The sequence below is a fragment of the Triticum urartu genome, chromosome 6A (genome assembly GCF_056163025.1).
Source record: "Triticum urartu cultivar PI428250 chromosome 6A, HENAU_Tu73, whole genome shotgun sequence".
Classification (NCBI taxonomy): Eukaryota; Viridiplantae; Streptophyta; class Magnoliopsida; order Poales; family Poaceae; genus Triticum; species Triticum urartu.
The window spans coordinates 376,688,263-376,760,351 of record NC_141878.1 but is presented as its reverse complement, the minus strand read 5'-3'; the positions used below and the strand labels follow the sequence as shown (position 1 = coordinate 376,760,351).

The window sequence follows — 72,089 nt, the reverse complement described above, 5'->3', positions numbered from 1 at the left end:
GCCTTGAGCTTACCAGAGCCTCGGAGGCCTGATCAGGTGAGGATGACAGATAATCCTTTATTTTGCCCATATCACAGGTATGTGGGACATGTCATTGAAGATTGTGTCATGTTCAAAGAATGGCTCCAAAGAGCCATTAATGAGAGGAGGATCAACCTCGACCCAGAAGCTATCAACCCAGATTACCATGCAGTAAACATGGTGAGCATGAAGTTACCATCTCCGCCAAGTGAAGACACGAAGCTCGAAGAAACATGGGTGCCACTGGCCCAAGTTGAAGACCAGCTATCCAACCTCGTCCTCTCCAAGACGCCGGTATCTTCCTTTCGGCCACAGGTGACCCCAACCATTCCCGGGGAGGAGCCTTGGAGGATGGTGCACCGAAGACCGTATACAAGGAGGCTTCCACCCCGATATCCTCGCTCGGCTTTGCCAGAACGAGCTCCCCCAAGAATTCTAAGGCAGTTCGATCCAAGTCAATGCCGGCCTCCACCAAGATTTGTCCCTATGTCAGAGGGAGACGAGCCTTTTCCTCGACGGGGGCGTGTGCTACCAACCTTGGCGCAGTTCTTGCCACCCGGCTGGGGGCAAGCACCAGCAAAGGAGGGGGAGAAAGTTCAAGAAGGAGCCAGCTCATCCCAATCACCAAGCATAGAGAGTTGCAACGTCATCCATGACTACAGCGACACCCCTTCCGAAGACGTGTTTACTCCTGAAGAGCAAACTGTCCTCCACGCCGAAGAGGCGTCAAAGGAAGTGCCATTGGAAGAGATGAACATGAACCTGCGTGGGGGTAATGTCCTACCTGAACCACTAAAGATCAAGCCAACAAGGGTGCAGAAGCCAACCACCCCAAAGGAGGTGCTTGTGCAGGAGGAGGAATCTGAACACCAAGGCCAGGAGAAGATGAAGGCACGTGACGTTGACTACAACATCATCGCCCACCTCAAGCGGATCCCTGCACTTTTGAGTGTGCACGATGCGCTCATGATGGTGCCCGACCTTCGCGAAGCCCTTATCAAGGCGCTCCATGCTCCGGAACTCTATGAGGTATCCATGGCGAAACACCGTCTTTGCTCTAGCCCCTTGTTCGTGAACGAGATCACGTTCGACGAGGATGATAAGCTCATAGATGATGGTGACCACAACCGGCCATTGTATGTGGAAGGTAATATTGGTGTTGCACATATTCGCAGGATCCTCATAGACCCAGGGTCTGCCGTGAACATTCTCCCTCTTCGGAGTTTGACGCGGGCAGGTTTTACGATGGACGACTTGGAGGCTACTGACGTGATGATCTGCGGCTTCGACAACCAAGGGAAGCCTACGCTAGGTGCCATTACATTGAAGATCCAGATGTCAACTTTTAGCTTCAAGGTGCGGTTCTTCGTCATCGAGGCGAATACCTCCTACTCCGCCCTTCTAGGAAGACCGTGGATCCACAAGTACCGTGTCGTTCCATCCACCCTCCATCAATGCTTGAAGTTCCTCGACGCCAGTGGTACACAAAAGCGCATCATCGGCAACATATCTTCTTATACTATGCAGGAGTCTCACCATGCAGATGCGAAGTACTATTTCTCCATTGTAGACAGCGACCAGCAGTTGGGGCGCACAACACCTTCGGTGGATCTTTTGACCAAACCAGGTTTTGGGCCACTAGCCGAGATGAAGCACCCCATCATGCCGATCTCACCTGCCGATGCAAAGGACTCCTCCCCTCGGACCTACAGGGGCCAAATCCGTAGGAGGCCATCTTCATCTATGCGGTACGACTATAGCCCCTCTTCCCAATTGCAGGTAGGGAGCTCTACTTCGACATCATGTGGAACATGATCTTCTATGCCTGGTCCAGTGGTCCCATTACTGTTGAAGGCAAGGTTCCCGACGTCAACACCAATCACGCTGAGGTCGGCCACGACAATTTCTCAAGAGGCTACCACTTCTTCATCAACTTTGGCGCGCCGAGAGCCCATTTGTTTAACACTTGGAAGCTCTGCAGGTGCCCAGGAAGGCTCCAGGATGCTAACAGGCGGCAATGATGTGCCACCACCCATCACGCTACGGGCACGCAACCCCCGGAGGGAAGAGCCTGCGCCCGTACCAATTTCCGATAGAAGAAGAATAAAAGAAGTGGAGGAAGTTGCAAGGGGAGCTCAAGGCGTACAACCCCCGTCGCTCTATATCTCAGTGACTTCCCCATTGGAGGTTTGGGCAATCCCCAGTTTGTCCGGATCTAGAGTCCAGACCATTTTCTACAAAGTCTCGTAGGTAAAACAATGTGATTTTGTATTTGAATTTCCCCAAACTTGCAGTGACCCAGAGGAGGTACTACCGACAATGAAGGCGGAGCCCAAGATGGTTCGTTTGTTGGAGAAGGCTGGGATCACTCTTGGGCGGAACAACAGGATGCCTTCACCACCCGCCATATGCGAGGAATGGTGGAGACAAGCGGAAGACCTCATCAAGCAAAAAGGCAAAGCTCAACCAAAGTTTGGGCTTGGCTACAACAACCCCGACGCCCCCCGGCAATGAGGGGAAGCTCAGCTCCATGCAAGCACCACGAGAACCAGAAGATAGAAGGAGACCGATGCTAGAAGGAGACTTCTACAACAATGACATGCCTTTTGGGTTGAAGAATGCAGGTGCAATATATCAGCATGCCATGACATGCGTCCTTGGCGATCCGATACATGATGCGATGGAATGTTGTACCTACGACATCCCTGCTGATGAAGAGGAGGAGCTCAGTGTCGGAACATGAGTGAACTGCCATGCCATGTCCGTCTCATCAAGCGATGAGTCCGACACTTTGTTCGCCGTTCCTCATCAACAACACTCTGCCAACGGTGAGCCAAGTGACGCCGAGGAACTTAGCTCCATATCGGCACCACATGAGTTAGAAGATGGAGGACAACCCACCATCGATGATCTCGTCCAAGTCAACCTTGGAACGAAGGATGACCCATGCCCCACTTTCGTTAGCGCCACGCTGACGGAAGAGGAGCGGGAGGACTATCGAAGCTTCTTGATGGAGTACCGAGACTGCTTCGCCTGGAGTTATAAGGAGATGCCAGGTTTGGACCCTCGCGTCGCTATGCACAAGTTGGCGATTGACCCACGGTTCCGTCCCATCAAGCAGCAACCACGACGGTTACGTCCAGAACTTGAAGACTATGTCATCGCAGAGATCGACAAGCTAATCGCCGCAGGTTTCATCAAGGAGACAAAGTATCCACGGTGGCTCGCCAATATTGTCCTGGTGGAGAAGAAGAATGGGCAGATACAAATCTGCCAGGACTTCCGTGACCTAAATCGGGCTTGCCCAAAGGATGACTTTCCTCTACCAATCCCAGAGATCATCATCGACTCCACCACAGGCCATGGCGCACTTTCCTTCATGGACGGTTCGTCAGGCTACAACCAGATCAAGATGGATCCCGATGACGCCATTGACACCGCTTTCAGGACCCCAAAGGGAAATTTCTACTACACCGTCATGCCGTTTGGACTGAAGAATGCTGGCGCAACGTACCAGCGTGCCATGACGTGCGTTCTTGGTGATTTGATACATCATTCGGTGGAATGCTATGTTGATGACATGGTAGTCAAAATCAAGGATCGCAAGCATCATCAGGAGGATCTTCGAGTTGTCTTCGAGCGGTTATGTCAACATCAACTAAAGATGAACCCGATGAAGTGTGCCTTTGCTGTTCAGTCAGGCCTCTTCCTCGGCTTTGTTGTTCGTCACCGAGGCATAGAGATCGAGCCTAAGAAGATCAAGGCCATCCTCGACATGCCGCCACCTCAAGATCTCAAAGAGTTGAGGTCATTGCAAGGGAAGCTAGCATACATCAGGTGTTTCATCTCCAACCTCTCCGGACGCATCCAGCCCTTCTCGAGCCTCATGAAGAAAGGAGCTTCGTTCGTGTGGGATGAAGGATGCCAACGCGGATTTGATGAAATCAAAAGGTACCTCCTTAATCCACCTGTCTTGACAGCTCCCGTGAAGGGGCGCCCACTCATTCTATACATTGCAGCGCAACCTACTTTGATAGGCGCTTTGTTCGCCCAAAACAATGATGAAGGGAAGGAGGTGGCGTGTTATTACTTGAGCCGCACCATGGTGGGGGCTGAGCGAAACTACTCTTCTATAGAGAAGTTGTGCTTGGCCCTAATCTTTGCTTTGAAGAAGCTCAGGCACTACACGTTGAAGCATGAAGTCCAGCTCGTCGCGAGGGCGGACCCTGTGAGGTACGTTTTAAGTCAGCCCGCGCTCATGGGGCGACTTGGAAAATGGGCACTTATCATGATGGAGTTTGACATCACCTTTGTGCCTCAAAAAGCAATCAAGGGTCAAGCCTTGGCGGAGTTTCTCGCAGCGCACCCAATTCCATATGACTCACCTCTAGTCACGGACCTCCCTGACGAGGAGGTTTTCAATGTCAACATCGACGCGTCATGGGAGCTTTACTTTGACGGTGCCTCCCGCATGGACGCTGACCCCGATGGTACCCCAAGGCGAAGAGCCGGTGCAGGTTTGGTGTTCAAGACGCCACAAGGAGGGGTGATGTATCACTTGTTTTCCCTCCTCAAAGAAGAATGCTCCAACAACGAAGCAGAGTACGAGGCGCTCATCTTCGGCCTCCTCTTGGCGCTCTCCATGGAGGTTTGTTCCTTGCGGGCTTATGGAGACTCTCAACTCATCATTCGTCAAGTCAACGGCATCTATGAGGTTCGCAAGCCTGAACTGGTGCCGTACTATTCCGCGGCCCGGAATCTAATGGAAAATTTTCAACATGTTGAAGTGCTCCATGTCCCGCGAAGTAGGAATGCACCTGCTGATGCCTTGGCGAAACTAGCAGCGGCGTTGGTGCTCCCAGATAATAAAAGAATGCAGGTGAACATGGAAGAAAGGTGGCTACTCCCGGCTGTTTTGGAGCTCATCCCGGCGGAGTACGAAGTCAATACTGTCATGACAAATGCCGTAGAGGAGGGCGAGTGGCTGCAACCATTCCTCGACTACTTCAAGCATGGGAGCCTCCCCGACGATCCTGTCATGAGGCGCCAACTACAACGACGACTTCCTTTCTACCTTTTTGAAGCAGGTGTCCTATATAGGCGTTCGCATGGGCAGGAGGTCCTACTTCGATGCGTCAACCGAAGAGAAGCCGACAAGATCCTACAGGAGATGCATCATGGAGTCTGCGACGGGCACCAAGGAGGGGCCAATATGTATCATAGTATACGTCTAGCAGGATACTACTGGCCCGACATTATGTCAGACTGCCTTCGGGTGGCTAGATCGTGCCACAACTGTCAAGTTCATGGTGATTTCAAGCATAGGCCGCCAATCCCTCTTCACCCTACCATTCCCTCTTGGCCATTCGATGCCTGGGGAATCGATGTCATCGGCCCTATCGACCCTCTGTCTTCCAGGGGGCACCACTTCATCCTCGCCGCGACGGACTACTTCTCGAAGTGGGCGGAAGCTGTTCCATTACGGGAGGTGAAGAGTGACAACGTCATCAACTTCCTAGAGCGGAACATCATATATCACTTTGGGATACCTCACCGGATCACCTTCGACAACGGCAAGGCCTTCAAGTCCAACAAGATGTACAGGTTCACGGAGAAGTACAAGATCAAGTGGAACTACTCCACCGGCTACTACCCTCAAGCTAACGGTGCGATCGAGGCTTTCAACAAGACGCTCGGCAAGATACTCAAGAAGACAGTGACAAGGAATCAGAGAGACTGGCATGATCGTCTCTTCGAGTCCTTATGGGCGTACCATGTCGCAGTCCGTACCCCAACGCAGGCGACTCCGTTTTCTCTCGTTTACGGGAGTGTGGCGGTCCTACCACTGGAGGTCCAGCTACCCTCTTTGAGGGTGGCTATCCAAGATGAGATCGCCCAAGACGAACAGGTACAACTGCGGTTTCAGGAGCTCGACGCCCTTGAAGAGGGGCGACTTAATGCCCTAAAAAACCTGGAGCTTTACCGCCAGAATATGGTGAGAGCTTACGACAAGCTCGTCAAGCAACGCGTCTTCTGAAAAGGCGAGTTGGTTCTCGTGCTTAGGCGGCCCATCGTCGTGACGCACAAGACGAAGGGCAAGTTCGAGCCAAAGTGGGAAGGGCCATACGTCATTGAGCAAGTCTACGACGGGGGAGCATACCAGCTTGTCGATTCTCAGGGAGTCCGGCCAATGCCCCCAATCAATGGAAGGTTCCTCAAAAAATATTTTTCTTAATTTTTTGCCTCTTTTGTTGCCTTTTGGATTTTCCATTGGGGAAACTTTTTCTGTGGGCTTTCGGATCCATGATGCATTCTCCTTAGCATTTCGTGGATATATCTAGTTTTCCCCAATTTTTACGGACTAAGTCCAACAAAAAAAGTGGATTTTACCTATTGCACTAAGCTGTTGATTGAAGTTTCGGCTACCCTAGGACTTGTTGGAGGGCGGCACAATGTGTCGATTTGCAGATGGAGCGGCTCCTACACCCACAATGCACGACACGTACCAGGTGTATGCTTCCGGAGGCAGCGGAGATGATTACTTGGGCACTTCTGAGTATTAAGACCCCGTGCTTTTCATGTTTCCTGGCATGCCTCATGTTCACAGAGGCTTGCACTCCAGGGAAGACTATAGGAAAAGATCATGGAGGGCTGCCTGACCCAACACAAGTTGGTTTGGTGCGTAGTCACATGGCAACCCTGGGGTGCGCCACCAGAAGCCCCAGATAAAGTGCTAGAGGGTTTTTCCTAGTCCACAGAGGTGAATAGTTCCCTTCCAAGTTCCCAAGGTGGGTCCCGGAGAATCCTGGAAGAAGAGTCCCCAAGAAGTTCGAGCCGAATGTCAAAACAAGTCCGTGAAGTCTGTGGCCAATCAATCATCCGCGTGAGCAATAAGATGAAATTCCGAAAGTCCAAGAAGCAAATTCAAGAATGAAAATTCCAACAATCCAAGAAGCAATCAAGCGTTCCCAAGCAGTAAGGGACCCACTAGAAGGAAGGCGGGAGGTAGCTGTTCACCACCCCTCAATATGCATGAAGAAAAATCGCCAAGCTGTTGTCCCAAAACCATTTACCCTGAACTTATCACACCCAAGTCTCTAGGCTCATGGGGCGTGTGCAGGGGGCATGTTGAGCTGTGGGGGCCCTCAGTATGATGATGGACTAGAGTATGAATTTTTGTTGCCTCTCGGAAGCATCCCGAAACACGACGTCTTCATACACGTACACCAAAGCTATTTAACTTGTTGAGTTGCAATCGTCAAGGTCTTTCGACGGTTCCCAATGACAAGTCCTTCGGCAGCCTTCTCGGATATCACGCCTATAGCTAGTGTATAACGGGAAAGCCAACATTTTAAAACCCACAAACATTTTTTTCTTTTCCCTCTCTTTTTCGCCCGTTTTCGTTTGGTGTTCCTAGTTGTGCTCCTCCAACATCTTTGCAGCCATGAAGAGACACTCCCTGTCATCGTCGACGGCATTCAGACGACAACCACTACATTGAACTACGTCTTGGGTGTTTGGGTGCAGCAATTCCCATGCGTCCCTGACAAACACCGGCGACAACCTGACAACCAATGGTCTACACCGACACACACGATAGGTGCCATAAGGCAACACCTGCGCTCACGAAGGTGGAGCCGTTTCGTCTCCACAACCCCATCTCCAACAACAATGAAGCATGGGGGCAACGTCAACCCCTCAATTATTTGTAAGGCCGATGGCGTCCCGGCGCACCACCAGGATTGTCACACCATGGATGGTGTGATGGTTCGCTCAACGAAGGGGAGCTATCGACGGTCTACCGATGCCTCGCCTACATCAACACAAGGAGATTACAGGAGCAGTACAACGCGCCAGTGCGGCCAGCGTGAATCTGTGAAACCCTCCAATCAAGTCGGCTGGCACCGTAGCAGCTAGGCGGTCGCGACGAGATTGGTAAAAAAAACTTTTTTTGTTTTTCAGAAGAAAGCATGATGTTTCGCCATGGAACGAAAACGAGTTAGGGTTTGCCTAATTGATCGGCATCGTGCCTATTATACGATCCAATGAGCACCCTAGAGAACACAGGTGTAGATGGACATGCCTACACTAATTTACATTACTATCAATCAATCATCTTTGGAACGACACTCAATATCACGAACCTCAGGTCAATACCTCTCTAGGCTGCACACATGTTGATGCGCCAATTTGTTACAGAAAAAATAATGTTTTCACCAAACTAAGTTCGATCGCTTCACGCTCGAACTTTATTTGGTGAGGGGGCATTTGTTTGACGAGAATTTTTTGTTCATTACAAGTAGTAGGAGCATAGAGAGAGAATAAAAGACGAAGTTGTCCAATAATAACTTGTACAATTTTTTCTTGCCATCGTGCGTACATGCATGGAGCAAGGAGTGCCTATGAGTGTAAAAAGAAGAAAGAGAGAGAGAGAAATATGCATGTACGCACAGTGCACATCTCTTGGGTTGATGGACTAGTTGTGCACATGCATGTGCATACCGTGTCACATGTCAATCTCTGCATGCAATGTCAAATACATAACGATACAGTATTTGTATGTATCTGAGTATCTACGGCCGGCCGGCAGGCTCGAGTATGTACGTACCGAAATACCATGCGTGTGTATGAAAAATACATACGTATTTGAGTAACTACGGCGGGCCGGTGAGCACGCGTATATATGTTCTTTGAATACACACAATGTTTATTTAGCCCAGAACTGTATTGAATCCGTATGGGCTATATCGCATGGGTCGACCGTTGTTCGCGGTGATGAGCCCGCGGGCGTGCTCCATTGGATTAAATCCGTACACATATACATGGAATAAGGCAAAGCCAGCATGTTCTTGTGCAGCACGTTTGGAAACAAAAGAAAGGAATCGGAAAGGCATACATAAAATAACAAGATATGTGTTGGAGCTTTCCTTTTAGTTGTGCAGCTTGGGCGTCAAGACGAAGAACCATATAAGGAAAGAAAATTGACTGCTGCCTCCAGCGCCCTAGGCCTGCCATCCTATAAATACCCAGCCAGAGGAGGCACCGAGGGATCCAACCACCAGGTCGCCGGCATCTCGTACACACCAAAACCCAAGCACGCAGATAACAATCACGCACGTGGCCGGCGAGACGCAAGAGAACCAAAGATCAGGAGGCCACCTCGAGGCACACGAGGACGCCGGCGAAGCGCACGCAGCTAAAGGCAAACCTCACCAGTGACATGGACGCCGCCAAGCTGATGTTCCCGGACGGTAAAATTAACATCTAATCTCTCCTTCGTCCTTTACTTTTTTTTGCATGCATGTACAGCACGGTGATGGTGCGGTGGATCTCATAAACTTGCAACACTTCGATGGTGCTATCATCTTCATCAAGCTCACCAAAGACGAAGCTACTCACGGACTTCACCAAAGCATGGAAGACAATGGCATGTCGATGGGGCTGCCGGCGCGCAGCCCGTTGGACTCCTTTGTGGTGGCCGCCCTTGGTGATGAGGCCGACGACATCTACTTCGTCAAGCTGGAGCCCGAAGGCGCGAGGCTCGCGAGGATACCGCTGTGGATGGCGACATGGAGCTCGCTAGGACGACGCCCTCGTTTTCTTCATCAAGCTGGTGCAATGGAGGACGAAGGTGGGGAAGCTTGCGAGGATGCCGCCGACGTGCCGCGGTGGATCACGGTGCGAAGTTCGCCAATACGACGCCAATGTCAACTTCATCAAGCCGGCGCCATGGAGGACGAAGGCGTGGAGTCTTGGGAGGATGCCGCTGTCGTGCCCCGGCGGATGGCGCCACGGAGTTCGCCAACATGACGCCAATGTCAACATCATCAACCCGGTGTCGCAAGGATCATGACGGGGAGCTCGCAATCAGGACGCCCGCCATCCACTTGTCACGCTGGAGCTAGAGGACGGAGGCGTGGCGCCCATTGGGGATGCCGCCAACGTCTACTTCGTCAAACTGAAGCCCGGAGACGTGGAGGTCGCAGGGATTCCGCCGTGTGCCGCGGAGGAAGGCGAGACGAAGCTCTCTAGGACGACGCCCGACTTCTTCTTCATCAAGCCGGTGCCATGGAGGACGGAGACGGAGCTCGCTAGGACGACGCCCGTTGTCTTCTTCGTCAAGTCGGCGACATGGAGAACAAAGGCGTGGAGGCTCGCAACGATGCTACCACCATGCCGCGTTGGATAGCAGCGCGGAGCTCGCCAAGACGACGCCTATCGCCAACATCGTCAACCCGGCACCGCAGAGAATCATGGCGTGGAGCTCGCAAGGAGGACACCACCAACATCAACATCATCAAGATGGACCGGAGGCTCGTGGGACATCACCACCAATGTCTACCTCGTCAAGATGGAGCCCGCAACACGGAGCCAAGAAGATAACACACACCCTTGGTGCTGCCCGCAACACGGAGCAGGGAGGTGCTGCTGTCCGTGACCTGGAGGAGAAGATGGTGCCACATGATGCTCTCCACGACCCGGAGCCCAAGAAGAAGATGCGTGATGGTGAGGAGGCGACGTGACTTCACCAACACTAACTCCCGATGGCCCCGTGAGGCGCTACCCTTGTCTTGGAGGACTGCCGTAAACACGGCGTCCAACCGAGACGAGGCGCCAACCACATCAGCATTGCCCATACGAGCGAGTGTTGATTTTACACCGACACCGGTCTCCATAAGAATACTCCCGCGAGGCAACCCCTTGCATACCCGACGAAGCCGCTACATCGTCAAGAAGTCCGAGCTGAGCAGGACCCATGCAACTTCAAGACCGACTATATCAACGTTGTCAAGACCGACGAGGCGCGACGGCGAGGGCGAACGTGGCCATCACAAAGCCATGTTTTAAGCGGCACATGTACCGACGAGGACACGGGCTTTGCCGCCGCCCACACCACACACACACACCATCATCATCATGCATGGAGAACGTGAAGCGAAGACGACGAAGACGACCATACGGCTTAATCGGAGGTATCTCGTGGAGCAACCCGCGGGAGTAATTAACCGGAAGCTTTTCGAGGCCTTGGGAACCAGGAGACCGCACATTGCCATAGTCAGGCATGCCGCGTTAGTAGGCCACGGAGCGCAACCATTTTTTTATGGGATCTTGTAATTTTGTTTATCCGATGAGATTAATGAAATACTTGTTTCCCGTACCCTTTTTCTTTGTGTACTACGGTACACTGGCACGCCCGCATTTTTCTTTTCCCTGGCGCATGAGAGAAATCCATACTCCTTCTCTTCCCTTCTTCTGGAGTGTTCATAAGATTTTTCTCGTGTCAAACAGGTACAACTATTTTTTGGTATTTTTCGTTTCTTACCCATAACTAAGGATAGAAAACAACTTAGAATAGAAAATAAAAACTGGTTAGTGATAAAGCAAACAAGCACACACGAGAATATTCACCCCACACTATTGCTCCCCGGCAACGACACCTTTGCTCCCCGGCAACGGCACCAGTAAAATGTCTTGATAACCCACAAGTATAGGAGATTAGTTGTAGCCTCTTTCGATAAATAAGAGTGTTGAACCCAACGAGGAGCTAAAGGTAGAACAAATATTCCCTCAAGTTCTATCGACCACTGATACAACTCTACGCACGCTTAACGTTCGCTTTACCTAGAACAAGTATGAAACTAGAAGTACTTTGTAGGTGTTGTAGGATAGGTTTGCAAGGTAATAAAGAGCACGTAAATAAAAACTAGAGGCTCTTTAGATAAAGACACAACTAGCTTTTTCTCACGAGAAAGTTATTTGTCCCTAGGCAATCAATAACTAGACCGGTAATCATTATTGCAATTTTATATGAGGAAGAGGCATAAGCTAACATACTTTCTCTTCTTGGATCATATGCACTTATGATTGGAACTCTAGCAAGCATCCGCAGCTACTAAAGATCATTAAGGTAAAACCCAACCATAGCATTAAAGTATCAAGTCCTCTTTATTCCCATACGCCATAACCCACTTATCCGTGTTTGTGTTTCAGTCACTCACGCAACACAGACAATAAGCAAACCATGAACATATTGCAAACCCTATAGCGGGGATCCCTCACGCTGCGACACGGAGAGCACCATAGGATAACACCAATAATAAAACATGCAACTCAAACCAACCACGATCATCAATTAACCCATAGGACAAAACAGATCTACTCAAACATCATAGGATAGCCATACATCATTGGGAAATAATATATAGCTTTGAGCACCATGTTTAAGTAGAGATTACAGCGGGGAGAAGGGGTGTTACACCGCTGCATAGAGAGGGAGAGAGTTGGTGATGACGGTGGCGAAGTTGTTGGTGTAGATTGTCGATGTGATGATGGTCCCGACGGCGTTCCGGCGCCACCGGGAGAGATGGGGAGAGAGGCCCCCCCCTTCTTCTTCTTCTTCTTCTTCTTCTTCCTTACCTCCCCCCTAGATGGGAGAAGGGTTTCCCCTCTGGTCCTTGGCTTGCATGGCAGCGAAGGGTCGGGAGCCCCTCCGAGATTGGATCTCTCTCTCAGTTTCCTTCTGTTTCTGCGCACCCAGATTCTGGCCTTTCACCGCTTCTTAAATTCCTAGAGATCCGTAACTCCGATTGGGCTGAAATTTTAACACAATTTTTATCCGGATATTATCTTTTTTGCATCAGAAGAAGGGCACCAGCCGCCTTACGGTGTGGCCACAAGGACCAGGGGCGCGCCCTCCGTCCTTGTGGGCCCCTCGGGCATCGTCTCGCGTTGATTTTTTCCCCCAAAAATCACATATATTCCAAAAAATATCCGTAAGTTTTTATCCCGTTTGGACTCCATTTGATATGGATTTTCTGCAAAACAAAAAACATGCAACAAACAGGAACTGTCATTGGATCAATATGTTAGTTCCTAAAATAGTATAAAAAGTTGCCAAAAGTATGTAAAAATTGTAGAATATTGGCATGGAACAATAAAAAATTATAGATACGAAAGAGACGCATCAGTCCTCCTTTCTCAACTTGAGATAGTGTAAAGGAACTCCTAGGTATTTAATAGGGAAATCCCTCAACTTGCACCAAAAAATTTGTGACAAGAGGTCAGCACTATCTACATCTAGGTTAATAGTCACCAAGTCGCACTTATTATAATTAATTTTCATCCCCGTCAATTGGTTAAAGCAAGACAGGAGCCACTTGAGTTTTTTTTTTCATAATTAGGATCGGGGTCCAGGAATAGCATCGTATCGTCAGCATACTGCAAACTAACCAAACCATTGGGAATGGTGTTGAGGACAACCCCGGGCTATGATTTTTTTTGGCTGCCTTAGTTAACATGCAAGAAAAAACATCGGCAATCAGGTTAAAAAGCATGGGAGAAATGGGATCTCCTTGTTTTAAACTTTTTGCCCCTCCCCCCATCCCCAACAAAATATGGCCCAATAGTATCGTTAATTCTCACACAAAAGAGCCGTGTTGAATGATAGACATAAACCAACTTATCCATTTATTACTGAAGCCTCGAGAAGCAAGCATTTCCACAAGGAAATCCCAATTCACTCATATCCTCTTCGCAAAGCTTGCAGAAGGAAACCTTTGATTCATTTTCTGTGTTATCAAAGCTAGGAGGCATGTCGATAGGGGAGGGGGGATGCATCATAGAATGACTCCGGTTTGGTGGTGCTCTCTAAATATTGGCAAGCTTCGAAGTGAGAATCCTTAGGTCTTTTATGAAGATGATAATATCATTAGATTCTCCCTAACTTTGACCAAATTTATAGAAAAAATTATTAACATCAAGAATATGATAATATCATTAGATTCATCGTGAAATACATTCTCATATATGATGTATGGTTGATATTATAGATATTGATATTTTTTCAAATAATTTTGATCAAAGTTTGTGAAGTTTTGACTTTTGCGGAAACTAATGACGCCGTTGCCAGCTCAGAAAGCAAAGCAAGAAACATTTCAGTCCTCTTGCTCCACCGTGAAATCCGGCTCCGTGGGTTTCTTGAGCGCCTTGCCGTCGCAACTGTGTCGACGGCGCCTGACGCTCCCTCCCGGCCACGCGTCGCTGCCGCCCTCGCGCACCCTGAGCTCCATGGACGCGCGTCGGCGCTTGTGGCGGCGCCATGCGGCCTGGATGAAGCACGCCGCCCATGTGCGCCACTGGTGGGAGTAGAATCGGAACCTGTGGCGGATGCGCGCGCTGTGCAGTCGCCGGAACTGCGAGGCGACGAAGCGGAGGTCATCGGCGACGAGCGCGAAGGCCTCGACCTCGGAGACGGCGCGCACGGTGCGCGTGGACCTCGGCAGCGCCTCGGCGGGCCGCGGGTCGAGCGCCCAGGTGAGCAGTTCCTCCCCGCAGAACTCCCCCGCCCCGATGCGGCACGAGTTGAAGAAGCCGGACCTCCCGCCCTGCGTGGTGTTGGAGTCGAGGTGGCCCCGGATGATGAAGAGCATGGAGTCGACGGGGTCCAGCTCCCGCACCAGGCGCGTGCCGCGCGTGTAGAGCGCCGGGCGCAGGCGCTCGCAGATGGCCTCCAGCATGCGCTCGTCCATCTCGTCGAACAGCGGCACCCGGCGGACGAGGTCGAGGCAGAGGTGGCGCTTGATGTCGCGGCGGATGTCCATGGGGAGGTCCTCCAGCAGCGCCTCCTCGTCGACGCCGCGGGTGGCCACCCACTTGTACTGGTGGTAGCGCCGGACGCACTCCTTGAGCGGCTGCGGGATCTGGCGGTGCTGCATCCAGCGCTCCATGTCCGTGCGCTTGGTCCGCCACTCCTCCAGCCGCACCATGGTGGCCTGGAGGTAGGACTGCATGTTGCCGATGAGCAGCGCGAAGAGCACCAGGCCGAGGACGCCGATGACGATGGCGAAGCTGATCTCGCCGATGGAGAGGCTGGTGTTGAGGTTCTGGCCCAGGCAGCTGAGGTTCTTGAGCCCCCACCAGAAGCAGTAGAAGTACTTGTGCGTGAAGGAGGAGGTGGTGAGCTGCGCGTCCACCGCCTCGCCGAAGATCCCGAACTGGTAGAAGCCGTTGTTGCCGGGGGCGCACAGCCTGGTGACGTTGGTGAGCGCGTACCAGACGCTCCGGTTCCGGTTGCTGCTCACCACCGTGCTCGTGCTTGCGCAGTCGAAGAAGATGTCCTGGCACGGCGGGCCCTCGACGCGGCACGCCTGCCGCCAGCACGACTCCTGCCGCTGCACCGAGAAGAGGTACCACAGTGCTCCCAGCACCTGCACGCACGCAACGCCCAGGCCCAGTTGATACGTATCAAGAAAGAAATTTGCTTTGCTTTGCTTGGAGACGATCGAGAGAAATCAAGGCAACGCACGTGGCTGGCTAGCATGTAGAGTATGAGGTTGTAGGCTGCTCCGGCCCAGGCGTTTTCGGTCATGACCCCCGTCGCCATCACGATCCGCCTCGTCAGCGGGAAGATCTGTAGCAGCCGCGGCAGGTACTGGAAAATTATGCTGAAGCGGAGCACGTTCTTCATGTTTGTGATTGCCGATTCCCTCAGCTTCGGCACCACCACCCACACCACAAACTGCACCAAAGTATCGTAATCATTCGTCGTGTACAAGAAAAAAAAGTGTATCGCCTGATTTTTATCTCGATCATCGTATATACGACACGGAAATATTTTTCACGTGGAAACCAACATTATGTGGAAATCGTATGTTTCATGATTATCAATTAGTCAGAGAAAATGCCATAAGTTTCGTGCTCAAAAGCACTTCCACATTATTTTTGTAACCATGACCTAAAATATCGTATGAGAGTTACAGTCAAAGCATGAATTTGGAAAGTCAAACCACACGTTGTTTAGTCGGAGGGAGTACATGTTGGTAGCGTGGGCTGGATTAATAGCAATTCCTAACACAATAAAACCAAAAAAAGACAATAAAAGAATTATGGCCCAGTAAGGCCACCATTGTGCTCCGCCACCGCCGTCTTGTAACCGTACCAATTGAGTGCACTAATGTCCAAGAACATCTCCAGCAAGACACAATTTTTAATTTTTTTTTAGAAAATTTAATTGTAGCAAAGCCCTCACCATGCCCCCAAAATGAGGAGGCACACATCCCCCCAAGGGTGTTTGGACAGGAAAACTATGTCTTGTTTTTAGAGTCGAAGGGAGTACTTGTTCATAGTGTGGGACGGATTAGTACCAAATCCCAGGATGAATTTCAGATATAAGGATGTTCCAGGCCTAGTAAGGCCACCACTATGCTCCATCATCATGCATCTAGAAAAGTCGAGTGCATAAATGTCCAATGCACCTCCCATAGAGCCTCTAAATAGTTTCCCCCTCCCCCAAGTTTTTAGTTTTTTTGGTAGTAAAGTAAATCCAATAGAGCCACTAGTAGGCCTGTAAAATGGGAGGCACCCATTCCCTCCGTCTAGCCCCTTCCCCCATAGGTGTGGTATAGGGCACTGAAATCCAACCAATCAGACGATGGAATAATTTTCTATCTCTCGCCTCTAACCCCTCCCGTGAGTCGGTGAGCTCGTGGCGGTCTTCTAGCGCCCACCCCGCCCACTTTCTCCCCTCTGCCAGATCTACACCATCTAAGGATTTTCCACCCCGTTGTCGTTGCTGCCCTTCCGCGACACTCTTCTCTGTACAGGTTGTTCACATCCTCTAGTGTCACCCCCCCTATGCACGGCTCCTCTCTGTTGGGTGGCATCACCGCCTCCATTTGTGCTCCCCTTAACCTTCTATGCCCCCCTTTCCTTCATCACTCTGCATCTTCTCCCTAGTTTTCCGAGGAGCCCTGTCGCCCTACCTCTCGGGCCCATCGTCCCAAGGAGCGCCTAGCTGAGGTAAGTTTTCTCTTGTTGTCAACATGTTTGAGTGAGTGTGTTGAATTTGTGTAAATATGTGGAGGAATTATGTAGAATAGTTATGCAAAATGCAATCTTTTTGTCAATTGTATATCAAAGCTTATATCAAAATGGGGTTTCGATGTTACTTTCATATCAAGTCTTATGTCAAAATGTGGGTTCAATGTCATTGCATACCGGCTTGTAGTATGAATTTTATATCAAAGTGTATTTCAATAAAACTTTGACATCTTTTCTTTTGCGGGGATTAAACTTTTACACCAATGTGCATGCCAATTTGCAATGACAATTTTGATTTGTTAATTTATTGAATTGTTTGCAATGTCTTGTCGAGGAGATTCCTGTGTGATGTCCGAGGAAATTGATGCTAATGCAATTTCACTACCAATGGCACTGTTTCTGTGAAAAAGTGTTCGCGAAGACATTAGTCAACTACACTCATAAGGAGGACATTTAGTTGTGCATGCCCAGATAGGATACTAGTAATCATCCTATTGTTTTCAATGAGCGGTTGTTGAAGTCATATTGGAAGAAGAGTAACAAAAACTTCCATGCCAACCACACTTTTGAGCTTGATAGGGATGCAAACTCTATTGAGCACCATGGAAATACCATTCAAAAGGAATGCATCAAGTTTTAAACCTCCATTGACCAAATTAAGCGTCACCATCCAGGAGGAAGAGCACATAAGCTAATTTATCTCTCGATAGTTTTTTTTTACAATATTGCATGCATGTTGGCTAACACTTCATCATTGTTCTAGCTTGCTGAACCACATGCAATCTAATCTTCGAGGGAACCAAAGAGTAAGTCATGTCCACTATTCGGTCAAGGTGATCAAATGTCAGAAGTTTCAAGTTATAGGCCCTAACATAACGCCAAGGTACAACAAGTGTTCCACTCCACCAAATTTAATTGGCGCAGAAGAAGAAACAAATAATGGTAGCAAAATAGTCCTACACCCGACTCAACACAACCACTTCTTGTGAAAGGCAAATTTGCATGAAGATAGCAAAGGAGAATACGTAGAAAGATGATAATCTATATCATACAAGGAGGCCCTACAAGAGAGTTGCTCATGGTCAATGAGTGAGAAGGAAAATTGAAAGAACATGGATGGAGATTGACTAGGTGATACATGAACATAAACTCTCATTTGATGATTACAGATTGACGTGTAAATAAGAACTGAAGATTATCTTCTATGATGTCTCCACATTGGAGTCAGATGTGAGGACATATATGAGGCAAACATTGCATCTGCACAGGGGCTGACCTCGGTAGTGGTTTGGTGGTACTATTAGTATCTGGTGGTGGAGACGGAACTGGTTCGGACATTAGTGGAGACACCAATGACTAATGTTGTTGCTTATTTGTGATGTTTAGTATATTTCTATGTTTAAAAATATGAGTTTAAATTTGAACACTGGCATTTGAAAAATTGTGGGTTTTAATACAACTGAATTATATGCATTATAAATATCAAAATTTTAAATTATCATGTTATCAAACGAATAGCGTATATGTAGCATATGTGAGAAAATGGGTCGAAAATAAATATAGTTTGGGAGTTGAGGACTACTGATAAAGTTCGGGGCATTATTTGGAGCCTCAGGAAATTGGGGGGGGGGGGGGGGGTCATAAGCCATTTCAAGATGCTCTGTTCTCTTTGATTCAAAAGGATTTACACACAAAATTTGGAGAACTACACTACTTAGGAATTTTTCCCATGCATCTTGTTTGATTCATAGAATTCCAGTGCACATGATTGATTTGCACTAGGTTTCCTAGGAAACATTCTATCCACTTGAATCTCGTGTGAAAAATCATATGTGTTTTTGTGCACATTCAAACATCGTCATGCTATCCTGTAGTAATCAAGATAACATGATAATATGTTCCTTTTTTCTTCTCCTTGTTTTTGCATTGACCCCTCGCATCCGTTTGGACCGCCCGATCCAGACGTGTTTTGCCCTCTAACGAGGTCTTGAATCCATCCGCGGGCCAATCCAGACGTCTTTTTTCCCGCAAACTAGAGGAAAACTAGGGGGGGTGCTTTGCGGGAGTACGAACACTAGTCACGTAGGACCCCGACACCCCAGGCCCACTGAAATCCCCCACCCGGTCCCCTTTTTCCAATCCACCCCTGCCCCTCCTTTTATCCGCACCCCTCGTCATCTGTCGTCGTTGATGTACCTCTCCAGCCACCACCCAGGCACATGCTCAGATGTCCATAGACGCCACCCATGAAACTGTCAGCCTTGGACTACACCGTTGTCCACCCAGGTATCCTCCGCATCCCTGCTCATGCCGTCCATGGTAGACACCATGCCCGACAGGTGTTCGGCTCAATACCATCGAGCCTTTTTGAACTTTTTGCTGTTTTCTAAAGAAGCATGATAGCAGGGTACTCGTTGTACGAGCATGAGCTATTGTGCGATGCGTGATTGGCCGTTTCTGAGGACTTTGTAGGCATGAACAAGGGCCCTACCTTTTGACCAAGCTTGCATGATTCATTTCATGAGCGAAATAACTTCGCGCCCTACAACATTCATGACATCCATGCATGCAATGTGAAGTCCCTAACGCATCGGTGGTACACCATTTGCACCTGCGGTGCGGTTCACCGAGTGGGGACAAGGTGATCATTGGACTCGTCAACCATCGAGATCATGAGTGTTGCTTTCTGTTACTCTACGTGTTGGTTAATTCATTCATTCACTCAATGTTGATGTACATGTTGTATAACCTGCACATGGTGCCATGATGTGCTACAAGACCAAGGCAGGCTATTCACGCACATACGTTGTTGTACGAATGTCAAGGGGTAGTTTGTGTGGAACGACATGTGTCGCTTCTCACTCTAATATCGTTGAATTTGAAATAGATTTTTTGCAAAAACTTATTGAAAATCAGTTCTCTATAGTACTACGTATAGCAAACTAATCAATCAATGAGATGGTAGGTACAAGTAGAACGTACCTGCGGCAGTGGTAGCGCGGTGAAGAGATCGAACCAGAAGGTCCATGCAAGGTACCGCCTGGCGATCTGGTACGGGTTGATGACGAGCTCCCCTCTCCCGAACACCCGCGACGACGGCGCGATGAAGGCGGTGCGGAAGCGGATGACGATGTGCGCGGCGTAGAAGACGTCCAGCAGCGAGCGTATCATGGAGAGCGTGAGCGCCAGCGAGTAGTCGAAGCCGACGCACGCGTCCCGCCGCGTCCCCGTGAGGTAGAGGAAGAGCGGGTCGACGAAGAGCGACGCGAGGCAGGCGGCCAGGAACACCTTGTGCCACCGGTGGACCACCTGCCCGCGCGGGTCGAAGAAGAAGAAGAGGTGGCGGTCGCCGCCGGCGTGCATCAGCGACTCCAGCTCCTCCGAGAAGGCCCGCGACAGCACCCTGTCCTTGAGGGCCCTGCCGCCGCTCGTGCGCGGGCGCGGTTTCTCCAGGGAGTCACGGGATCCCGGCCAGCACCGCCTCGGGTCATGGGATCTGCTGCGCTTTCTGCCCGCCGACGGTGGTTGCGGGCTCTCCAAGGGGCTCGCTCTGAAGTGCTTCACGTCGACGTCGCTCTGAAACCTGAAACGGCAGCCGGCAACGCGCCCGGAGCTGTAAAACTTAGCACCGCGGGAAGGGAAACGATCGAGCACGATCAGCGACATCGCCGACATGCATGCGGAATGATCGAGAAGACGCGCGCTCACCTGACGGTTCGTGAAGCACCGGATGCCATGGTACTGTACGTGCTGGTGTTACTTGGCAACTACTCGTCCGGATCATGGAGGTGTTGCATATGTGACACCAACTGTATTTATTATAGGAGTATTTATATAGGCGAATGGTGCTAGCTCTTGCCGTGGTAGAATGTGGATGCAGGCATAGCATGAGTCGTCGTCTTCAGCTGTGGGAAGAGAGTGACCGCAACAGCCTGCTCAGCCATTGAGAGTCAAAAGGGCTATCACCAATTAATTTCAACAGGGATCTTGTGATCGTACTACTTAAAAGGTACAGCGCCAAAGGAGACCTGCACAAAAAAGTTATTTTGGACAGGCAAAACACCGACCGGGCGCATGTGATTATGTATATTGCCTACTTGACTTTCTCTGAGGTTCATTCTTATTTGTGGCTCTATGTATGCATGCACGTTCATCTTTGTTGTTTGTCACGGTTTTTGTCAACTCTAGCCCAGTCGATTCAGAGTTTTTTTTTTATAAAAGAAACGATTAGGAGTTAGTTAGCGGGACGACTCCATCTGTACTAATCTTCATATCCACTAATCTATGACGACGATACCGATTTTAGATATGGGGTGGTGAGAGCACTTCACATTATTGAGTTTGTAGGTGTGAATGATGGTTTCAGATGAATTGATGTATGTCTTTGTCAGACTTTTGTGAAATAATTAATAAAAATGGCTACATGCATCGATTGATGCAGAGGCCGGGGGTTTAATCTCTTTTTTTATAAAAAAAATCCACTAATTTATAATACCTAAATAATTCATCCTCACTATGTCATTTCTTTTGGCATGCAGCATATCCACATCTACAGTACTGTCACGTCAGCAATTAGCTAGAGACTTACATATGAGACACACTACAGTTCAAAACATGTTTGTTTCTACCGGTTAGACCCACAAGAGAGCCTCCGCACACACGTCATCCAGCAGCCCATACGGACGAGGGTAGAAATAGCAAAAGAATACCCCTCCCGCACTCCCGCAGTACCGCCGCTCATCCAGCACAGGGCAACCCAATCTGCCCATCGTTCTCCTGCACGGCCGCCGGTCCTCCTGCGCAGGCGATCCCAACCCAACCTGACACCGCCAATTTGCTGCCCTTCATTCTCTCTGTTAGAAGGGAGAGAGGGATTTGGTGGAATAGTTTGATCATTGTATTGCTTAAGCCTCGTTGGTATATATATAGGAGTACATGATCTACTTAGAGTACAAGACAAGCCAGAATACTTCCTAGTTTATCCTATGTTTCCTAATACAATCAGTTACTCAACATCCTTCCGCAGTCACAGCGGTAGCGACGCAGACGGTGAGGCTGGAGAAGAATTCGAAGGCAAGTCGATGAACACCCCCCCCCCCCCCACAGTCGTAACGGTCGACACATCGCGGAGTCGTGGCTGGAGTGAAAACCGACAAGGTTGCTCAAGCAAGGCGGTAACCCTTTGTGCCGTATGTCGAGGTAGCCGAGAGCGTAGGTGGTGTAACCGTAGTCGAGGTAGCCGAGAGCGTAGGTGGTGTAACCGTAGTCGAGGTAGCCGTGTGAAGAACGCCATGGTCAGTGTCGAGTCGAGGGTCGCCGGTGTCGAGGTAGTCGCCGTGGAGCCGCGAAAGAAGAGCAGCGGCGGCGGCGGCCTAAGGAGGCGGCGGCGGCTAGAGAAGGAGCGCGATGGCGGTGCTCGAAGTAGGCGATAATGAACGCGACATCGTGACGAAGACCAGCGCGGACGGTGACGTTCCCACGCCAAGGGAGGTGGCGCGGCGCATATCACGTGGAAGTCAACACGCGTGGATGGCAGTGGACCGCGGGCCGCAGTGTTACGGCCCAAAGGGGCGACGCAACGGCGGCGGGCAGGTCGGGGCGACGGCGGGGAAGACCTCAGGGCGGTTGCAGGGATCGCGTGCCACCCTCGCTACGGCCCGACGAGGCGACGCAGCGGCAGCGCGAGGGTCGGTGCAGCCTCGGGGACGGCCTAGAACGAACGGCCTCGGTGCGGCGGTTGACCGCGGGCCGCGGCACTACGACCCGAAAGGGCGACGCAGCGGCAGCGCGCGAGGTGGTGCAACCACGGGAACGACCTCAGGGCGGCGACGGGGATCACGTGCCGCGGCGCTATGGCCCAAAGGGGCAACGTAGCGGCGGTGTGAATCGGTGCAGCTATGGAGAGAACCACGGGGCGGCGATGCTGCGGCCCGATGGGGCGACGCAGCGGCAGCCGGTGCTCGATCGGTGGAGGGGCACGCTAAACTCGGGGACAGGGCGGTGATGGCCGGCGTAGATCGACGAGTGGGCCAACGCGCGGAAGACATCTGTGAGGGGCCGACTGTCGCGCGAGGTCGCCGGGTCGGGGCGACGGGCGGGCAGACGCGCGGACGACGACCGTTAGGGGCCGCCTGTCGCGCGAGGCCACTGGGTCGGTGAAGAGGCCGGCCGGTCGCGCCGGTGTCGGAGTAGAGGCGCAGAGGGGTCGGTGGCGACGGTGGACGACGCAAACAGATCAAGCATAGATCGGAAAACCAAAAAAAAATGCTGATCAAAACGACTGATGAGAGAGCGAAAAAACCCGGAGTAAGGGTTCGGGAAAAATATCTCTACGGCAGCCGGTCAACACGACCGGCGGATGAACCCTAGGTACGGGCGGCGCGGCCCACGGCGGCGGTCATGGAAGCCGACCGTCCCGGGGGCGGCGCGCGGGTACGGAAGCGGCGGCGGCTAGGGTTTAGGATTAAAGTAAGGCTGATACATCCATCTTATTCCACCATATATCTAACATCCCTCTGTAGTCGTAGCGGTAGTGTGGCGAACAACAGGAGCGACGCGGACGGTAAAATTAGAGAGAATAGCAGCCGTCGGACTGGCCTGTTGTTCGCAACACTACCGCTACGACTGCGGGGGGATGTTAGAGATATATTTGGGTTACATATGTTTCGGTAGTCTAGGATTTGGAATCCGTCTCCTACCTTATCTCTAGGAGAGGCGTCTTGCCCTCCAAGCCTTATACTCTATATATACTCGCCCTCGAGGTTCAATAATACATCCATCATATTCCACCATGTCTCTTTCTCCTTTCTAACAATCTCTTCCATCCAGTTTCCTTCTCCTCCAGTTGCGCACTGCGGGCCAGCGGCTACCACACCTCCAGCGTGCCGACGACTACGGCTCCAGGGTACTCGTCCCAAGGAATACGTGCACGATGACTTTTCGATTGTCATCAATAAAATCAAGCAGGCTTTGGTAGGGGAGCAGTGACAACGGTGCGTCGGCGGCTCGTTCTAGCGGCAGGAGCGATCGTTCGATGATCTCGGAATATCGATGTAATTTTTACCATGTTTGAGATCCTTTGTACCGAACTCTTATAATAGAGATCCTATTTTTTGGCAAAAAATACATTCGCTGAACAAACACCAGTTTTATATTCCAGGGTACCACGTTGGAGTAGCACACTACATGAGCATGACAAAAACTGATCGAGTGCCAATGAGTTAATTGCACGTTGGTACCGTTTGCGCACCTACTCACGAATCAGTACCACTACTCGTGTATGTCGCAGTTCAATACCAACTCAGGGCTTAAGTGGTACAAAATGGACTGACAGCCGTATAAGTGAGTATTGACCATGTATCTGACAGACCGGGCCCACCTGTCAAGTGACACGGTGGCCAATCGGCGCGTGCCCGGTGCGCTGACTAGGACGAGGCCGGTGCGGTCGGTTACATGGGCTCGGTCGGCTCAGTCGTGGGTCGGACTCGCCTCACTCTCGCTCGACCTCACTCTCAATCTCGCTCTCCCTCCTCTCTCCGATTCACCGCCGCCCGCCGCCACCGCCACCTCAACCAGCTCGCCTCGTGCCATGGAGGGCGAGAGCAGCCAGTACTCAAGCGTGCAATACATGAACCTCTCCGACGACAAAGCCATGCATTACCGGGTGAGTTGTCGAGCTAGGGTTAGGGTTGGGTTATCTGATTTGGGGGGATTTGATTTGATTTGGGGATTTTCTTTTCCTTTTGTTCCTGTAGATCCCTGCTAGCATTCAAGACCAAGACTACAGTGCATTGAGACAACACCCAGAGTTCTTTGCCATCAGCATGGTGTGGCGGCTGAGAGGCGTGTATCATTCGAAGCATTTAACACGGGCAAGAGGTTCTTAGTCTGTCCTAAGAGTGTAAGATTCTGTCCAAACTCTATGTTAATTGTATTGTTTAATCTATCCATGTGCATAGAATTGTCCAGTCCAGTGCATAGAATTCATGTTCTTTCATCTAGCAATGTGCTGATGCACATTGTTTAATGAGTACTCTTGTACCATAGTTGTGATGGTCATTTTGTAGCTGTGATGGTCATTTTGTAGCTGTGTTTGGCCTGCCTGGCCACACCACCACCAACCTAGAATTGTATTGTTTAATGGGTAGCTGTGAGGGTCATTATGTAGCCATTTAGTACTACTGATGCTAATCAGTGGATTAGAAAATGTGTTGATGCTTGCCATGTATATTTAATTTGGCCAGTAATTTTATAATTGGTCAACAGCTTAGTTTGCAGTGCAGATAATCATTGTTTAGCTCACAAGAGTACTCACTTTGCAAATTATTTGATTGTTTAAGGTCAGAGAGATTCAATGTCAGAAGCTCAAAATTCAGTTAGTGTTTAGTGTCAGAGGTTCATTCTTTAGTTGGCTATATTATTAAAGTTGTTTCTCAAAGATGCTTAAAGTTCATTTTTTTTAATTCATTGGCTAGTCATTTAGGGTCCTACATTGTTTAAAGATGCTCAAAGTTCATTGTTTAAAGCCAGTTGCTCAAAGTTTATTTCTTAAATAATTTTCCTAGGAGATTGATTTTGCACATGCTATGGTTGTTTATATTGCAGGAAGATGAGAACTGTGGTATTGTTCTCTGGCTTGACCCAGAGTGGCCTCCTACATTGCAGAATGCCTTGTTGAAGCTATGGGAAATGTATCATGACAGCAAGAGTGATAGGAGGAAGGATAACCTGGAGAATTCAGTCACTATTCACCATTTGACTGAAGAAAATAATAATCTAGAGGTCAACTATGACAAATTGGTTGAAGATGTGCACCAACTGTTCAATGCTCAAGAGGATAGGATGGTAGATTTCAGCTATTTGCAGGCTAAGATGCAGAATGTGCATGTTTCTGATTCAGTTGTATTTGACATGAAGACAGAGATGGGGAATAAAGATGCAGAGATCTTCAAGCTGCAGGAGAAGTATAAAGTACTGATGAACCTGACACAATCTCAAGGCACTTGCATCAGGAACCTGAAGTTCAATCATCTAAAAGAGAAGGAAGTGCTTAGTACATCCACCAGGAACCTACAATTCCAGGTTGATGAACTCAAAAAATCTAAGGAAAAGCTCACCCAGGAGAACACCCAACTGCTCCTTCACATGGGTGATCTCAAGAAGGGGCATGACAAGCTCACAGCAAGGTGGGATCAGCTAAAGATTCAGATTGCTGAACCGTTGAAGTCAGAGGAGAAGAACAAGCAGAAATTGAAGGGGATCCTGGACATCTTGTCAGAATGAAGATGTAGAGGAAGAGCAAGAGCAAGATCCAGATCAACATGAAGAAGAAGAATGCTTGCTTTGCTGACCTTTTGTGAACTAAGTTATGTACTATGGATGTGTAGTTGTTGTGAACCACTATGTTGTTGCTTTAAGTTGTTATGAACCACTATGGTGTTATGGTGAACCACTATGTTGTTGCTGTGAACTACTATGTTAACTCTTAGTTGCTGTGAACCACTATGTCAATCAATATGTTGTTGTTGTGAACCGGTATGTTAACTCTTAGTTGCTGCTTGCCTTAGTTGCTTGAACTCTTTTATGAACCCCTAAACCAAAGTTGCTTGAACTCTATGGTGTTGTGGCTCCGTCGATGTTGAGAACCCCCTAAACCAAAGTGGTTAGGCATTTAGGGTCCGTCGACGTCGAGAACCCCCTAAACCAAAGTGGTTAGGCATTTAGGGTCCGTCGATGTCGAGAACCCCCTAAACCAAAGTGGTTAGGCATTTAGGCTCCGTCGACATCGAGAACCCCCTAAACCAAAGTGGTTAGGCATTTAGGGTCCGTCGATGTCGAGGACCCCCTAAACCAAAGTGGTTAGGCATTTAGGCTCCGTCGACGTCGAGAACCCCCTAAACCAAAGTGGTTAGGCATTTAGGCTCCGTCGACGTCGAGAACCCCCTAAACCAAAGTGGTTAGGGATTTAGGCTCCGTTGACGTCGAGAACCCCCTAAACCAAAGTGGTTAGGCATTTAGGCCCCGTCGACGTCGAGAACACCCTAAACCAAAGTGGTTAGGCATTTAGGCTCCATCGACGTCGAGAACCCCCTAAACCAAAGTGGTTGGGTATTTAGGCTCCGTCGACATCGAGAACCCCCTAAACCAAAGTGGTTAGGCATTTAGGCTTCGTCGACGTCGAGAACCCCCTAAACCAAAGTGGTTAGGTATTTAGGCTCCGTCGACGTCGAGAACCCCCTAAACCAAAGTGGTTAGGCATTTAGGCTCCGTCGACGTCGAGAACCCCCTAAACCAAAGTGGTTAGGCATTTAGGCTCTGTCGACGTCGAGAACACCCTAAACCAAAGTGGTTAGGCATTTAGGCTCCGTCGACGTCGAGAACCCCCTAAACCAAAGTGGTTACGTATTTAGGCTCCGTTGACGTCGAGGACCCCCTAAACCAAAGTGGTTAGGCATTTAGGCTCCGTCGACGTGGAGAACCCCCTAACCCAAAGTGGTTAGGTATTTAGGCTCCGTCGATGTCGAGAACCCCCTAAACCAAAGTGGTTAGGCATTTAGGCTCCGTCGACGTCGAGAACCCCCTAAACCAAAGTGGTTAGGCATTTAGGCTCTATCGACGTCGAGAACACCCTAAACCAAAGTGGTTAGGCATTTAGGGTCCGTTGACGTCGAGAACCCCCTAAACCAAAGTGGTTAGGCATTTAGGCTCCGTCGACGTCGAGAACCCCCTAACCCAAAGTGGTTAGGTATTTAGGCCCCGTCGACGTCGAGAACCCCCTAAACCAAAGTGGTTAGGCATTTAGGCTAGTCATCAAATCTCATCATCAAACATTGACAAGGCCAACAAAACTAATCATGAAATCATTATCAAACCTTAACATTGCCAATAACACTAATCATCAAATCTCATAACCAAACCTTAACATTGCCAATAACACTAATCATCAAATCATCATCAAACCTTAACATTGCCAAATTGATAGCATAACATTGCCCATAACACTAAGATAGTTGATAGCAATTCAGTACACTCAAACATAATCATCTAACCAGTTTGACTTGTTGGTTTAGTACAATCAAACATAAGCATCCAACCATGGTTCAGGACACAAAACATTGATCAGTACCATAGTTTTGAGAAACAACAACTCATTACACTCATCTGTTACCACTAGGAGAAAACTAGGTCATCTAACCAGTGTGACTTCTTGGGGCAGAAGATGTAGACGGAGTTGCATATCTTGGGGCAGAATATGTAGAAGGAGTTGCATATCTTGGGGCAGTGAATGGCCTTGCACCACTAGTTGATGGCTGTGAACTTGCACCAGACCTTGCTCCAGATCTTGCACTAGTCCTTGCACCAGTCCTTGCACCAGACCTTGCTCCAGATCTTGCACCAGTCCTTGCAGGTGGAGGCTGTGATCTTGGTGCAGGCTGGGATCTTGCAGGTGGAGGCTGCTGCTGTGATCTTGCAGGTGTAGGTTGCTGCTGTGACCTCTTGTTCTTGCAAAAAGAAGTGAGATTGGTATTAGTAGACAATATTAAAATATTAACAAATGCACTAGTCAACTAATACAAAAGAAGTGAGATTTGGTATTACCACATGCTTGTTTTTCCTCATAGCCAAATCCGGTTTCAATTGTTTCAGGCAGTTGGTGTATCTATGGCCTTGGAGACCACAGTTAGAGCATGTTATTGTGGCCATTCTACTGCCGTCCTTTGGCTTTGGCACTTCAAACTTGCCCTTGATCCTCTTCTCTTGCTTTCTTCCTCTCCTAACATGAAATTCTGGTGGCTCTATGTCTGGTCCAGGTGTCCTTATCCAGTCATGTTCACCAGGAACAGGAAAGATCATAGGTTCATATGCTGCCACATAAAATGGTTTTCTGAAGAATTTACAAACAAAGTCCTCTAGAAACCTCTTGGCCTTGTTGATTGCTGAAATTGCATGGTTGCATGGTAGGCCACTGAGGTCCCATTTTCTGCAACCACATGTATGTGACGCCCCCGATTCAATAGTACACTAATCATACACGCAAACATGTACGATCAAGATCAGGGACTCATGGGAAGATATCACAACACAACTCTACAAATAAAATAAGTCATACAAGCATCATATTACAAGCCAGGGGCCTCGAGGGCTCGAATACAAGAGCTCGATCATAGACAAGTCAGCGGAAGCAACAATATCTGAGTACAGACATAAGTTAAACAAGTTTGCCTTAAGAAGGCTAGCACAAACTGGGATACAGATCGAAAGAGATGCAAGCCTCCTGCCTGGGATCCTCCTAAACTACTCCTGGTCGTCGTCAGCGGGCTGCACGTCGTAGTAGGCACCTCCCGAGTAGTAGCAGTCGTCGTCGACGGTGGCGTCTGGCTCCTGGACTCCAACGTCGGGTCGCAGCAATCGGGTATAGAAAGGGGGAAAAGAGGGAGCAAAGCAACCGTGAGTACTCATCCAAAGTACTCGCAAGAAAGGAGCTACACTACATATGTATGCATTGGTATCAAATGGAATAAGGGTATCATATGTGGACTGAACTGCAGAATGCCGGAATAAGAGGGGGATAGCTAGTCCTATCGAAGACTACGCTTCTGGCCACCTCCATCTTGCAGAATGTAGAAGAGAGTAGATGGTAAGTTCACCAAGTAGCATCGTGTAGCATAATCCTAACCGATGATCCTCCCCTCGTCGCCCTGTGAGAGAGCGATCACCATTTGTATCTGGCAGTTGGAAGGGTGTGTTTTATTAAGTATCCGGTTCTAGTTGTCATAAGGTCAAGGTACAACTCCAAGTCGTCCTGTTACCGAAGATCATGGCTATTCGAATAGATTAACTTCCCTGCAGGGGTGCACCACATTTCCCAACACGCTCGATCCCCTTAGTCCGGACACACTTTTCTGGGTCATGCCCGGCCTCGAAAGATCAACACGTCACAGCCCTACCTAGGCACAACAGAGAGGTCAGCACGTCGGTCTAAATCCTATGGCGCAGGGGTCTGGGCCCATCGCCCATTGCACACCTGCACGTTGCGAGGGCGGCCGGAGAGCAGACCTAGCCTCCCTTATACAAGAGCAGGCGTTCCAGTCCAACCCAGCGCGCGCCGCTCAGTCGCTGACGTCACGAAGGCTTTGGCTGATACTACGACGTCGAGTACCCATAACTGTCCCCGCGTAGATGGTTAGTGCGTATAGGCCAGTAGCCAGACTCAGATCAAATACCAAGATCTCGTTAAACGTGTTATCTTGAAACAACCGCGAACGCCGACTAGGGCCAGGCCCACCTCTCTCCTAGGTGGTCTCAACCTGCCCTGTCGCTTCGCCACAAAGATCCACACAGAGGGCCGTCGGGAAAGTATGTCCTTCCAGCCCCCAATTCGTGAATCAACCGCGGGTACTCCTCGAGCCAACCCGACTTTAGTCATCACATGTATCATGTATAAAGTATATAGTATATACCCGTGATCACCTCCCGAGTGATCATGGCCCGATAGTATAGCATTGTGGACGGACAAGAATGTAGGGCCACTGATGGAACACTAGCATCCTATACTAAGCAGTAGGATAGCAGGTAAAGGTAACAACAGTAGTAGCAAGGACAGGCTATGCAGCAGTATAGGATTAACTGAAAGCAGTAACATGCTACACTACTCTAATGCAAGAAGTATAGAGAAGAAATAGGCGATATATGGTGATCAAGGGGGGGCTTGCCTGGTTGCTCTGGCAAGAGAAGGGTTCGTCGTCGATGTAGTCGTACTCGGTGGCATCAGCGCCGGTCTCGGGGTCTACCGGGGAAGAAGAGGGGGAAGAAACAGTAAATACGGAGCAAACAAAGCATCACAAAACATAACTAGGCAGTACGCGGTGCTAGGTATGCCCTAACGCGGTAGGAAGTGATACCGACGAAGGGGGGAGACATCCGGGAAAGTATCTCCGGTGTTTTGCGTTTTCGGACTGGTGAACCAGAGGGGGAAAGTTGCGAGTTCGGTATGTTAGGGATGTGTGGCGAACGAACGGGCTGCATATCCGGATTCGTTTCGTCGTTCTGAGCAACTTTCATGTACAAAGTTTTTCCATCCGAGCTACGATTTATTTTATATTAATTTTCAAAGTTTTATTGAATTTCTAAATTAGAGGATTTATTTTAATTCGAAAATAAAGCAGAATAAACTTTTGTTACCTAGTGCTACCCTAGCCTATGTGTATGACAGTGGGGCCAAGGGATCCAGTCAGCAGAGTTGACCCAATCAACATTTGACTGGTGAAACTGGTTGGTGGGACCCAGCTGTCATAGAGACCGTGTAAATCAAGAGTTTAATTAATTTAACAAATTAGGTGCGGGCCACATGTCATAGACTCAGTTTGCATTAGAGTTAATCTACACAATTTAATTAGTTGGTGGGCCCCATGTGTCATTGAGTGGTTTATTTAACAGAGTTTTAATTAACTCCAATGAGGTTCATTAGGACGGTGGGGTCCATTGTCATGGGGAATTAGTGGTTTAATTAACTGCTTAATGACGCCACATCAGCAGGTTAACGCCGGCGAGGCCGAGGGCGCTGGAGTTGGCCGTCCGGCCGTTTTTTGGCGATAGTTCGTGAAGCGGCGAGGCGCGTTGGACAGCCGGAGTCGCCGCGAAGTGGATGGTGGGGGCATTAGGTGCGGGGAAGGTCAAGCGACGCCAAGTCGAGGTTTGCGGTGCCCTGAGCTCAGAATAGTGCAGCAGCTGCGTGGAACACGGATGCGAGCGAGCTAGCGGGGCGAGCAACGGGCGTGCGCGGGTAGCTACGACAGCGGCAGGCAGCGGCATCAGAACGGCAGTAGGCGCGGATGGACGTGGCGTGACACGGGCGAGGCGACGCTGGCGGCGCAGGTGAGGACGGGTGACGACGCGGCGAGCACGACCATCTGGAGTGCGGGGACCGAGGGAAGAGAGGAGAGGAGGGGGTCGATGCTCACCCCCGTTGCAGGGGATCTGGGGCGGCAAGGCTCGGGGTCGGTCGATGAGGAGGAGGCCGAGGACGCGGCGACGCAGGGGAGGAGCGGTGATGGCTTCCGGCGTGGTCGTCCCGGTCGGTGGCGACAGTGGGGCAGCGCAGGCGAGGCGGCGCCTGGCGCCGGCGATGACGACGGGGTCGGGGGTGACGCGTCCAGATCGGGGAGAGGGGTGGTGAGGGTTGGTGGGAGGATTGGGCGCAGGAAGCTCCTCTCCCAGGCACGATGCGTGCGTGTGCGTGCGTGCGGCGCGAGGTGGAGGGGAGAGATGTGGATCGGGGGAAAGTGGGGGTCATGCGGGAGGAGGCGAGCCACGAGCTAGGGTTAGGGCACAGGTGGGGGGCAGCTGGGCCGAGATTCGGTGGCCTGGAGGCCTAGTTGGGCCGAACGGACCAGGAGGAGGGGGGCCTTTTTTTCTTTTGCTTTTTCTTATTTTTCTTTACAATTCTTTTCTGTTTTTTTGTTCCTAATTATTTTGGTTTTTATAAAATACAAAGTGGCACCTGAATTGATGTTACAATTATGTCACAAGCACAAAAGGTTTCATCCCAAAATAATATACTTTAGTATTTTACAAAATATAAAAGGCATTTAATTAATGGTTTTAGCTACTGATTTAATTAGTTTAGTGCATTTAAACATTTTATAAAGACTTGGTTTCTCCACCAATATATCTTATGAATTATTTGTCACAATAAGAACATTTTAGTTTCGACTTTTGAAAACTTTAATTGTTTGACTTGTTTTTGAATTTGGATTTTGAATCGGTTTTGAACTACCGCGAGATTAGCAACAGTAATGAAGGTGACATGGCATCATCAGCGGAGGTTCACTGTAGCTTAATTATCTGGGCGTCATAATGTATGATTATCCAAGTTCACAGGATGTGTTTGCTGCCCACTGGTCACTTGCCATAAATTAACACCAGCTTGAATGGGTTTGCAGTATCTAGCCCTCTCCTTTTCCAGCTCTAGCTTCTCAGCATAGTGTGGTGTGATCTCCCCGAAAGCTGCCTTTCCTCTCTCTCTCTCTCTCTTCTCATGCCACCTCACCATTTGCTTGTCCTTAATACCATCAACCATAGTCCTAATAGGCTTTTTCCTAAAATCAAGGATATACTTGTTGAACACCTCAGATAGGTTGTTAACAACCAAATATGTCTTGCAGTTAGTGTCAAAAGCATGCCTTGCCCATGTTTTCTTAGGAATTGCATTAAGCTAGATCCAAGCATCCTCACACTCATTTCTCAAATCATTCATAGCAATATTAAACTTATATTCATTGTAAGCATAACTGGCATTATCCATGCATTTCTTTAGATCTTCCCCCCTAAAACCAGCATTCTGAAAATTTGCATATAAGTGTCTAAGACAATATCTCTAGTGGCAGTTTGGAAATACTCTATTCACTACATTGAGTAGCCCCTGTTGAAATTACAACAATAAACTAAGCTACTGACTACAGATATAGTTGAAAAAAACCAACAAACTATGCTACTGAAACACACAGCAAACTAAGTACTTACCTTCTGTCTATCTGACATGATAGTATAAGGACCAAATTGGCCAACTTCTCCTCCTAGACATATCTTGAGTTGGTGCAGAAACCAGCACCAATTTTCTGTATCCTCCTGACCAACAATGGCAAATGCAATTGGATAAATGTTGTTATTGCCATCTCTGCCAGTGGCAGCAAGGATTTGTGCACCTGTGGTCAGCTTAATAAAGCATCCATCAACACCTGTTTTGCAAAAAAAGAACCAATTAAGTCAGTACATAGCAAAGAAACTACAGCAAAGGTGTAATCATGTACATAGCAATGAAACTAAAGCAAAGAAACAACTAACTAACCAATGAAAGGTCTGCATCCATTGAGAAATCCCTCCCTTGCTCCATTTAAGCAGAAAAACATTGCATGAAACCTTGGCCATGGATGTGGTATTTTTTTGTTGCTTTAGGAACTAGAGTTGTAACTACAACCCTACTTCCAGGTTTTGTCTGCATGATGGTTGCTGCATAGTCCCTTAACCTGGGATACTGCTTCTTGTGCTCTCCTAAGACAGCTTCCACAACTAAGTTTTTGGCCCTATAGTCCATGTGCTTAGGAACCTCAACACCATACTTCTCAGAGTTTGTATGCTAGTGGTTGGATCAGACCTGAACAATGACTTATATGTCTTTGCAAGCCACTTTGCACTAACCCTGGAAGACTCTGTAGTGGTAGGGCAAGTGTGCTCCAGGTTCATTTTTTATAGCAAAAGTCTTTTCACCTTTGATCACAGCAGCAACAATGTGGAACTGACAGTGCTCATTTCTGCAATATGCAATGATCCTTTGGTCAGAATTTCTATGATATCTGAAATCTCTTGCCTGTGAAATGTGCAAGCTCAGCAGAGCATCTCTGAATTGCTGCTGATTTGTGAAGCACATGTACTTACATAATTGCTGGTGTGGGTGCTCCATTTTTTCATTGAACCATATCCTAGGTTTTCTTTTCTGTGCCCTACTCTTCTTGCTTTTCTTTAGGACAAATTGCAGTGGCTCATGCCCATCATCTTCACTATCCATCAGCCAACCAGTTTCTTCTTCATCTGATGAAGGAATGAAATCTTTCTTCACCTCCTTCAAAACACTAGAATGTGTTCTAGTGGTGGGGCACCTCCTAATTGGCAGCTTATGTCTCTTCTTTGGAGGTTCTACCTGCAACTGTTGAGCTAACTCCACATTCAAGCTCTCCTCCCTCTCTTCATCCCCACTCTGTTCCTCCTCCCTCTCAAACAGATCATCAACCTAAGTGTCACCCTCATAATGCAGTTGTTCCTCCTCTTCTGACTCATCATCTGAATATTCATCTTGATCATATGCTAGTTGTTCCTCATCTGCTTGTCTCTTTCCATCTATTATCTCCGTGTCTTGAGAAATCCCATACTTCTCCAAGTAGGTGTCACTGTCATATGCCCCTTCTGAATTATCACTACTGTAATATCCCTCCTCCAACAAAACTTCATCCTCCGTCACAAATTTCAGCTTTTGTTTACCTAGATTTTTGCTCTCTTGTGTGGAAAAACCACTAGCTTCAACATTGGTACTACTACTGCCCTGACTATTAAAAACAACCTCTTGGTCATCAACAGCAAGCACAGCTGGCTCACTGAGATCATACACAACTGGTGGTGCATAAAGAATGGTTTGTAGTTCATCATTTCTCTGAATTGCAGAATTGTCAGTGGCTGTTGCTCTAACTAACAGATTCAAAACTAAAGTATGCTCATGCTGCTTCTTAATTTGCTGCAATTTAATGTTTGTGTCAATCAAGTCTAGGCCATGCTCTCTCTGCTCTCCTATGCATGTGTTCTCCATGTGATACAATTCATCAGAGAATGTAAATCCTTGTGTATGCAACAGTGCATACAAATTGAGAAAAGTGACATCAGAACTGCATATCTTCCTATCCAAATTATGTAGGGCATCAAAGTGAATCCTAACATCCCAGATAGCCTCCTCCACACTACAAGTGCCAGCAAATTTGGACATTTTCATTAACACTAACCCTAACCCTCAAATTGGAAGAAAGAACAGATGAGAGGGAGGAGGACTTACAGCACTCCACCACATCCATGGGTCCAGTGATGGCTCGTGAAAGGGTTGGCGGCCCAGATCTCTGCCATCCGTAGGCGCTGCTCCATGGTCAGCAGGGCCTCCTTGAGTTCTTCCTCGCCGCTCGAGTAGTATGACGAACTGTCGCCCTCGGCCAATCCTGGGTGCGCATCGGCCCCGAGGCCAGGAAGATCTCCGTACCCGCCCACACCGCCACCGCTGCTCGAGCCGCCGCCTACACCGCCGCCGCGCGGATTCGCCGTCGCCATTGACACAGAGGAGCACGGGGAGGAGTGGGAGAGGGGAACGAGAATTAGGGTTCGAACCGGCGGCTCGGTTCGACCTAGCCCGTTAGGTCGGACTCGTCCGAGTCAGCGACTTGTCCACGCACCGATTCGGCCAGCGTGTCACCTGACATGTGGGCCCGACCTGTCGGATACGCGGTCAATACGCGCTTATACGCTCCTTAGCCCGTTATGCACCACTTAGGCCCTGAGTTGGTACTGAACTGCGACATGCACAAGTAGTGGTACTGATTCGTGAGTAGGTGCGCAAGTGTGGTACCAACGTGCAATTAACTCAGTGCCAATGTATACAATCCAGATATACCGCCTACAAATTCACTGGCACTGCTCTAGGTCCTAATCCGCTAAGAAGATGTGCTGAGTCATCTCAAACCGATCAAGCAGGGAGTAATGCCTCTGGTAGTTGATCCTCATGCGCTGGTAACCTGGCCAGGTCTCGAGCTCGTGCATGTCATACATGGCAGCTATGCAGGCGCGAAGGTCGTCGGTGGCGTAGCGCGTGCACGCCAAGAGCTCCTTCAGGCCGTCGTTCCACCTGAAGCCGCGCATCTGGTTGATTGTGCATCGTGCGACGAAGACCGCCGATGCCGTGACGGTGGACGGCAGGAACTGCAGGTGGCGGCAGTCGAGCAGCGTGAGGTCCGCCAAGTGGCGCGCCAGGGACTTGACGATGTCGTCACGGGGGTCCTCGCCGCCGCTCCGGGTGAAGTGGTCGACGAAGGTGTGCGCGGTGGGGCCTCCCATCCTGTAGTCGAGCGCCGCGACAACCTTGGTCTCCATGGCCACCACCTCGTCCTTGGCGAACAGGCCATACGACGCGACCTCTGCAGAGGTCAGCTTCAGGGTGGTGTAGCGATCCTCGTACTTGGCCGCAGCGAAGACGGCGACGGCGCCGAGGAGGCGGAGCTCGTAGTCGTCGGTAATCGTCAGGGGGGGCGATAGGAACCGGTCGACGTAGGCGACGGCGCGGTGGAGCGTGCCGTCGGCGAGGTTGTAGCGTTGGGTGAAGAAATACATCCATCTGACGAGCAGGGCGCGCTTGTAGTTGTCCATCTGACCGTGCTGCACCTTGGTGAGGTAGTCGGGGCAGGGCCGCTCTCCGGCGTCCTCCGATTCCATCCTTCGGAGGCTTTCGTCGATCTCCGCGTCATAGTCGGCACACAGCTCGTAGCGCCTCTGCGGAGACATCTCCAGCTCCAGGGCGGCGCCGTCCAAGTTAGGGCCGGCGTGCTGCTCAGGGACGACGTGTGCCAGGGGAAATGTAAGGCCGGTGGCGGTGCGTGAGATGTGCGCAGCGGCGATTTCTCGGAACATGGCATAAAAGTTTGTGCTGTCACGTTGGTCGGGGAGCAAACGCTTGACCTTCATGGTCGCCGCCGTACGTACGTCGAGGGGCAATGCTCGGGGCGAGCAGGGCAGATCCGGGCGGCGGATGGATGATCAAGAATCCAAGAACCAAGAGAGGGAGAGAGAGGGAGAGAGACAAGGAGGAAGTTCTGGCGATGGCCTCCCGAAGGGTGGAAAATACAATCGTACGTAGAGTATTACTAGCTTAGCCCGCGCGGCGAGACGCCACGCCTGTCATATGTCGCGACTATGTAGACCATGATTCAAACAATAGAACTACGATAGTTATAAGTTGATAAAATATGTACAGTAGCTTTATGTGTATCGTTTGCCATCAATTAAAGAGAAGCACCAATATATATAAAAGTTGAAGATATCGAAGAAGTACATTTATTATAGTCATGCACGATAGTCACCGACAAACAATTGACATTGGCACACCTCTAGTAAAAGCTACTCCCTCCGTAAAGAAATATAAGAGCGTTTAGATCATTAAAATAGTGATCTAAATACTCTTATATTTGTTTACATATTTGTTTATAGAGGGAGTATTTATTAAAATCATGTGCCGTGCACTCTACATAGGGCTGTGTATGGTCATACAACTGTACTACAATAAGATGTCGCAAATATTTTTTACTGAATTAGATCATCCTGGTATAGCCTCCTGCAATATTAGTGAATGTAATAGAGTGATATAAAGCTTTTGCAAATTCTTGGACACTCAGGTGGTTTTGCTCCTGTGTACGCGATAATAGGATCTTCGCTGTGTGGACGCTGGGGGTACATCTGAAGTGGCAGCACATCGGAAAAGCTGTTGCATATTTTTGCTAAAATCATTGTTTGCATTGTGAATTCTTTTAAAAATAATTAGTTGACAACCATGTTCTCATAAAAAGCACTGAAAGTCAGAGTATGCACAATATCCCTCAAACAGGATTTTCTTGCTATGAAGATCAATTAATCACAGGAAAAAATGACACAGTGCAAACCTATATATAGATGTACCTCATTTAGTATCATAAACCGGGAAGGCTCTGCCAATTATAATGTACTTACATACATGGCTCCAAATTTCAGACGTGACATGAAGAAACTGCATGCACCCAAGACTGAAAACTACAGAAAAAACTTTGAAGAAGCCATGAAGAGACATTTTTCAAATATGGAGTTTCCTCAAAGAAGAAACGAATGAAAGAATCATACCAAGAGAGAAGCTCCAATGAACATCATTTTGGTTTCTACAGAATGCATTATATATTATATCACAGATTCAAAAAATAACTATAAAAGATGTAAAACATTGTAGCAGATTACTCCCCTTCCAACCATCCCTCTAGTACGCTTGCTCCTTTGCAGACATTAACACAAATACACGTGAGCATGAACAAAAAGTAGCGCATCCGCCGGGATTAGATTGATCAAGCTAATGCTGAAAAAATCAATCAAGCTAGCTCCATTAACAAAAAGTAGAACTTGTCCTCCATTCAGTATATTTTGGTGTATAAATAAAATGCACAGAGAGCATTGGGGTTGGGCTGAGCATACAGACCTTGCCACCACTGAAGGCGATGGAGCTGAGCTGCTTCGTGATGCTTGCTGTCCATTTGCTGCTAGAGCCCGAGAGTGAGAAGGGAGGATAGCACATCCAACAACTGGAGTAGGAAAAACTGATCACCAACAGATAATAAAATTCAGACACTAAAAAAGGTGTATGTATTTTCTGAGCAATGGTATTAGAGCTAGGCAAATACTGAAGGACAACTATTCGAATTGGAAGTAAGAAATGGTACTGCACAACGGAAGTCGAACATGCAATTGTCTGCTCTTAGATTTCAACTCATTCTAAACTGCACTTATTCAGCAAAGCATGCAAATAATAGCCTGTATATATAGAGCAACACCACCTCTGTTCTATAACTTCAGTAATAAGGTTCTTCTGTATTCAGAGATGTACATGTGAACTTGTACAATCAATGGAAAAATACATGTGGTAGTAGGTAGAACTACTGCTCTAATAATCTCTCATAGCTATGTGCTCGTGCTATGAAATATATTCTCAGAAACTACTAATTGTCTCCCAAAGTAAGGATATATAACAGCTGGAACGTGCTATGTATAATGGCATGAACCCACTTGCATGCAGTAGATGTACTTCCTCTGAAATTAGATGCAGAGCACACTAAATTTCTCTCAAACTTCTAATTATCTCTATAAATAAGGATATGCAGCTCCCTGATGTCGATCATGAGCTTGTAGAAGAGCCTCCCATCTCTGTCCTGCAAACACATCAATGGAAAAATTAACTGATATGCATGCTAAATTTGCCTCAGAAGAAGATGCATGCATGGCTCGAGAGGGACCTGACCTGAAGACCCATGAGTATATAGCGTGCGATGCATTCTGCAGCAGCTGCTTCTTCTCACACTCTTGGGGAGGATGACCTGAAGCAGCAGACCTGACAGAACCACGTATGGATTTTCTTTTGCTTTATCCATTGATCTGTTCGAAGATTCCATGGAGGATCCTGGAAAGGAAGTCATAGTAAGTTTAGCAGATGGTTCTACATGAACAATTGTGCCTAACAACCTTGATGCATTAAATATGCTTGTTGTGTAGAGCTCAATTGCCTCATCCATGAAGTTTATACCAAACAAGGGTTAAGGCACAATCCATTTTTACACTGCATCCTATTTCTTATGGAGGGCTTCTTGGCAGTAAAGTTATCTTTCAACATATTTCCAAACTGCAATCATCAGTAGCAGGCTGAGCCTCATTGCATAAGCAGACATATCACAAAAGGTGCATGTAAAGAAAAATAATTGTGCTTGGGATGGAACACGCATATAACCTTTGACACGGTTTATGGATAGAACTGATTTTCTTTCACCTACAGTTGTCCAAACATTACGTCGTACACTTGGTGGGCGTTGGAACAGTCGACTTGTAGGGTAGTGGGCAGCCGCGTCCAGAACGATGCGCGATGCATGGCGAGTCCCTCCACGCTGAGCTCCAGGGGCAGCAGAGAAAGCCACCGAAAGAGGTGGGAGAGGCATGGTGTCACGGGACTGGCCACCGTACCGTCGAGTCCCATGGCGAGCCGCCGCGCCGTGCAACCAAAGGTTCACCGTCATCTCTGTCGCGAGAGCAGCATGGAGCACATCAGGAGAGGGGTGAAAGAGGTTAGGAGGAACATGGGAGGTTGGGGGATCCGCGGTCATGGCAGCTCCTCACCTTTGCACAGTCCAGCCAAGACGGCATGAGGATCCTCGGGCCGTCGGGGCAGGCGACGCGTGGGGAGCATAGCGACGGCGCGTAGACTACCATGCGTGGGTTTCAGGCGGTGCGTCCCAGCCCACGCGGAGAGGAGACGGGGGGAAGGGGCGGGGCTGGATGAAGGGAACGGGAGCTCGGATGTGGGACGAGAAGAAAGGTGAGGCAGAGACGGTGAGGAAGGAGAGGCTATTTATATAGTCTTGTTCGGTGGTGCAGCGGTGGCCTTGACATCGACGAGGTCTCTCCCGAAGCGCCTAGGCCAGCGATTTCAGCGGCGACCGACGAATGAAACAAACCAGTCGGTTGCAATCTAGTCAACAACCAAAGTTTGACCATCTATCCCCAGCAAAATCGCCAAACGCATCCAGAAGCGCACCCCGCCAACTCCCCCACAAATTAACGTGTCACTACTCTATTGGCCCGATTTTTACTGATAGGAAAAAGTCAAAAAAACCACATAAACTAAACCTGGCTAGGTTTAGTATATGTATAATTTATGATATGAGGCAGGGGGTTGCGCCGACTGAGGAACGGACTGCACTGCCGTAGTAGCGTGCGTTTGATGCGAAATGACCGTACGTACGCCGTTGATCGTAAACAAGAACGGCTTGCTGATGATTACTACGTATACGTCAGCAAATCACTGTTGATTCCGTTTGCAACCCAAAGTAGGTTACATTCTGAAACCATTGTGGATTCCGCTTGCAACCCTAACTAGGTACATTCTCGCCGAAAGAAAAAAAGTACGTATACGTTCCACGTTCGGTGTGCGCTACAGGAGCGAACGATCGAGGAATGTTTTTCGTTTGTTGATTGTTCCCTTCTCCAGCGAACAATTTCGTTCGATGGGTCGTTTCCAACTGAAGACCGACTATTAGGATCCCTTTTTCAACACATTACGCCTAAATACACTCTTCCTATGAATACACACATACACCCTATCTATATGGGCATCTTTACCGAAAAAGGGTCCCCTCGCTTTATATTATAAAGCCACCATCACCGAATACATCCGAGAGACCGAACAACGCACACAACACACACACCCAAGACAAGATATAAAGATGCCGGACACCGACACACCACCCCACCGACAACAATAGCGAGGTGAATCAGACAACAACGAAGCTAGCCCTCCAAAGCGGTGCCTTCAAGAAGGGTACGACCAAGGATAGCCGCCACCGCCCGATCCATGAAGATCAGATTTTCACCTAGAGGAAGACGACATGAGTGGGAGCATCGTGACGGAGCCTTCAGGGGTACGGCCTCAACAGCCGCCGCCACCGTCGGCCGGTCAAAGGACTGGGCAAGTGGTGTACCCCGGCGCTCACATACCATCATCGCACCCCTAACTCCCTCAACCACCCACAACCACGCCACCCGCGAGGCCATGGTTGCCCGCACGCTCTGCCTACAAACGCCGCGCGTCTCGCTGTCAGAGTCACTGCCCTACACTAGACAACCCCGAGACCTACACAAAGGCCCCGGCTTTGGACCAACCGACGACCCTCGACCGACAGATCCACTCGCACTCCACTGGTAGATCTGCGCCAACCCACCCGCGGATGAGGAATGGGGGAGAAAGGGGAGCGGACGAATCCGGACCGGCACACCCCGTGGGCGATTGGTGACGCGGCCGTATCGAGGCCACACATCCCTCCAACCAACCTCCCCGCCAAACACGAGGAAAGGGGGAGGAGGAGGAGCTGACGCATCCGGACCGACAAAAGTGCCGGCGACAGGTGGCGCGACCGCATCGAGGCCACTCATGTAACGCCCGGATAATTAAGCTACGGTAATCCCCTGCTAATGATGTTATGTCATCATTTTTACTGTTGCTAAATCCCACGTTGATTCAAATCGATTCAAATTCAAATTTAAAAATAAAGTCAAACAATAAAAGTTTTCAAATGTCAAAATTAAAGTGTTCAGGTTTTTCCAATTAATCCCTAGATATTTGACGAGGTGAAACAACTCCATTTGGGTCACTAAATTAAGCCCCAGGAATAAATAACCATGTTCAACAATATTTAAAATGGTCATTTAAATGCACACAAATGTTTACACGTTTCCAAATAATATGAAACTTGGTGTGTAGACTTGAAATGCTGCATTGGATATTGTGCAGGTTTGAGTCATAACAAAATTCGTTTGCTAAATAAAAAATGGCAAAACTCTAAAAAAAGAAAGGCAAGAAACGGAATACTCGGCACTTTGGCCCATCTAGCCAAATAGTAGGCCCAGGCCACCACCCCTCTCCTTCAACCTCGCTACAGGAGACAGGGGAGGCGTAGCAGCCATCCATGGCTTCCTTGGATGCGCGTCGGCCATCCCCGAAGCCCTCCTGACACATAAGGACCCCCTCGACCCCGTGGCTTAACCTTAGCCTCTCCCTTCTTCTTCTCCGCGCCGCTATCCCTCTTCCCGCACGTCACCCGAGCACAACCGTCGTCGTGTCGCCTCCATAGCCACGGCTGACGGAAATATGCCCTAGAGGCAATAATAAAGTTGTTATTTATATTTCCTTATATCATGATAAATGTTTATTATTCATGCTAGAATTGTATTAACCGAAAACTTCGTACATGTGTGAATATATCGACAAACATAGTGTCACTAGTTTGCCTCTACTTGACTAGCCCATTGAATCAATGATGGTTATGTTTCCTAACCATAGACATGAGTTTTCAATTGATTAACGGGATCACATCATTAGAGAATGATGTGATTGACTTGACCCATCTGTTAGCTTAGCACGATGATCGTTTAGTTTGTTGCTTTTGCTTTCTCAATAACTATACATGTTCCTATGACTATGAGATCATGCAACTCTCGAATACCAGAGGAACACTTTGTGTGCTACCAAATGTCACAACGTAACTGGGTGATTATAAAGGTGCTCTACAGGTGTCTCCGATGGTGTTTGTTGAGTTGGCATGGATTGGTATTAGGATTTGTCACTCCGGAGAGGTATCTTTGGGCCCTCTCGGTAATGCACATCACTATAAGCCTTGCAAGCAATGTGACTAATGAGTTAGTTATGGGATGTTGCATTACGGAACGAGTAAAGAGACTTGCCGGTAATGAGATTGAACTACGTATTGAGATACCGACGATCGAATCTCGCGCAAGTAACATACCGATGACAAAGGGAACAACGTATACCGTTATGCGGTTTAACCCATAAAGATCTTCATAGAATATGTAGGAACCAATATGAGCATCCAGGTTCCGATATTGGTTATTGACCGGAGAAAAGTCTCGGTCATGTCTACATAGTTCTCGAACCCGTAGGGTCCACACGCTTAATGTTCGGTGACGATCGGTATTACGAGTTTATGTGTTTTGATGTACCGAAGGTAGTTCGGAGTCCCGGATTTGATCACGGACATGACGAGGAGTCTTGAAATGGTCGAGACATAAAGATCGATATATTGGAAGCCTATATTTGGACATCGGAATGGTTCCAAGTGGTTCGGGCATTTTTCCGGAGTACCTGGAAGTTACCGGAACCCCCCCGGGAGTATATGGGCCCTATTGGGCCTTAGTGGAATAGAGGAGAGGGAAGGGAAAAGAGGGAGGCGCCCCCCAAGCCCAATCCGAATTGGGAGGGGGCCGGCCCCCCTTTCCTTCCTCCCTCTCCCCTCCTTCCTTCCTCTCCTACTCCTACTTGGAAGGGCTCCTACTTCTACTAGGAAAGGGGGGAATCCTACTCCCGCAGGGAGTAGGACTTCCCCAGGGCGTGCCATAGAGAGGGTCGTCCCTCCCCTCCTCCACTCCTTTATATACGGGGGAGGGGGGCACCCCATGGACACACAAGTTGATCAGTTGATCTTTTAGCTGTGTGCGGTGCCCCCTCCACCATAATCCACCTCGGTTATATCGTAGCGGTTCTTAGGCGAAGCCCTGTTCCGGTAGCAACATCATCACCGTCATCACGCCGTCGTGCTGACGAAACTCTCCCACGAAGCTCTACTGGATCGTGAGTTCGCGGGACGTCATCGAGCTGAACGTGTGAAGATCGCGGAGGTGCCGTACGTTCGGTACTAGGATCGGTCGATCGTGAAGACGTACGACTACATCAACCGTATTATCATAACGCTTCCACTTACGGTCTACGAGGGTACGTAGACGATACTCTCCCCTCTCGTTGCTATGCATCACCATGATCTTGCGTGTGCGTAGGAATTTTTTTGAAATTACCGCGTTACCCAACAGTGGCATCCGAGCCAGGTTTATGCATAGATGTTATATGCACGAGTAGAACACAAAGGAGTTGTGGGCCTGGGTATATACATATTGCTTGCCGTCACTAGTTGATTCTTGATTTAGCAACATTGTTGGATGAAGCGGCCCAGACCGACATTACACGTACGCTTACGCGGGACTGGTTCTACCGACATGCTTCGCACACATGTGGCTTGTGGGTGTCTATTTCTCCAGCTTTAGTTGAATCGGATTCAATGAACATGCTTCTTTCTGAAGATCAAAAAGAATCACTATACCGCGTTGAGGTTTTTGATGCGTAGGTAAGAATGGTTCTTGCTCAGCCCATAACAGCCACGTAAAACTTGCAACAACAAAGTAGAGGACGTCTAACTTGTTTTTGCAGGGCATGTTGTGATGTGATATGGTCAAGACATGATGCTAAATTTTATTGTATGAGATGATCATGTTTTGTAACACAGTTATCGGCAACTGGCAGGAGCCATATGGTTGTCGCTTTATTGTATGAAATTCAATCACCATGTAATTACTTTACTTTATCACTAAGCGGTAGCGATAGTCATAGAGGCAATAGTTGGCGTGATGACAACGATGCTTCGATGGAGATCAAGGTGTCAAGCCGGTGACGATGGTGATCATGACGGTGCTTTGGAGATGGAGATCACAGGCACAAGATGATGATGGCCATATCATATCACTTATGTTGATTGCATGTGATGTTTATCCTTTATGCATCTTATTTTGCTTAGTTCGACGGTAGCATTATAAGATGATCTCTCACTAAATTTCAAGGTATAAGTGTTCTCCCTGAGTATGCACTGTTGCTATAGTTCATCGTGCCGAGACACCATGTGATGATCGGGTGTGATAAGCTCTACGTTCACATACAACGGGTGCAAGTCAGTTTTGCACACGCAGAATACTCGGTCTCGGGTTAAACTTGACGAGCCTAGCATATGCAGATATGGCCTCGGAACACTGGAGACTGAAAGGTCGAGCGTGAATCATATAGTAGATATGATCAACATAGTGATGTTCACCATTGAAAACTACTCCATCTCACGTGATGATCGGACATGCTTTAGTTGATATGGATCACGTGATCACTTAGATGATTAGAGAGATGTCTATCTAAGTGGGAGTTCTTAAGTAATTTGATTAATTGAACTTTAATTTATCATGAACTTAGTACCTGATAGTATTTTGCATGTCTATGTTGTTGTAGATAGATGGCTTATGCTGTTGTTTCATTGAATTTTAATGCGTCCTAGAGAAAGCAAGTTGAAAGATGATGGTAGCAACTACACGGACTGGGTTCGTAACTTGAGGATTATCTTCATTGCTGCACAGAAGAATTACGTCCTGGAAGCACCGCTAAGTGACAAACCCGCTGCAGGAGCAACACCAGATGTTATGAACATCTGGCAGAGCAAAGTTGATGACTACTCGATAGTTTAGTGTGCCATGCTTTACGAATTAGAACCGGGACTTCAACGATGTTTTGAACGTCATGGAGCATATGATATGTTCCAAGAGTCGAAGTTAATGTTTCAAGCAAATGCCCGGATTGAGAGATATGAAGTCTCCAATAAGTTCTACAGCTACAAGATGGAGGAGAATAGTTCTGTCAGTGAACATATACTCAGAATGTCTGGGTACCACAACCACTTGACTCAACTGGGAGTTAATCTTCCTAATGATAGTGTCATTGATAGAGTTCTTCAATCACTACCACCAATTTACAAGAGCTGCGTGATGAACTATAATATGCAAGGGATGGATAAGACGATTCCCGAGCTCTTTGCAATGCTAAAGGCTGCGGAGGTAGAAATCAAGAAGGAGCATTTTACAATCCACATGTGAAGATAAGGGAAAAAGAGAAGTTTAGGTGTTGTTCAAGAAGTCTTCTCACGTCATTTTTGGGCCAAGAAAAGATAGAGTCCAAGTCTCTCATGTTCTGGATTCAGATTCCGGCTGCACAAACATACCTGACTCAAAACGCCAATCAATATTTCATACGGATTCCGAATTGGGTGATTGTTTCTTTGTTCGAAAGTTAATTCCGTGATCTTTCCAACCCAATTGGATTCACCTTAAAATTCGTCCGGAGGGTTGAGTTATCGACGAAACAATCTGACGCTGTAGCAGAATCCGAGTCCAACTACAAGTCCAAAGGTGTTGCATCACCTCCACTTGGGCCCATGAGCCTTGTACGACCCAGGGTTAGTTTTAGGCTGCCTTGGGGCGTCCTCCTACCTCCTTGGCCGCCACCCCTTGCTCCTATATAAGTAGATCCCTTAAAATTCGTCCGGAGGGTTGAGTTATCGACGAAACAATCTGACGCTGTAGCAGAATCCGAGTCCAACTACAAGTCCAAAGGTGTTGCATCACCTCCACTTGGGCCCATGAGCCTTGTACGACCCAGGGTTAGTTTTAGGCTGCCTTGGGGCGTCCTCCTACCTCCTTGGCCGCCACCCCTTGCTCCTATATAAGTAGATCCATCTAGTAGCTTTTTCCTTGAGATTTGTGAAAGGACATGTGGTGCCCCCATGTGTGGTTTTGGTAATTGATGACATTCTCTATGGACTAATGGTTGCATTGAGTTATATTTGAAGGATTTGTCCATAGGCATTTCTTGAAGTCCATGTGTTGGTTTCAAGGAGTTTATGTGTTGACCAAGGTGCTATTAAGGAATTATCCAAAGATTGGTCATGTGAGTGTTGAGCTTATTGCAAGCATGTCTTGAAGAAGAAGATTGTGTGATCCATGTTTACCTTCAAGACATCATCCAAACGAAGAGTTTCTTGAAGTCCATGTGTTGGTTTCAAGGAGTTTATGTGTTGACCAAGGTGCTATTAAGGAATTATCCAAAGATTGGTCATGTGAGTGTTGAGCGTATTGCAAGCATGTCTTGAAGAAGAAGATTGTGTGATCATTCATGTTTACCTTCAAGACATCATCCAAACGAAGAGAGTTGGAAAGATTCAAGGTTGATCAAGACTAAGTCAAGAGTGAATCAAGTTGATCAACTCACAAAGAGTATAATATGTACCGAGAGGGATCAAGTGATCCCATGGTATGGTAAGAATTGGCCATTGCACTTTGTGTACTAACCCATGGTCTATGTGAGAGTCTATGTGGTGTAGGTACGTGTCCATGGGCTTGCGTCAAGAGGAAGTTATCATACGACCCATGGAAAGGATGACATCAAGTGGTGATCGTCATCAAGATTGCCGTGTGCAAGTTCAAGTGGAGCATCACGAAGAGATCAAGTGCTTGAAGCTTGCCATCCATTGTGGTGTCAATGGACTTGTGAAGATGTGCCGAAGAGTGGCTCACCCATAGTGGAGTATGGGGGAGCAATCATCTAGTCTCCATCGACCCAACGCAATCAAGAAAGGTGGTCCATCTTGAGGAGGACAAGATCGTCATCATCTAGCTCAAGTGGATCATGTGCAAGGCAAAGGTTTGCCCTTGATAGGTTTTCTATTTTACCGGTCTCATGGTGGTAGTTGGGAGACCGGGTTATAGGATCGATAGCCATACTATCAAGGGGGGCTCTCGATGAGTAGCTTGATCATATCGTTCGTTGAGAGCTCAAACCATTGCATCCTTGCATCATCTTTCTTGGTTCTTGTTTGGTTCTCTTTGTGAGTCTTAGAGCTTACGGTCATCTTGTTGACAAGCTTGAGTTCATCGAAAACGGAGTTCGCTTGCATCTTCTCTGATGTTTTCGATGTTGGAGGTTTTGCCGGTTCTTCTCGGTTGGAGGTTTCACTCCTCTTTTTGTTAGGCATACCTCCCCCGCCTCTTCTTACTATAACCAATCGCTGTTTTGATGCTACCCGTCGTCTTGTTTCCAACAAGCTTGAGTTTGCTCAATTCGGAGCTCATATGCAGAAGTTATGGCAGTTCTTGTTTTCTTTAGTGTGGTTTTTGTCAGGGTCCCAGCGGTAGTACCGTGGTACCCAGCGGTAGTACCGTGGTACCCAGCGGTAGTACCGTTGAGGGGTCTCAAGCGGCAGTACCGCTCCGCAGTGGTAGTACCGGCGATGACTCCGCAACAGTACTACCGCTGGCTTACCAGGTCCCTACCTTGTCGATTCGAGGGGTCTTTTTCTGTGTCTGTAGGATCTAGAAGTAGATGTGTCTAGAGGGGGGTGATTAGACACTTAGTGCTAAAGTTGCAATTTTTAGGCCTTTTTGGTTTGAGTGGAGTTTTAGGCACAATTTCAACATACACAATACATATCAAGCAAGCATGCAAAGAGTATATGAGCAGCGGAATGTAAAGCATGCAACTTGCAAGAATGTAAGGGGAAGGGTTTGGAGAATTCAAACGCAATTGGAGACACAGATGTTTGTCCCATGGTTCGGATAGGTGGTGCTATCCTACATCCACGTTGATGGATACTTCAACCCACGAAGGGTAACGGTTGCGCGAGTCCACGGAGGGCTCCACCCACGAAGGGTCCACGAAGAAGCAACCACCCACGAAGGGTCCACGAAGAAGCAACCTTGTCTATCCCACCATGGCCATCGCCCACGAAGGACTTGCCTCACTAGCGGTAGATCTTCACGAAGTAGGCGATCTCCTTGCCCTTACAAACTCCTTGGTTCAACTCCACAATCTTGTCGGAGGCTCCCAAGTAACACCTAGCCAATCTAGGAGACACCACTCTCCAAGAAGTAACAAATGGTGTGTAGGTAATGAACTCCTTGCTCTTGTGCTTCAAATGATAGTCTCCCCAACACTCAACTCTCTCTCATAAGATTTGGATCTGGTGGAAAGAAGGTTTGAGTGGAAAGCAACTTGGGGAAGGCTAGAGATCAAGATTCATATGGTAGGAATGGAATATCTTGGTCTCAACACATGAGTAGGTGGTTCTCTCTCAGAACATATGAGTTGGAATTGTGTGTGTTCTGATGGCTCTCTCCACAAATGAAGAGGAGGTGGAGGGGGTATATATAGCCTCCACACAAAATCCAACCGTTACACACAGTTTTCCAATCTCGGTGGGACCGAATCAACAAACTCGGTCGGACCGAAAAGGTAAACCTAGTGACCGTTAGAGATTTTCGGTGGGACTGACATGCAACTTGGTAGGACCGATATGGTTAGGGTTTGGGCATAACGTAATCTCGGTGAGACCGATTACACAAACTCGGTGAGACCGAGTTTGGTAATAAGCTAACCAGAGAGTTGGTCAGGTAAACTCGGTGGGACCGATTTGCTCTTTCGATGAGACCGAAAAGTTACAAAAGGGAAACAAAGAGTTTACATTGCAATCTCGGTGGGACCGATTCGCTCTTTCGGTGAGACCGAAAAATTACGAAAGGGAAACAGAGAGTTTGCAATCCCATCTCGGTGAGACCGAGATTCCTATCGGTAGAACCGAATTGCTAGGGTTTGGCAGTGGCTTATGACAAGTGAAACTCGGTGGCGCCGGATAGAAAGAATCGGTAGGACCGAGTTTGGCTTAGGGTTTAGGTCATATGTGGATATGGGAAAGTAGTTGAGGGTTTTGGAGCATATCACTAAGCACATGAAGCAAGAGGCTCATTAAGCAACACCTCATCCCTCCTTGATAGTATTGGCTTTTCCTATGGACTCAATGTGATCTTGGATCTCTAAAATGTAAAATGAAGAGTCTTGAGCTTTAAGCTTTAGCCAATCCTTTGTCCTTAGCATCTTGAAGGAGTTCCCACAACCTTTAGTCCATGCCACTCCATTGTTGAACTTATCTGAAACATACTAGATAGAAACATTAGTCCAACAAGAGATATGTTGTCATCAATTACCAAAACCACCTAGGGAGCACTTGTGCTTTCAATCTCCCCCTTTTTGGTAATTGATGGCAACATACATCAAAGCTTTAGATAAAGATATAAAGAACATCAAGTAAAGCTTTGGAAGGACATGTAACAAGCATAGGCTCCCCCTACATGTATGCACTCATGTAAATATGAAATATAGAGGCATGTGAGAGCATAACCATGACAGAGTAGGCAATGTGTTACATGTATCTTGGCCATATGCATCAGAGCAAAAGATTATCAAGGAAAATACCTTCATGCTCATGAGTCCTTCTTGCAAACAGTATGTACATAAGCAAGAACTCCTCATACTCATGATTTTGATGCATATACTTACGTTGTGGTCTTGAGTTGGCTTAGGATGGAATGAACCTGCACAAACAAAGTTAGATAACACAGGTACATCCACTAGCCAGAGCACACAAAAGAAACCACAAGAATGCCAAGACTGGGATGACATGTAGAGAGTGAGTACAAGGTACCACATTGGATTCAACATGTCCCCAAGAGTAAAGATATGCAATGAATTTGACTAATTTCTTTCCCTTAGGTGTCTTGCTCCCCCTGAATCTTACATGGGATATTGGGAGAAGATAGGGAACAGAAAATCAGAGCTGAAAGATACAAATGGATAGAACTTAATGCAAATACATGTCTTTCCCCCAAAAAGGCATGTGACATCTCTCCTCTTGAACATCAAGCATCTGGGATCCTTGAGTATTCTCTCCCCCTGGAAATCTCTTTCTCCCCCTTAATACTTTCTCTCTTGTAGGTTTAGTTCTTTAGTTCTTGAGACTTTTTCTCTCCCTTGATGTGATCTCTCTCTCCTACAAGCTTTGATGTGATCTCTCTCTCCCCCTTTGACATCAATTTCCAAGAAGGGCTTTCTGGAATCCGTCGTATAGGTTTGGTCCTTGAGACTCAGCACAAAGCAGTGGATAAAACTGTGATGCTTGAAGAGGACAAGATTCATTGAGTAGAGCTGGATCAGAAAAAATATAGAACAAGTGGCAAATTGTTTTTCCTGTTGCGAAGTCGGTGGCACCGAGTGGAATGTTTCGGTGGTACCAAAAGGATTCGGTTGGACCGAAAATTACAAGTCGGTGAAACCGAGTTTACACAGAGAAAAACATTTGTCACCTCAGCTCACTAGACATGTAGAATCTCACAAAGATTTGCAATGAATTACCTGAAGGATTTGCAAGGAATTGAATGCAGAAAATGCAGAACAAAAACAAAGAGAAAAGAGAAGAAACTGAAAGATCTAGATGAAGTTTTTTTTTTGAAAAAGAGAAAGAAAATAAACATGCATGAGACAAATGCAATAACACAGAAAAGAACACAAGAGAACTTCATCTAGAGTTGGGCGGTGACATAGTCACCTATGTTAGAGTATATTGACTTAGGAGTCAAGTGAGAACACTTGATCATAGGTCATACTCATCGTTTAAGCTCAAAATGGGGTTACCATTTTTCGTTTAAGCATCTTGATATATTCACATCTTGTTGAGTTGCTTTGACTCATGTCTTGGAGTAAAGCTTCTCTAAGATGGAATAACATACCTTGGGTGGTGGTGTGGTTCTTGCTCATGTAGTTGAACTTGTGTGGGTGCTCAAGGTTGATGTAGCTCATCAAGAGTTGGGAGCACCACTTGGAGTTTGAGTTCATCTACCTACATGGGTTAGTTATTGCAAGGAAGAGCACTTGTGTATCCAAAAATGACAATCATGAAGCTTAACATAGAATTTGTCAAAGGATATGTTTGAATGGTTTTGTGCTTCCTTGTCTTCAACCACCATTTTGTAGAGTCTTGGTGATGTAGAGATTGCTCAAGATGTGAGTGAGTCGCAATCTCATGGAATTAGATTCAACCAAGCACCTACATGGGTTAGACAACATGCAAGGTGCAAATATATCCAAGACATAAGATAGTTATCATAAGAGATATATCATGGATTAGTCATAAGCTCATGTCTCGCATGTATCCAATGGAGTTTCTACTCCAAGTTCGAAGCATCAATGATGTTCAATTCTCCTCTCAACCTGCAAAACACTTTCTCATCAAGAGGTTTAGTAAATATATCCGCTAATTGCTTATCGGTGCGAACATGCTTAAGATCAATGTCACCCTTAGCAACATGATCTCGAATGAAATGATGACGAACTTCAATATGCTTAGTTCGAGAATGTTGTACAGGATTATGACCAATTTTGGTAGCACTTTCATTGTCACAAAGTAGTGGAACATGTTTCACATAGATCCCATAATTTTTAAGAGTTTTGGTCATCCAAAGTAATTGAGCACAATATGAACCAGCGGCAATGTATTCCGCTTCGGCGGTGGATAAGGATACCGAGTTTTGTTTCTTGGAAGACCAAGACACAAGAGATCTACCAAGAAATTGACAAGTACCCGAAGTGGACTTTCTATCAACCTTGTCTCCAGCATAATCCGAGTCGGAATAGCCAACAAGATCAAAAGAAGACCTCTTAGGATACCAAATGCCAAAATTTGGTGTATGGATTAAGTTTCTCACTATCCTTTTCACAGCCTTAAGATGACATTCTTTAGGAGCAGCTTGATATCGTGCACACATGCACACACTTAGCATAATATCGGGACGTGAAGCACATAGGTATAACAATGAACCAATCATATAGCGATAAACCTTTTGATCAACCGTTTCACCATCTTTGGTCAAATCATTATGTCCACTAGTAGGCATGGGTGTAGACATACCTTTGCATTCTTGCATATTGAACTTCTTGAATAAGTCCTTGGTGTACTTCGTTTGGGAGACAAATGTACCTTCCTTAGTTTGCTTGATTTGCAAACCGAGAAAGAATTTGAGTTCACTCATCATAGACATCTCAAACTTCTCTGACATTAGCTTTCCAAACTTTTCACTAAAGAGAGGGTTAGTTGAACCAAATATGATATCATCGACATAAATTTGGCATACAAATAGTTCTCCATTAACCCTTTTAGTAAAAAGAGTAGAATCAATTTTACCAATTTCAAAACCACTTGTAGTAAGGAACTTGGTCAAGCATTTATACCATGCTCTAGGAGCTTGTTTAAGACCATAAAGAGCTTTGTGAAGTTTGTAAACATGATTTGGTTTCTTAGGATTGATAAAACCGGGAGGTTGTTTGACATAAACTTCCTCCTCTATTTCACCATTTAGAAAAGCACTTTTAATGTCCATTTGGTACAAGGTGATATTATGGTGATTAGCATAGGCAAGTAAGATGCGAATGGACTCAAGTCTAGCAACGGGAGCATATGTCTCACCATAGTCCATACCTTCGAGTTGTGTGTACCCTTGGGCGACGAGACGTGCTTTGTTGCGAACCACTTGTCCATCTTCATCTTGCTTGTTGCGAAACACCCATTTGGTACCAATGATGTTGTGGTTGTTGTCAGGATTCTCAACCAATGTCCAAACTTGGTTTCTCTCAAAATTGTGTAGCTCTTCATGCATAGCGTTTATCCAATCCGGATCTTCCAATGCTTCTTCAAACTTCATAGGTTCAATGCTAGAGATGAATGAATAGTTTTCACAAAAGTTAGCTAAACGAGTTTTTGAGCGAGTGATTCTCCCGGTTTGTATATCATTGAGGATTTGCTCGACGGGATGATCTTTGGCAATTCTTGCTCGAACTCGTGAGAGCTTTTGCTTGGGTCTTCGTTGAACATCTTCTTCATCTTGTTCTTCTTCTTGGCCTTCTTCATTGTTGACGTCGTCGTTCTCTTGTCGTGGTGGAGAAAGAGGTTGTTAATGTTCGTCTTGATGCATTTCCTTGTCTTCTTCATCTTGGTGTGTCCCACTTGTGGATGCTTCCATGTCGATTCTTGGTTCACCTTGTCGTGAAGTAGAAGCTTCCACTTGGACGGATGAAGTACTCTCCTTCACCTCCGTTGGACGAATTTTGCCAATGGACAAGTCTTGGATTGCTTCTAAAGGGTCTTTGTCTCCTACATCAATTGGAAATTGCTCTACTTGCGAGCCATTAGATTCATCAAACTTCACATCTACCGTCTCTTCAACCTTTCGGGTGAAATTGTTGTAGACACGGTAAGTGTGAGAGTTTGAGCCATAACCAAGTAGAAAACCTTCATGAGATTTAGGAGCAAACTTTGAACGACGATGCTTATCAAGAATGTAGCACTTTGAGCCGAATACTCGAAAGTATCCAACTTGGGGTTTGTTACCGGTGAGAAGCTCGTATGCCGTCTTGCCGAGTAGCTTGTGAAGATATAAGCGATTTGTTGCGTGACAAGCTGTCTCAACCGCTTCTGCCCAAAAGTGCTTCGGCGTCTTGTATTCATCAAGCATCATTCTTGTCATTTCGATGAGCGTCCGGTTCTTCCTCTCAACAACTCCATTTTGTTGAGGTGTGTACGTAGCCGAGAACTCGTGTGAAATCCCTTCTTTGTCAAGAACGGTGTCCACATTTGCGTTCTTGAACTCCGTTCCGTTGTCACTCCGAACCTTCTTGATCTTCATGTCAAACTGATTTTGGGCCTTCCTAGCGAAGTTTCTGAAGATCTTCTGGACCTGCGACTTGTCATTAAGAAAGAACACCCACGTAAATCTTGAAAAATCATCAACTATAACTAGACCAAAAGAATTTCCACCGAGACTCTTGTAGGCGTTGGGACCAAAAAGATCCATATGAAGTAGCTCGAGTGGCCTTCTTGTGGTCATGATGTTCTTCACGGGATGCCTTCCTCCAACTTGTTTACCTGCTTGACAAGCACTGCAAAGTCTATCCTTATCAAATATGACATCGTTAACTCCAAGGATATGATTTCCTTTAATAAGCTTGTCAAGGTTTCTCATGCCAACGTGACCTAGTCGTCTATGCCACAACCAACCTTTTGAGGATTTAGAAACAAAGCAAGTTTTAGGTTGTGCCTTTTTAGAGAAATCGACAATGTAAAGATCACCTCTACGCATACCGGTAAAGACCATTTTATGATTGTCTCGACGAAATACTTGGCAATCTACCTCAGTAAATAGGACATTCAAACCGAAATCAATAAGTCTAGATACTGAAAGTAAGTTGTAGCCGAGAGATTCAACGAGCATGAAATTTTGAATGGAACTATCATGTGAGATGGCCACCTTACCAAGGCCAACCACTTTACCCTTTGAATTATCACCAAAGGTGACATATTTTCGAGGGCCGTCATTTTCAGCAAGCTCACGAAACATCTCTTCATCTCCGGTCATATGATCAGTACATCCACTATCAAGAACCCATTCCTTTCCTCCTGATTCATATCCCCGAAGATTTGCCATAAGACCAAAATGTCTCATTGCATCATCAAGATCGAAGTCACTATCATCATCATCATCATCATCATCATCATAGTATCCATGTTCATCATGATCTTGTGACTCATCATTTCCTAGAGAGGGTAATTCATTAGATAAATGATCATCAAAGTGGTCACTTTTATGAATTCTTATAGCTTCGAATATGATATCACTAATGATTCCAACATCTCCTTTAGCATTCTTAAGATTGGTAAGTTCAAATAGACAATTACCAAAACTAGGATCACTAGAGTTCATCTTACTCAAGGCAATAGATTTATGGAGAATTTCATCCAAAGTTTTCAAGGAATGATCGTGAAATCGTTCCTCAAGAAATTTCCATATAGTATAGGCACAATTAAGAGTAGGCAAACTAGCAATCAAATTTTTGGGCAATCCTCTAATGATGAGCTCAATAGTTCTAAGATTGCGAATCATGTCAATATCTTCATCTAGGGTAGGATGCAAAGGATCAATATGAGGTGCACAAGGGCTAGCAATATACTTGTTCAAATGATATTGATTGAAAATTACAAGCATCTCATTTTTCCACTCATGAAAATACTCTCCATCAAGAATAGGCACTCTATGTCTAAGACTCCCTAAGGTAGACATATCCATCTTCCTCCAATGGTGATTAAACCAAGGCAATGGAGACTAAAGCTCTGATACCACTTGTAGGATCTAGAAGTAGATGTGTCTAGAGGGGGGGTGATTAGACACTTAGTGCTAAAGTTGCAATTTTTAGGCCTTTTTGGTTTGAGTGGAGTTTTAGGCACAATTTCAACATACACAATACATATCAAGCAAGCATGCAAAGAGTATATGAGCAGCGGAATGTAAAGCATGCAACTTGCAAGAATGTAAGGGGAAGGGTTTGGAGAATTCAAACGCAATTGGAGACACGGATGTTTTTCCCGTGGTTCGGATAGGTGGTGCTATCCTACATCCACGTTGATGGAGACTTCAACCCACGAAGGGTAACGGTTGCGCGAGTCCACGGAGGGCTCCACCCACGAAGGGTAATGGTTGCGTGAGTCCACGGAGGGCTCCACCCACGAAGGGTCCACGAAGAAGCAACCACCCATGAAGGGTCCACGAAGAAGCAACCTTGTCTATCCCACCATGGCCATCGCCCACGAAGGACTTGCCTCACTAGCGGTAGATCTTCACGAAGTAGGCGATTTCCTTGCCCTTACAAACTCCTTGGTTCAACTCCACAATCTTGTCGGAGGCTCCCAAGTAACACCTAGCCAATCTAGGAGACACCACTCTCCAAGAAGTAACAAATGGCGTGTAGGTAATGAACTCCTTGCTCTTGTGCTTCAAATGATAGTCTCCCCAACACTCAACTCTCTCTCATAGGATTTGGATCTGGTGGAAAGAAGGTTTGAGTGGAAAGCAACTTGGGGAAGGCTAGAGATCAAGATTCATATGGTAGGAATGGAATATCTTGGTCTCAACACATGAGTAGGTGGTTCTCTCTCAGAACATATGAGTTGGAATTGTGTATGTGTTCTGATGGCTCTCTCCACAAATGAAGAGGAGGTGGAGGGGGTATATATAGCCTCCACACAAAATCCAACTGTTACACACAGTTTTCCAATCTCAGTGGGACCGAATCAACAAACTCGGTCGGACCGAAAAGGTAAACCTAGTGACCGTTAGAGATTTTCGGTGGGACTGACATGCAACTCGGTAGGACCGATATGGTTAGGGTTTGGGCATAACGTAATCTCAGTGAGACCGATTACACAAACTCAGTGAGACCGAGTTTGGTAATAAGCTAACCAGAGAGTTGGTCAGGTAAACTCGGTGGGACCGATTTGCTCTTTCGGTGAGACCGAAAAGTTACAAAAGGGAAACAAAGAGTTTACATTGCAATCTCGGTGGGACCGATTCGCTCTTTTAGTGAGACCGAAAAGTTACGAAAGGGAAACAGAGAGTTTGCAATCCCATCTCGGTGAGACCGAGATTCCTATCGGTAGAACCGAATTGCTAGGGTTTGGCAGTGGCTTATGACAAGTGAAACTCGGTGGCGCCGGATAGAAAGAATCGGTAGGACCGAGTTTGGCTTAGGGTTTAGGTCATATGTGTATATGGGAAAGTAGTTGAGGGTTTTGGAGCATATCACTAAGCACATGAAGCAAGAGGCTCATTAAGCAACACCTCATCCCTCCTTGATAGTATTGGCTTTTCCTATGGACTCAATGTGATCTTGGATCACTAAAATGTAAAATGAAGAGTCTTGAGCTTTAAGCTTTAGCCAATCCTTTGTCGTTAGCATCTTGAAGGAGTTCCCACAACCTTTAGTCCATGCCACTCCATTTTGAACTTATCTGAAACATACTAGATAGAAACATTAGTCCAACAAGAGATATGTTGTCATCAATTACCAAAACCACCTAGGGAGCACTTGTGCTTTCAGTGTCGGATTGTGCGGTACCTCGCTGCGGTAGTAGTGCGGCAGTACCGCTCCTTAGCGGCAGTACCGCCCTTCCTCCGTGATAGTACTGCCCGGTTCCCTCTTTCCCTTTCCCCTTCGTTCTGCGCGGCAGTACCGCCGAAGGGAGCGGTACTACCGCTTAACCCAGCGATAGTACCGCTGTCTCCTGCGGTACTACCGCCCCAAGGTTCATGTTTTGTTGCTCCTTTTCCTTGTTTCTTCCACCTGAGCGGTAGTACCACTCGTGGAGCGGTAGTACCGCTCGTGTGCGGGCTGAGCACATAACGGTTGGATTTTCCCCCTCCTATAAAAGGGGGTCTTCTTCCCCATTGAACCTTATCCTTTGAGCTCGTGTTCTTCCCCCTTTGTTGACCTTCTTCGAGCTTGCTAACTCTCAATCCCTCCATGGATTCTTGCTAGTTTTTGAGGGAAAAGAGAGAGGAGATCTAGATCCACATTTCCACTAATCACTTTCTCCTCTATGTGAGGGGAACCCCTTGGATCTAGATCTTGGAGTTCTTTGTGTTCTCCTTCTTGTTCTTCCTCTCATTTTCCTCCCTAGCATTAGTTGCTTCGGTGGGATTTGAGAGAGAAGGACTTGGGCACTCCGTGTGCCCTTGCCATTGCATTTGGTGCATCAGTTTGAGTTCTCCACGGTGATACGTGGAAGTTACAAGTTGAGAAGCTTATTACTCTTGGGTGCTTGGTACCCTTGAGCTTGTTCCTCTTGGGTGCTTGGGCGCCCTAGATGGTTGGTGGTGTTCGGAGCTCAATCATTGTGGTGTAAAGCTCCGGGCAAGCGTCGGGGTCTCCAATTAGGTTGTGGAGATCGCCCCGAGCAATTTGACGGGTACCGGTGACCGCCCCCAAGGGTTGCCAAAGTGTACGGGTTCGGTGACCGCCCCCAAGGGTTGCCATTTGTACGGGTTCGGTGACCGCCCTCAATGGTCCCTTAGTGGAATCACGACATCTTGCATTGTGCGAGGGCGTGAGGGGATTATGGTGGCCCTAGTGGCTTCTTGGGGAGCATTGTGCCTCCACACCGCTGCAAACGGAGATTAGCGTCCGCAAGGGTGTGAACTTCGGGATACATCGTCGTCTCCGCGTGCCTCGGTTATCTCTTACCTGAGCCCCTTCACTTATGCACTTTACTTTGTGATAGTCATATTGTTTCTTGTCATATATCTGGCTATCACATAGTTGCTTATCTTGCTTAGCATAAGTTGTTGGTGCACATATGTGAGCCTAGTTGTTTTAGGTTTTGTGCTTGACAAACTAACCGCTAGGTTTATTCCACATTTGTTAAAGCCTAAACCGTAATTATTTTAAAAACGCCTATTCACCCCCCTCTAGGCGACATCGATGATCTTTCAATTTGTTTAGTTAAAAGTTAGCCATTGCAACTTTGTGTACTTCATTTGTGTCCAACGACCAGACCAAGACCGCTTTCGGATCCCCACCTTTATCAATACTTCATCCATATTTACAATATTCAGATTTCTTTTATCATATTCTTACTTGTTCTTCGATTGCATGCAGGAATAGACCTTCATGGCCAGGTTGATTATGCTCCGGCGTGGTCAATAACCTCTCGGAGTTGGTTTAGCGATTGCTAAGGCGCAACGTCGTGCACGTTTGTAGTCGGGTCGTCAAAGTCGTCTCCACCAAATCGATAGTTATCATCTCATTGAAATATCGGGACACCCTCGCCTCTATAAAGTGGTATCAGTTTTCAGGTTGCTCGGTGAGAATTTCCAGTTATCCCTAGATTAGATTTATTTTCTTACCTATTGTCCAAGAAAAAGCCACACACAAAAAGTTAGATATATTCATCCTTTGTCCAAGCCAGTCTGAGCCTTTTCAATTTTCTTTTCATTGTTTTCTTTGTTGAATTTGCGGTTGCATCGCGTGTCGAGTGGCTGGTCTTAGTGTCTAGTTCATTTAGAGTTTCGAGTTCTGTTCACATTAGTCACGTCGTCGCTGCATCATTATTCCTTCCGATGTCCATCAGCTCCATCCATCAATTTCCACCACGTGCCACCCATCATTCATTGTCATCATCATAGTTGAGGTCATTCGCATCTTTGCTTGATCTAATCTGCATCTTATCTAGTTTGTTTTGGAAAGAGGGAGAGAGAGAAAAGTTCGAAAGAAAAGAGAGAAAAAAAGTTAAAAAAAGTTAGAGAAAGAAAAAGAAAAAAATGTGAGAAAAAAGGAGCGAAGAAAAAAAATCGAATCTATCTAGACTCAATTTCGTACCTGAATTCGGATTGAAATCTGTTTTGCGCACTATTCAGTAAAACAGGCATAACTTCCTCATACAAAGTCCGTTTTGGCTCCGCGAGTACTCAAAATAAAGCTAGTTACGAGCCGATCTAAATAGTTTCAGAAGCTTTATTAATATTTGACACCTCAAAATCGGCTTCTAAATAGGTCTTTTTGTCCTTCGAAGTTTGCGAACACAACTTGTTCTAGTTTTTCAGGTCAGTTTTAGAATTTTTGACTCCTCATATCAACTCAGAATTGAGTGGTTCTTTTTGCATTTGAAAGCTTGAGTCAGTGCCATTCTTGAGAAAAATTATCAGAAAATTGGTACAAACTTTTCCATAGGAAAGTATAAGAGAAAGTTGTTGGTATATCCTGTTTGGCAGTTGTTTCACATCATTATCTTTACTGCTATTGTGATCTTCACTTTTATCTTGTTGTCCAGAGCTACTTCATATCCTTTATTGATGCTAGTTGTGCTACTCCATGACCTCATTAGCGTTCTAGGCTCACGTCTCTAGTCCGATCTAGCCTAGGACCACCACAGTACCGGCGTTGAGCATTTATTCAACATTGCATCTCTGAATTGATTATTGCTAATATTTTGCTACCATATATTTAAGCCTTCCAAGCTCCACATATTTCTACATCGTGTATACGTACGTTCCCCCCGCAATCGCTTTATTCAATCTTTGAAGTTATTTGACAGCGTTGGTTGCTTGTCACCACCTGTTGCATGGTAAGAACTTGTAAGATATTGATATTTCCTTTACTATGAGTGTTTTACCACCACATCCTAGTAGTTCATAGGAACATTATTTTTGGATTTTGTTTCTTGCTTTCTACTAATTCTGACAGGTTCCGGAGTTATTAGTTCTTGGGCTTCAATGATCGTGGGAGACATGCCACCACCTAATCAAATACTACAACCGTCACAAGAGGTACACAAGCATCCAAACGTACATGATCCGATTAATGTTTCTATACCACCATTTAATGGCCATTTTAGACTTGCTTTATGTATTGCATGGGAGTTCGACATAAATAATTTATTTGCTTCCCATAATTTTGCTGACTGTAAAAAAGTTAAGGTCGCGGTTGGTTCTTTCACTGGTTATGCTTTAGTTTGGTGGAATGAATACTGTCGGTTAAACCCTGATTATATACCTACTACTTGGGATGGTTTAAAACATGTCATGAGAGATAGATTCGTTGATGTTTATTATACTCGTGCATGATTAAAAAAATACAATATTTAAAACAAGGCAGTGACACGGTAACAAAATACTATGATGATTTACAAATTACATTGTTGCACTCATTTTTAGAAGAAAGTGAAGAAGATTTTATGGATAGATTTTGGGGAGGATTAAACCGTGATATTCAAGAGATACTAATTCATGAAGAGTGTTATTTGATACGTCTCCGTCGTATCTATAATTTTTGATTGTTCCATGCCAATATTATTCAACTTTCATATACTTTTTGGCAACTTTTTATATTATTTTTGGGACTAACATATTGATCCAGTGCCCAGTGCCAGTTCCTGTCTGTTGCATGTTTTTGGTTTCGCAGAATATCCATATCAAACGGAGTCCAAACGGGATAAAAACGGACGGAGCTTATTTTTGGAAAATATGGAAAATTTGGAAGGAAAATCAACGCGAACCAGTGCCCGAGGTGGTCACGAGGCAGGGGGCGCCCCCCCACTTGGGCGCGCCCCCTACCCTCGTGAGCCCACCGTAAGGCGGTTGACGCTCTTCTTTTGCCGCAAGAAAGATAATATTCGGAAAAAATCACGGCGAAGGTTTCAGGCCAATCGGAGTTACGGATCTCCATATATACACGAAACGGTGAAACAGAGCCAGAAGAGAACGCAGAACCAGAGAGAGACAGAGAGATAGATCCAATCTCAGAGGGGCTCTCGCCCCTCCCACGCCATGGGAGCCAAGGACCAGAGGGGAAACCCTTCTCCCATCTAGGGAGGAGGTCAAGGAAGAAGAAGAAGAAGCGGTGCCCTCTCCCCCTTGCTTCCGGTGGCGCCGGAGCGCTGCCGGGGCCATCACCATCACCGCCATCTTCACCAACAACTTCACCGCCATCATCACCAACTCTTCCCCCCTCTATGCAGCGGTGTAACCTCTCTCTTACCCGCTATAATCTCTACTTAAACATGGTGCTCAACGCTATATACTATTTCCCAATGATGTACGGCTATCCTATGATGTTTGAGTAGATCTGTTTTGTCCTAATGGCTATTTGATGATCGTGATTGGTTTGAGTTGTATGTTTTATTATTGATGCTGTCCTATGGTGATCTCCGTGTCGCGCAAGCGTGAGGGATTCCCACTGTAGGGTTTGCAATATGCTTATGATTTGCTTATGGTGGGTGGCGTGAGTGATAGAAGCACAGACCCGAGTAAGTAGGTTGTTTGCGTATGGGATAAAGGGGACTTGATACTTGAATGCTATGGTTGGGTTTTACCTTAATGAATCTTTAGTAGTTGCGGATGCTTGCTAGAGTTCCAATCATAAGTGCAGATGATCCAAGTAGAGAAAGTATGTTAGCTTACGCCTCTCCCTCAAATAAAATTGGAATAATGATTACCGTTCTAGTTATCGATTGCCTAGGGACAAATAACCTTCTTGTTGACAAAAGCTCTCTACTAAAGCTAATTTAGTTGTGTCTTCATCTAAACAGCCCCTAGCTTTTATTTACGTGCTCTTTACTTTCTTGCAAGCCTATCCAAAAACACCTACAAAGTACTTCTAGTTTCATACTTGTTCTAGGTAAAGCGAACGTTAAGCGTGCGTAGAGTTGTATCGGTGGACGATAGAACTTGAGGGAATATTTGTTCTACCTTTAGCTCCTCGTTGGGTTCGACACTCTTACTTATCGAAAGAGGCTACAATTGATTCCCTATACTTGTGGGTTATCAAGACCTTTTTCTGGCACCGTTGCCGGGGAGCAATAGCGGGGGTGAATATTCTCGAGTGTGCTTGTTTGCTTTATCACTAAGTAATTTTTATTTGCTTTTCTTAGTTGTTTTCTATCTTTAGTTATGGGTAGGAAACGCAAAATACCAAAAAAATTAGTTGTACCTACTGAACCAATGGTTGAAGAACCACTCAAAATCTATCACACTGCTGAAGCTTATTACTTGGATCATCTTCGATCCCTATGTGCTCGTGCTGAAACCCCAACTAGCTTAGTTGAAGGCAAATCCTTAGATGAGCATGCTTGTTATGTGCGACACCGAATATCTGAAAAAGGTAAAACTTTACTGGATCAAATTCATTGTTTGCAATGCTATGCTTGGAATTTATGTGAAATATATGATTATACTTGTTGTTCTGAAGACCCTAAGAAACACCTTCCCTACCAATGTTTGTTTAGTGATAATGGAATCGTATCTTCGTATGCTAAGGGTGTTTACAATTGCTATGATGTTCAACAAATTGAAGAATTTGTTGCTTTTAAGGGTGCTTATGAAATTGCTTCTTTGATTGAAAAGTATGATGCTACTTTTCACAAATCTGAAAATTTTGCTATACTTAAATATTGCTATGATAATTATGCTTCTAATGCTTATGTTAAACCATATATTGAGAACTACTCCGCTGTCCAAGAAGAGACTAATATTTTGCAGGAGTCTGTGGAAGAAGAAATTGATGATACTGTGAGATCATTGGATGAAAAAGATGATGAGGAGAGCGAAGAACAAAAGGAGAAAGAGCGGATTAGATACCCGTGTCCACCTTCTAATGAGAGTAACTCTTCAACTCATACATTGTTTAATTTCTCTTCGTGCTTACCGGGGATGATTGCTATGATGACTATTATGATCACATTGATTCTCTTGAAATATCCCTTTTTGATGATGCTTGCTATGCTTGTGGCCAAGATACCAATATGAATTATGCTTATGGAGATGAACTTGCTATAGTTCCTTATGTTTAACATGAAATTGTTGCTATTGCACCCACGCACGATAGTCCTATTATCTTTTTGAATTCTCCTGATTACACTATATCAGAGAAGTTTGCTTTTATTAAGGATTATATTGATGGGTTGCCTTTTACCGTTGCACATGATGATTTTGATGAATATAATATGCATGTGCTTGCTTCTCCTACTTGCAATTATTATGAGATAGGAACTATATCTCCACCTCTATATGTTTCCAATATGATAAAATTGCAAGAAACTGTTTATACTATGCATTGGCCTTTACTTTGTGTGCATGAATTGTTCTTTTATGACATGCCGATGCATAGGAAGAGAGTTAGACTTCGTCATTACATGATATATGTTACCTTGTGCTCACCACTAAATTACAAATCATTGTTGATTCAAATTGGCTTTGATATACCTTGGGATCCAGGTGGATTCACTACTTGAGCACTACATGCCTAGCTTAATGGCTTTAAAGAAAGCGCTGCCAGGGAGACAACCCGAAAGTTTTAGAGAGTCATTTATTTATGTTTAGTGCTTTTATATAGTTTAAAAACAACAAAAATAAAGAGGGAAACCCAAAAAAATTTCAAAAAGAAAAGCGAAAGTGAGAAAGACAAGCATTGTTGAAGTGGGAGCTAGCCTTGAACTTTGTTCATGCTCACGGAAACTTTGTGAATCTTGATTACAGAAACTTTTCAATAAAAATAATTATCGCCTTATACAATTCCATTTTATTATAAAAATAATGTGCCGAGGTTTGCCTTTAGGATGTTTACGATGCTTGTTGGTTTGTGCGGTGCAGGACAGAAACTTTGGCTGTAGTGCGCGGATTTTAATTTTTTACTGGAACGTTAAATGGTTCTGATTCTTTTTGCACTTCCTTTATATACAAATTGATTATTTTTCATAATTTTTTCAGAATTTTTCAAGTATCAGAAGTATGGTGAATGTTCATATTGTTGCAGACTGTTCTGTTTTATACAGATTCTGTTTTTGATGCATAGTTTGCTTATTTTGATGAAACTATCAATTTATATCAGTGGATTAAGCCATGAAAAAGTTATATTACAGTAGACACAATGCAAAAACAAAATATGAATTGGTTTACAACAGTACCTAGAGTAGTGATTTTCTTTATTATACTAATGGATCTTACTGAGTTTTCTGTTGAAGTTTTGTGTGGATGAAGTGTTCGATGATCGAGAAGGTTTCGATGTGAGAAGAAGGAAGAGAGGCAAGAGCTCAAGCTTGGGGATGCCCGAGGCACCCCAAGTAAATATTCAAGGAGACTCAAGCGTCGAAGCTTGGGGATGCTAGGGAGGCATCCCCTCTTTCTTCAACAAGTATCGATATGTTTTCGGATTCGTTTCGTTCATGCGATATGTGCAAGTCTTGCAGCGTCTTTTGCATTTAGGTTTTTTTATGCACCATTCTGGTATGAGATGGTCCTTGGTTGATTTATAGAATGCTCTTTGCACTTCACTTATATCTTTTGAGTATGGCTTTATAGAATGCTTCATGTGCTTTACTTATATCATTTGAAGTTTGGATTGCCTGTTTCTCTTCACTTAGACAACCGCCATTAGTAGAATGCTCTTTTGCTTCACTTATATTTGTTAGAGTGTGAGCATATCTTTTGTAGAAAGAATTAAAACTCTCTTGCTTCACTTATATCTATTTAGAGAGATGACAGGAACTGGTCATTCACATGGTTAGTCATAAAATCCTACATAAAACTTGTAGATCGCTGAATATGATATGTTTGATTCCTTGCAATAGTTTTGCCATATAAAGATGGTGATATTAGAGTCGTGCTAGTTGAGTAATTGTGAAATTGAGAAATACTTTTGTTGAGGTTTGCAAGTCCCGTAGCATGCACGTATGGTGAACCATTATGTAACGAAGTCGGAGCATGAGGTGTTTATTGATTGTCTTCCTTATGAGTGGCGGTCGGGGACGAGCGATGGTCTTTTCCTACCAATCTATCCCCCTAGGAGCATGCGCGTAGTACTTTGTTTTGATGACTAATAGATTTTTGCAATAAGTATGTGAGTTCTTTATGACTAACGTTGAGTCCATGGATTATACGCACTCTCACCCTTCCATCATTGCTAGCCTTTTCGGTACCGTGCATTGCCCTTTCTCACCTCGAGAGTTGGTGCAAACTTCGCTGGTGCATCCAAACCCCGTGATATGATACGCTCTGTCACACATAAACCTCCTTATATCTTCCTCAAAACAGCCACCATACCTACCTATCATGGCATTTCCATAGCCATTCCGAGATATATTGTCATGCAACTTCCATCATCATCATATACATGACTTGAGCATTTATTGTCATATTGCTTTGCATGATCGTAAGATAGCTAGCATGATGTTTTCATGGCTTGTCCATTTTTTGATGTCATTGATACGCTAGATCATTGCACATCCCGGTACACCGCCGGAGGCATTCATATAGAGTCATATCTTTGTTCTAGTATCGAGTTGTAATATTGAGTTGTAAGTAAATAAATGTGTGATGATCATCATTATTAGAGCATTGCCCCAGTGAGGAAAGGATGATGGAGACTATGATTCCCCCACAAGTCGGGATGCGACTCTGGACGAAAAAAGGCCATAAAAAGAGAAGGCCCAAAAAAACAAAAAAAGAAAAGAAAAAAAAGATAAAACAAAAAAATGAGAGAAAAAGAGAGAAGGGGAAATGTTACTATCCTTTTTCCACACTTGTGCTTCAAAGTAGCACCATGTTCTTCATATAGAGATTCTCTTGAGTTATCACTTTCATATACTAGTGGGAATTTTCATTATAGAACTTGGCTTGTATATTCCAACGATGGGCTTCCTCGAATGCCCTAGGTCTTCATGAGCAAGCAAGTTGGATGCACACCCACTTAGTTTCAGTTTGAGCTTTCATATACTTATAGCTCTAGTGCATCTATTGCATGGTAATCCCTACTCCTCACATTGATATCTATTAATGGGCATCTCCATAGCCCGTTGATACGCCTAGTTGATGTGAGACTTTCTCCCTTTTTGTCTTCTCCACATAACCCCTATCATCATATTCTATTCCACCTATAGTGCTATGTCCATGGCTCACGCTCATGTTTTGCGTGGAAGTTGAAAAGGTTTGAGAAACATCAAAAGTACGAAACAATTGCTTGGCTTGTCATCGGGGTTGTGCATGATGTGAATGCTTTGTGTAGTGAAGATGGAGCATAGCCAGACTATATGATTTTGTAGGGATGAGCTTTCTTTGGCTATGTTATTTGAATAAGACATAATTGCTTGGTTGGTATGCTTGAAGTATTATTGTTTTTATGTCAAATGATAGACTATTGCTTTGAATCACTCATATCTTAATATTCATGCCATGATTAGACATATGATCCAGATTATGCTAGGTAGCATTCCACATCAAAAATTATCTTTTTTTTATCATTTACCTACTTGAGGACGAGCAGGAATTAAGCTTGGGGATGCTGATACGTCTCCGTCATATCTATAATTTTTGATTGTTCCATGCTAATACTATTCAACTTTCATATACTTTTTGGCAACTTTTTATATTATTTTTGGGACTAACATATTGATCCAGTGCCCAGTGCCAGTTCCTGTCTGTTGCATGTTTTTGGTTTCGAACAATATCCATATCAAGCGGAGTCCAAACGGGATAAAAACGGACGGAACTTATTTTTGGAAAATATGGAAAATTTGGAAGGAAAATCAACGCGAACCAGTGCCCGAGGTGGTCACGAGGCAGGCCCCCCCCTTAGGGTGCGCCCCCTACCCTTGTGAGCCCACCGTAAGGTGGTTGACGCTCTTCTTTTGCCGCAAGAAAGCTAATATTCGGAAAAAAATCATGGCGAAGGTTTCAGGCCAATCGGAGTTACGGATATCCATATATACACGAAACAGTGAAACAGAGCCAGAAGAGAACGCAGAACCAGAGAGAGACAGAGAGACAGATCCAATCTCGGAGGGGCTCTCGCCCCTCCCACGCCATGGGAGCCAAGGAACAGAGGGGAAACCCTTCTCCCATCTAGGGAGGAGGTCAAGGAAGAAGAAGAAGAAGGGGGCCCCTCTCCCCCTTGCTTCCGGTGGCGCCGGAGCGCTGCCGGGGCCATCACCATCACCGCCATCTTCACCAACAACTTCACCGCCATCATCACCAACTCTTCCCCCCTCTATGCAGCGGTGTAACCTCTCTCTTACCCGCTGTAATCTCTACTTAAACATGGTGCTCAACGCTATATATTATTTCCCAATGATGTATGGCTATCCTATGATGTTTGAGTAGATCTGTTTTGTCCTAATGGCTATTTGATGATCATGATTGGTTTGAGTTGTATGTTTTATTATTGGTGTTGTCCTATGGTGCTCTCCATGTCGCGCAAGCGTGAGGGATTCCCGCTGTAGGGTTTGCAATATGCTTATGATTTGCTTATGGTGGGTGGCGTGAGTGACAGAAGCACAAACCCGAGTAAGTAGGTTGTTTGCGTATGGGATAAAGGGGACTTGATACTTTAATGCTATGGTTGGGTTTTACCTTAATGAATCTTTAGTATTTGCGGATGCTTGCTAGAGTTCCAAACATAAGTGCATATGATCCAAGTAGAGAAAGTATGTTAGCTTATGCCTCTCCCTCAAATAAAATTGCAATAATGATTATCGTTCTAGTTATCGATTGCCTAGGGACAAATAAACTTCTTGTTGACAAAAGCTCTCTACTAAAACTAATTTAGTTGTGTCTTCATCTAAACAGCCCCTAGCTTTTATTTACATGCTCTTTACTTTCTTGCAAGCCTATCCAAAAACACTTACAAAGTACTTCTAGTTTCATACTTGTTCTAGGTAAAGCGAACGTTAAGCGTGCGTAGAGTTGTATCGGTGGTTGATAGAACTTGAGGGAATATTTGTTCTACCTTTAGCTCATCGTTGGATTCGGCACTCTTACTTATCGAAAGAGGCTACAATTGATTCCCTATACTTGTGGGTTATCATTATTCTATCGACCATTTGTTTCGTCTTGCTTGCAAAGCTGAACAGAAAATAAAACGACGTGTTGCCCACAAGGAGAACAAGCGAACAGTGCACATTCCAACTATTGATACAGATGTTTGTTCAACTACTAGGCGTACTATAACAACCACATCCGTTGTTGCGAGGACTACATCATCACCATGTGACACATCACCACCGAGAGTGCCTACATCATCTGAATTGATTATAAGAGAGGTAATGACAAAGGTACAGATTTTCCACTTTCGCATGAGGATGATGCATGCCTAGTTAACTTGAATACATCATGTGTTGAGTCACCTATTTATTTGAGCACACCACCTATTTTAGAGAATCATGTTACTGTCATGAATGCGTCATGTGATCAAACAACTGAAATACCAACAATTTTGAGTGCACCCATTGAATTAACTGTTGATGCAAAAGAAACCATGTTTAATCATTTTTATATGACCTCTAATCTTGGTGATGATTCTGTGACCAATGACTTATCGCATGTTTGCTTATTTAAGCATGTTGTGGCATGTAAATTTGGTGCAAGTAAGGTTTATTCACCAATGTTGGGATGGTTTAATGATGAACATTGTCAACCTTTTGAAATGAATAAGAGCTTCACTTATATATGCAAACTAAGTTGCAATATTTTCATGCCTTCTACTTCTTGTGATAATATTTTGGCTTCAGATTTTATGAACTATGAGACTTACTCCTGTATACATGTGTCATATGTGCAAAAACTAAGGGAGGTAAAAATGGATGACATATACATATACAATATGCACACATTGTCTCTTTTGTTAGCCACATTTGAGATTAAGCAACGCCGAGGACGGCTTTATTTTAAAGAAGGGGAGGATGATGAGGACATGACTACCTTGGATACGACCAAAAGTATTGCATACATGTATATTTGTGAGGTGATTTCTAATGCAAACTATGCAATAATTTATTTATGTCATCCAGGACAAAGATACTTCACAAACTTTTGTGTCATGTTTAATTGCAGGTGTATGGGACATTTTTACAACCCACATATGAAGATAAGGGGAAAAAGAAGTTTAGGTGTTGTTCAAAAAGTCTTCTCACGTCACTTTTGGGCCAAGAGAAGATAGAGTCCAAGTCTCTCATGTTCTGGATTCAAATTCGGACTACACAAACATACCTGACTCAAAACGCCAATAACTATTTCATACGGACTCTGAATTGGGTGATTTTTTTGGAAAGTAAATTTCGTGCTTTTTCCAACCTAATTGGATTCACCTTAAAATCCGTCTAGAGCGTTGAGTTATCGACGAAACAATCTGACGCTGCAGCAGAATCCGAGTCAAACTATAAGTCCAAAGGTGTTGCATTCTACTTCTTAAGCATGCGTTGGTTTTCCCTCGAAGAGGAAAGGGTGATACAGCAAAGTAGCGTAAGTATTTCCCGCAGTTTTTTAGAACAAGGTATCAATCCAGTAGGAGACTACATGCAAGTCGCCTAGTACATGCACAAACAATCAAGAACCTTGCAACCAACGCGATAAAGGGGTTGGCAATCCTTCACGGCCACTTGCAAAGTGAGATCTGATAAAGATAATAAGATAAACATTTTTGGTATTTTTGTTATATAGATTGGAAAATAAAGATTGCAAAATAAAATAAATATTAAACTAGAATTATAGATTAGAAACTTATATGATGTAAAGTAGACCCGGGGCCATAGGTTTCACTAGTGGCTTCTCTCAAGATAGCATGTATTACGGTGGGTGAACAAATTACTGTCGAGCAATTGATAGAAAAGCACATAGTTATGATGATATCTAAGGCAATGATCATGAATATAGGCATCACGTTCGTGTCAGTAGACCGAAACGATTCTGCATCTACTACTGTTACTCCACACATCGACCGCTATCCAGCATGCATCTAGAGTATTAAGTTCATAAGAACAGAGTAACGCATTAAGATGACATGATGTAGAGGATAAACTCAAGCAGTATGATATAAACCCCATATTTTTATCCTCGATGGAAACAATACAATACGTGCCTTGCTGCCCCTGCTATCACTGGGAAAGGACGCCGCAAGATTGAACCCAAAGCTAAGCACTTCTCCCATTGCAAGAAAGATCAATCAAGTAGGCCAAACTAAACCGATAATTGGAAGAGACTTGCAAAGATATCAAATCATGCATATAAGAATTTGGAGAAAAACCAAATAATATTCATAGATAATCAAATTCATAAACTCACAATTCATCGGGTCTCGGCAAACACACGCAAAAGAGTATTACATCGAATAGATCTCCAAGAACATCGAGGAGAACTTTGTATTGAGAACCAAAGAGAGAGGAGAAGCCATCTAGCTAATGGTTGGGGAACGTAGTAATTTCAAAAAAATTCCTATGCACATGCAAGATCATGGTGATGCATAGCAACGAGAGAGAAGAGTATCGTCCACGTACCCTCGTAGACCGTAAGCGGAAGAGTTATGAGAACGCGGTTCATGTAGTCGAACGTCTTCACGATACGACCGATCCAAGTACCGAACGCATGGCACCTCCGAGTTCAGCACACGTTCAGCTCGATGACGTCCCACGAACTCCGATCTAGCAGAGCTTCAGAGGAGAGCGATACGTCTCCAACGTATCTATAATTTTTGATTGCTCCATGCTATATTA

General features: G+C 46.1%; 2 protein-coding genes and 1 long non-coding RNA gene across 4 annotated transcripts; all 3 read right to left on the bottom strand.

Moving 5' to 3' along the window:
* Window positions 1-13,427: 13,427 nt before the first annotated feature.
* On the bottom strand, window positions 13,428-20,671 carry LOC125513699 (protein CNGC15b). Its single transcript, XM_048678860.2, has 4 exons — window positions 20,548-20,671; window positions 19,822-20,422; window positions 15,326-15,538; window positions 13,428-15,227 (listed from the first exon to the last, which is right to left on the bottom strand). The coding sequence occupies exons 1-4, from the start codon at window positions 20,574-20,576 to the stop codon at window positions 13,956-13,958; spliced, it is 2,115 nt and encodes a 704-aa protein (XP_048534817.2). The 5' UTR covers window positions 20,577-20,671; the 3' UTR covers window positions 13,428-13,955.
* Window positions 20,672-28,933: 8,262 nt separating this feature from the next.
* Window positions 28,934-32,169, bottom strand: LOC147965314 (uncharacterized). The gene is made up of 2 exons (XR_015608265.1): window positions 31,800-32,169; window positions 28,934-30,625 (listed from the first exon to the last, which is right to left on the bottom strand). It is a non-coding gene; the product is annotated as an uncharacterized LOC147965314 (long non-coding RNA).
* A 3,167-nt stretch (window positions 32,170-35,336) lies between these two features.
* LOC125531523 (putative cyclin-F2-1) lies at window positions 35,337-40,076 on the bottom strand. Of its 2 annotated transcripts, XM_087528031.1 has the most exons (3): window positions 39,452-40,076; window positions 38,636-39,357; window positions 35,337-38,515 (listed from the first exon to the last, which is right to left on the bottom strand). In XM_087528031.1, the coding sequence occupies exon 3, from the start codon at window positions 37,102-37,104 to the stop codon at window positions 36,073-36,075; it is 1,032 nt and encodes a 343-aa protein (XP_087384157.1). In that variant the 5' UTR covers window positions 37,105-38,515; window positions 38,636-39,357; window positions 39,452-40,076; the 3' UTR covers window positions 35,337-36,072. The 2 variants fall into 2 exon arrangements, with proteins under 2 accessions (XP_087384157.1, XP_087384156.1); XM_087528030.1 differs by having other exon boundaries at window positions 35,337-39,357.
* Window positions 40,077-72,089: the final 32,013 nt, after the last annotated feature.

Coding starts and splice junctions, on each gene's coding strand:
- LOC125513699 (XM_048678860.2), bottom strand. CDS start 20,576: ATGGCATCCGGTGCTTCACGAACCGTCAG. Junction 15,539..19,821: donor CCGCGCTACCACTGCCGCAG/GTACGTTCTACT, acceptor ACTTTGGTGCAG/TTTGTGGTGTGGGTGGTGGT. Junction 15,228..15,325: donor TCTACATGCTAGCCAGCCAC/GTGCGTTGCCTT, acceptor GCGTGCGTGCAG/GTGCTGGGAGCACTGTGGTA.
- LOC125531523 (XM_087528030.1), bottom strand. CDS start 37,104: ATGAAGGTCAAGCGTTTGCTCCCCGACCAACGTGACAGCACAAACTTT.